The sequence below is a fragment of the Poromitra crassiceps genome (assembly GCF_964638095.1).
Source record: "Poromitra crassiceps genome assembly, chromosome: 2".
In the NCBI taxonomy this organism is placed as follows: Eukaryota; Metazoa; Chordata; class Actinopteri; order Beryciformes; family Melamphaidae; genus Poromitra; species Poromitra crassiceps.
Genome location: NC_139624.1, coordinates 59,580,469 through 59,652,557, shown reverse-complemented (window position 1 = coordinate 59,652,557; position 72,089 = coordinate 59,580,469). Strand labels below are relative to the sequence as shown.

At 43.5% G+C, this 72,089-nt stretch overlaps 1 protein-coding gene across 4 annotated transcripts; it reads left to right on the top strand.

Annotated features, from left to right (window-relative positions):
* Nucleotides 1-49,487: 49,487 nt before the first annotated feature.
* Nucleotides 49,488-63,994, top strand: LOC310792580 (uncharacterized protein). Of its 4 annotated transcripts, XM_083654284.1 has the most exons (9): nt 49,488-49,576; nt 52,924-53,022; nt 57,136-57,338; nt 57,757-57,861; nt 57,988-58,083; nt 58,292-58,402; nt 58,482-58,599; nt 59,047-59,271; nt 63,107-63,994. In XM_083654284.1, exons 3-9 carry the CDS (start codon nt 57,189-57,191, stop codon nt 63,823-63,825), a joined length of 1,524 nt encoding a protein of 507 aa, XP_083510410.1. In that variant the 5' UTR covers nt 49,488-49,576; nt 52,924-53,022; nt 57,136-57,188; the 3' UTR covers nt 63,826-63,994. The 4 variants fall into 4 exon arrangements, with proteins under 4 accessions (XP_083510410.1, XP_083510409.1, XP_083510407.1 ...); XM_083654283.1 differs by lacking the exon at nt 52,924-53,022 and having other exon boundaries at nt 49,528-49,576; nt 58,530-58,599; XM_083654281.1 differs by lacking the exon at nt 52,924-53,022 and having other exon boundaries at nt 49,528-49,576.
* Nucleotides 63,995-72,089: the final 8,095 nt, after the last annotated feature.

The following is a 72,089-nucleotide window of genomic DNA, read 5'->3' as shown; positions in this document are numbered from 1 at the left end:
CTGTCATTCCTTTCCATAAAAGTTCTTTGAGTGGGTGGCGGTAATACACCCGAAATTGTTTGCCAACTGCCATTAAACTCAAAAGAATAAGAAGAATGATCGAGTGACCCGGAAGTGCTTTCGACGGAAGTCTGCCTTGGATAACGTTATTTACTTAGCTATTAGAAGACTGTATATATATACAAACTTAGATATGAGGAAAGGTAACGTTATTGCAACTCATTTGTTAGTGCTTGTCGGAAAAAGGAAATAGCTGAGTGCTGGCTAGGACAGCGAGCTTTCAACCCTGTTACTACTGGCTAAAACAGCTAGCTAAGCTAACTAACTCTAGCTCTTAAAATAGATGTTAACGTGGTCTGACTATCTTTCTGACTGTGCTTGCTATCTGTATTAAATCCTACACGTAGGAAGCGTAGAGACTGATATAGCCGTTAGTTGGGTCGGAGGTTACGATAGCATCTCATCATCATTATTAACTAAATAGCTATAGTTAGCTGTTCCCGAGCAAAACAACGCCCCCTGTTGGCCAGGGGAAGACCCAGAGTAGGAAAACAGTCTGTACAGAATTTCAGGTTTTAGTATCACTATCTCTTGGCTAGTTTAAAATGTATACTTATATCACAGGTCACTGAAATATATATGTTCTTTCAAAGTTCAGAGCAGAGAAACTGGTGGAGATGCAGGATATCAACCCGTTCTCACTCCGACCGCATAGCATATTGACGCTTTGTCCCGTCCCTTGTGCGTCGCTTGTTACTAACATGGTACCCTTGAGCGACACATGAAACGACTTGGGCTTTCCGACTAAACTCAATGCAAACCCATGGAAGTAATCTTTGACGCTTATGGCAACTGCTCCCCCATTAGCCTAACTGCTCCCCCATTAGCCTAACTGCTCCCCCATTAGTCAACTGCTCCCCCATTAGGGTCTGGAGGAGCTAACCTCTCCCAGACCCTAACCCTAAACCTAAGTTTTAAGTGAATGCCTTCACTCATACAGTATGAGCGCACAACAGGCTGTACGTATCCTGTCTGTGACGAACAGGTTAGGCTTGCTCATACATATATATATATTTTTTTATTTTTTATACATGTTCTCATGTCTTTACATATAGAAATATATGTATACTTTTTATTTCTTGTTCATGTTTATATGAGTCTGATCTGTTATCTCTGACATTATTTGTTTGTTTATTTGTTTGTTTATGTCATGTCATGCTCTTACGTTACGTCCTGTCATGTCTGAAGTTTGTAGCTCACTGTGAGCTTTGAAGGTATTGGGTAGGCTGTGAAACTGAATTGCCCTTCTGGGATTAATAAAAGTTGTCTGAAGTCTGAAGTCTGAAGTCTCTAAACCTAACCTCCCCCAGACCCTAACCCTAACCTCTCCCACCCCCATGCCTAAACCTAACCTCCCCCAGACCCTAAACCTAACCTCTCCCACCCCCCACGCCTAAACCTAACCTCCCCCCAGATGCTAATGGGGGAGCAGTTGACTAATGGGGGAGCAGTTAGGCTAATGGGGGAGCAGTTGCCATAAGCGTCAAAGATGACTTCTATGGGTTTTGCATTGAGTTTAGTCGGAAAGCCCAAGTCGTTTCATGGGTCGCTCAAGGGTACCATGTTAGTAACAAGTGGCACATAAGGGACGGGACAAAGCGTCAATATGCTACGTGCTCGGAGTGAGAACGTGTTGAGGATATACACATGGGGTCATCATGAGATATTAAATGTGGGACCTAGTTTTATATGCTTGCTTTTTGTAACCACTCCATGAGATACAGTTGCCCCGTATTTAATAATGTATATAATGTAATTGTTTATTTGAGTGCTTACTTCTACTATTAGATCTTCAGCTCCCACTGTCATCCCTGCGTCTCCTGGTTCCTCCAGTGCGGTTGATGTCCGCATGTATGTGGCAGGTGGCCAAGCAGCGTAACGTGGAGCACTACGGAAAACTGTCTGAGTTCATCACGTTGGTGACAGAGATGGTCCCAGAGCTGATGAGTCCCAAACAGAAGACTCAACTCATCCTGGGACTGAGAGCTCGGGTAGGAGCAGAGAATGTTGATATTTGGTCTCTTCATGTCTGTGTGCGTCTTTTCCACTGCTTTCATCTCCAAATATATTTTTCCAAACTATACAAAGTGGAGCCAAAAAATAAAAACCAGAACAGGCAGTTTTTGGCGCAGGCTGACTGAGTGGTTGGAGAAGCATAAATATTCCAGGTTACGCTAATTGCTGGAAACATCCAAATAAGCAGCTTAATACGACCTGAAATCACGTTTTAAAGTTAAGTGACGCCTAGTAGTCGTGTGAATAACCAACACACACAGCTCAGTCTCAGAAAATTGTGAAATAGTAACATTTGTCCACAGTTTTGAAGTCTACAGTTTGGTGGGTTTTGAAATTAAATAATTAGGTTATAAGGGAGGTCTCAGTGTGCAAAATAGCCTACCCCGTGGCAATTGGGGGTCCCCCTAATATAGTGTTCCAGACAGTGTGCTAAAGTCTTACACAGAGCATACTGTAGCCTTCAAACTTTCATCGATGCAGTAATCAATTATAGGCTATACAGCTTTGCACACACATCACCAAGCCAATATCGTTAATAATAAGGCCACTCAGACAACTAACAAATTATGTTCTGTATAACATCTATCCAACATCTAATTCATACAGCACAAATTGCCTCTCTCTCTAACCCGACACGCACACGTTCTGTCGCCATTAAAATAAATTTGGTTTAATTTGCATTTTATGTTAGGTATTCTGCCCTGCAAAGCTAAAAGGGGGTAACTCGCCAGAGTGTAGAACTGAGAAAAATGACTTTAAAGTTTTGTTGTTGTCCAGCCAAATGTATTGTAGGAAGAAAACTGGAAATGTGTTAATTATTTGTTTATTTAATGTAGTTATTTATCTACATTTTTTTTTTAGCTCAAACTTGACCTTTGACCCTTATTTGGAAGTTACCTTACTCTGGCTTTGCATTGTCTGCAAAATAATAAGGGGTGATGCCAAGCAAAAAGACAGTAACTTCAATTTGATCCTTCACTTGGTTGCTTATCACTATATAAAACCAGTATATATGATAATAATGATAACAGACATGAAGTCTCATGTTCATGGCACAATTACGCTTAATATAATATACGTATAAATATAATATAACTAGATTATCAGGCCGCTACACATCCTTCAAGCCTAGTTTGGTGGGCCTCTTGTTGGCCCGTTGTGTGTCTGTGTGTTGGCGCCTCGGGGGTTAATGTCGTATGAGCTGGCTCCTCGGGGGTTGATGTTGTATGAGCTGGCACATCTGTGGTTAATTTAATATGAGCGGCACCTCGGGGGTTAATGTTGTATGAGCTGGTACCTCAGGGGTTAATGTCATATGAGCTGGCGCCTCTGGGGTTAATGTTGCATGAGCTGGTAGCTCAGTGGTTAATGTCATATGAGCTGGTGCCTCGGGGGTTAATGTCATATGAGCTGGCACCTCTGGGGTTAATTTCATATGCGCGGCACCTCGGGGGTTAATGTTGTATGAGCTGGTACCTGGAAGGTTAATGTTGTATGAGCTGGCACCTCGGGGGTTAATTTTATATGAGTGGCACCTCGGGGGTTAATGTTGTATGAGCTGGCACCTCGGGGGTTAATGTTGTATGAGCTGGTACCTCAGTGGTTAATGTCATATGAGCTGGCACCTCTGGGGTTAATTTCATATGAGCGACGCCTCGGGGTTAATGTGGTATGAGCTGGCATCTCGGGGGTTAATGTCGTATGAGCTGGCGCCTTGGGGGTTAATGTCATATGAGTTGGCGTCTCTGGGGTTAATGTTGTACGAGCTGGAGCCTCGGGGGTAAATGTGGTATGATCTGGTGCCTCTGGGGTTAATGTCATAATGAGGTGCCTCGCGGGTTAATGTATAAGGGTTAGGGGGTTAATGCCGTATGAGGTGGCACCTTGGGAGTTAATGTGGGTGGTGTGGGTGCCTGTGTGGGTGGGGGTGGTATTGGTCCGATGTCACAATCATGACATTAGGCCTGCCCAGTAATGTAACTCATACCTCAACTCAACCTGAGCATTCTGGTGAGTTACCCCCTTTTTGCGTTGCAGGGCAGAGCATTCAGAGTGCAGTAGGGATGTTCATTTTGAAAATTTTCCAAAATCGATAATCGGTGAAAATTAACGATCAATTATCGATTATCGATCATATTAATACTTAGAAAATGTTCAATTTTTTTTTTTTTTTTTTTTTTTTACAAAATGAATGCCTATGGCAGAAAATACGAAAGACAGCGTGTTCTCCTCAATTAACTCTTTATTTCAATGTGTCTCCTCTCCAACACTGCTGTCCCCGACGCATGCCGGTGTGAATTCCCCATGTTTAAAACAGTTTTGTTGGCACAAAGGCCAGTGCCCAGCCAGAAAACTAGAGACTATATGAAGCTCCACCTCACGTTAGTCGGCTGTGCAATGGAGTGGGGCGAGGAGGAACGAATTCCACCCAAACCTAGTCCAATTTTTTTTTTTTTTTTTTTTTTTTTAATAATAACAAAATCGATCCAAATGCCACAGGATCGATTCCAATCCTTAACGATCAATTATCGATTTTCGATAATTGATGAACATCCCTAGAGTGCAGTCAAACCAAATCAAACAACCGTAACTGATGTTACCTCAGTCTTGCTTGGCTTTTCTAGGGCTTTTGGAAGTTACTGTAAATATGACCCCCTATTTTCTCCAAAAAACAACACAATTGACTGAAGATATTTTTCCACATGATAAAGCAGATCTTCAATGTTCCAAAAATGCCAAAAACTCATTTTTGACAAAAATTTAGTTACCCCCTTTTAGCTTTGCAGGGCAGTATAATGGCATGATATTTTGATATTCAAATTAAGTTTAATATGCATTTGTTTATTTTCTTGCCTACACACCACCTTTGATTTGTGGTGGGTATAGCTGTCGGAGTGTCGGTGTATTTCTCATGCTAAAGTCGTGGTTAAATCTTCCGACCAGGCCTATTTGAACATTTTCGTTGCCTATTTGAAGACTTTCGTGGCCTATTTGAAGACTTTCATTGCCAATACCGGTATATAAATTTAAATTTTTATTGTGATGACGATCAAAGAGAGCCACGACTAAAACAGTCACTGTAAATTGTCACCTTATGCGGCAGCAGGTCTATCGCAATCGTCACAGCAAAGATAGATCAAATAGCATATCAAAATATATATAGGTTAAAAATAATGAGTAAAATATTCTTATTCTCGGAGACCCCAGAGGGGGCGAGATTTAATGAGGGGAAAGTTTTTTGGTAACGCTTTAGAATACAGCCCGCAAATAAGCATGTAACTAGAGGGTAACAAGATCTGTACTTATAGGCTAATTACGGGGTACCACACTGTACTTATAGTGTAACTACGGGGTACAAGGAGTGAATTTAGCTTCTAACTAGAGGGTAACAAGATCTGTACTTATAGGCTAATTACGGGGTACCACACTGTACTTAGTGTAACTACAGGGTACAAGGAGTGAATTTAGTCTGTAACTAGAGGGTAACAAGATCTGTACTTATAGGATAATTACGGGGTACCACACTGTACTTATAATGTAACTACGAGGTACAAGAAGTGAATTTAGCCTGTAACTACAGGGTAACAAGATCTGTACTTATAGGCTAATTACGGGGTACCACACTGTACTTATAGTGTAACTACGGGGTACAAGAAGTGAATTTAGCCTGTACACTATAAGTACAGTGTGGTACGCCGTAATTAGCCTATAAGTACAGATCTTGTTACCCTGTAGTTATTCTAAATTCACTTTTTGTACCCCGTAGTTACACTATAAGTACAGTGTGGTACCCCGTAATTAGCCTATAAGTACAGCTCTTATTACCCTCTAGTTACAGGGTAAATTCACTCCTTGTACCCCATAGTTACACTATAACTACAGTGTGGTACCCCGTAATTAGCCTATAAGTACAGATCTTGTTACCCTCTAGTAGGGATGGGCATTGAATTTCGAATTTTCGAATAATCGTTGTTATTATCAAGGTCGACTTTTATTATTGAAAGTCAAAATTCGATTTTTTTTTTTGTGTGTGAGTGAAATGTTGCATTGTCTCCCCTGATTCTAAGTATACCGTAGTCGAATCGCTTAGTTTGAGCAAGTAAAACAATTTTTATAAGCATTTTAAGCAAGGTTTATGGAAAAATGAATGGCGGATTAAATCCCATGAAGAGGGAGAGGGGGTGACTTTGGCACCCCTTTGGCACTCAGACCTGAGCCTACTAAATATTTAATGAACCACTCATGATTGTCAAAACTGTTTTTTATTTTCGAAAATGTCAATGTCATGTAACATGTTCTTTACTTCAGTGGTGCAATGCTTGTTTGAGCTAAAAATCCACAGCAGAAGCTTTTTCTATTAATTAATAAAGCCTTAGACTTAGACTTACATTTTTTTTTTTTACATTTTTTTTTTTTTTTTTCGAATTTCGATTAAAAGTCGACTTTGCCCAGCGAATTATGAATAGTGCTTTTGCTAGAAATGCCCATCCCTACCCTCTAGTTACATGCTTATTTGCGGGCTGTATTCTAAAGCGTTACCGTTTTTTTTTCTCTGTCTTTTTCCCCCCAACTCATAGGTTCAATGCACAGTGCGCATTTAGACACGAGGGTGCAGGCTTACAAGGTTTATGCCACACACATACACAATTGGAATCAGAAAGAAAATGTATGCATTACCGTAAATTTCGGACTATAAGCCGCGGCTTTTTCCCCGTTTTTTGGCCCTGCGGCTTATATAACGGTGCGGCTTATCTATGGATTTTATCAGCTAACGGCCGCTCGGGGACCTCCAAAATCTATGGATGTTGGTATGAGGCAGAACGAGAGCAAGACAGACATTACGAGAGCGAGACCCTGATTGGATGATGTTGCAAAAAATGTGCCTCGCGACCTGATTGGAGCACTGTGCCACTACGCTCTCTCAGCCACTACAGTAAAACACCCTCCCTCCTCCCTCGCTCCGGGGGGAAAATGGCAGCGATTGAGCCTGAAAGACAGTCTGAATGAAATTGAATGTAACATTCCCAATTCTATGTATTACATTCTAAAAAACTAACGGCAACATTTTGGAAGGCTAAGCCACACAACTAGCTCGTTGTAATCTAACATCATGCTTCAAAAGATGGAGAACTGGCTGTGTTACGACGATGGCGGCGAAAAGAAGAAGGAAAGAAGGAAATCGAGCAGCAGCACGTAACCTTGGCATCAGGGTGTTGACACAGAGAGCAGACGGCCGAGGTGTGTCCACCGTTCAGATCCGACTGAAGGCCAAAACAGTCGCCACCGAAATGAAAATTGAACATTTTAGAGGTGGACCATCCTGGTGTTTCAGATTTATGAGACGAAAGGGACTGTCCGTCAGGGCGCGGATGACTGTGTGTCAGCAACTCCCTCCCGACTACCAGGAGAAAATTACAAACTTCGGCGAATTCACACAAAGAAAGATCAAGGAATATTCCATCGGACCGGAGCAGATCATAAATATGGATGAAGTGCCTTTGACGTTCGACCTGCCTCTCACTAGGACTGTTAACAAGAAAGGTGAATCGTCCATCACTTTGATAACCACAGGTCACGAGAGAACGAATTTCACTTGTGTTCTTGGCTGCACAGCATCTGGAGTAAAGCTCCCGCCGATCGTGATTTTTAAGCGTCTCACAATGCCAAAAGAAAAGATCCCCAGCGGGATATGCTTGTTTTGTTGAAATGTTAATAAATGGGAGCTTCCCCAAACAGCCATCTCTTTCCCGACAATCCCCTCTGTGCACGAACCCTTACATATGGTAATTAAACATCAAAACACCCGCGGCTTATAGTCCGGTGCGGCTTATATATGTAACAGGCAATTTTGCTGCTGCGGCTTATACTCAGGTGCGCCTTATAGTGCGGAAATTACGGTATATGGTTAAATGTTCCTACCTTATTCTGATGACTTGCACTGAATGGAGGAAGGGAGCTGCAATCTGGACATATACGCTGCTGATGGCGAGTCTCAAGCAGGCCTAATGTTCATCAGTCATGGTGGAACGGTATTTTGGACTTCACAATCTTCATGTAGGTAAAGACTGACTCATATAAATAAGTTGAGTCAAAAAGTGCAGTCAATGAGGTGGCACACTTTCTCATGTTTGCATAGGCTACTTTTCCTCCCTGAACAGTTCCATCACAGACAAGCTCATGTGAAACAAGTGTTGCGATTTTTGATGCCATGGAATCAACCTCGGTGTCTTCTCCAAATGGAAAGCACATGAATGTAGCATTGGTTGACACTTAAGCACCCGGCATGGTTTTGCGCAGCCATGACTTGGAGCCTTGCCGCTGCCGAGCGGCGACAGCGAGACTGTGCATACTCAAACGTAACTCGTCCAAAACACGTCCAAAACGTTATCGTGTCGTTTACCAAGAACTTGCAATCATGTCGGTTGGGGAACATTTGATTGTCCCTCCATTTCAAAACTCATTCCGGTGAGCCTGCAGAAGGCTTTGCTAGATGAGGGACAAGCACGTTAAATGAGGAAATGGCATTTCCTCATTCCTCATAACAAGGAGTTGACCGCGCTAGACGCTGCAGAGTCACATTTTCGAGGAGCCGCACTCGCCGATAGGACGCCCAGCTGCGGCGACCCCCTCGGCGCAGGCAGCGCCGGTGATTTCGCCGTTGTACGGCGCTATCGTTTGCGCTGCGTTTGCGCACCCCTTATTGCTATCTTCCCAGCGTCTAAGCTATCGTCTGCCTCCACCGTCCAGTTTTGCGCTGTGATGTCACACGTGTAGGCGTGGCCCAGGCGTGTCGGTGGGCCTCTAGCCTATCATGTGTCTCGCGCAAGTGTCATTTAGCGCTGTGGGGAAGATACCGTCGGTATGTGCCGAGTGCAAAGAGAGGTTTGGGAGTTGCCGTTCCAAAATAGGCGTTCCAGCGCAATGTGTCAGAAAAAAGGGCCTTGGGTGCTCTCAATTTTGACGCCAGGAAATAGCTGGTCTTAGCGCAAACGCAGACATACGCCTGAGCGCAGACAGTCTCCACCTCTCCGTGCAGTGCAGGAAATCCTTGCTTGGATCCATTTACGCACGGCATGGATGTCACTCTCTACTCGCGCTTGCACAGACTCTTCTCTCCTCGGAATGCCCAACCCGATCTCCCAAAAAAGTAAAATAGCAACGTTTGTGGAGCAACGTTGCTATTTTACAATTTCGGCTCCGAAATTGTAAAATGGTAACGTACTGCCACGTTGATTTTCAACTATAGCCTACATTGCAGAAAAAACACACCTTGATTTAAAAATGAGAATTCGTTTGTCATGGTTTTATTAGGCTACATAATTCCCGACCATACAGGTTTGTGGTGTGAGGTAACAATAGATCGCTTTTGATTAAGTTGTGACGGTGTTGTGCCAAGCTGCCTCTCCCCACCCTGGCCGGCCCAAAACACCCAGGGCACCGACCCACACCAACCCCACCACCAAGCCTGCATACCTGTCCAGCTCCCACCTTCTCGGGGAAGACCCCCCTCCAGCACCCGACGCACACAGACTCCCGCCCCGCCAGCCCCTCGTTCCCCTAATCCAATTCAAAAAGCATCATTTTTTCGCACAACACCTGTGTCCGGCCAGTACAGTAACTCCACAGCGCGGATGGCAGCTGAAGTCCCTCTCGCCATCAAGCAGACAGTGACGGAAGCATGTGTCTTTATGTGCGCCAAGGGGAAAATGACAGAATAAATTGGTGGGATTCGATGTATATATATTAATAGAAACGAATAGAAAATAGCTGATTAATAAAATGTGTGCTGGTGGAACGACATTCAACTTCTTCAAATAGAGCAGCATCATTGCGACTCTCAGTACGCTGCGTAATTACGCATGCAGTATATTACCCCAGCGGAGATAGAAGAGAGCCCGAAAAGCGATAAGCATACAGACGTTTGGGCAGCAGTCCTTTTTCAGCGTGTGAAATGGCAATAATACACAGGTGATTCACAGGTGGGCATGAGCACGTTGTTATTTGATTTCTATGCATGACAGCCTCACATCTCTCTCTCTCTCCCTCCATCTAGATTATTTTTTCTCTGTCCCTCTTTTTCTCTCTCACTCTAGTCCCTCTGAGTGAGGAGGAAGCTGCTGACGTGACGCTGTGGTTTTATGGGCATGACCACATGTCCACAATGCTTTTGGGCATAAACACGCCTATACGGAGATGACGTGAAGCGCAGCGGGCCGACACACCCACAATTAGGGCTTTGCGCGGCGCTAGTCCAGCGCAAAACGGGCGCTAACGCAAAAATACCGCCGTCGGGATGATAGAGCCCTTGCGCATCTAAGTGCATACACTTAGATGTCTATAAATACATCTAAGTGTATGCAGCAGACAGCTGCCATCATGCCAGCTCATGGTAGCGCACAACCACAATGACTCAGAAGGGGATCACACAATCTCTATGCTGGCCGAAATAGGCTACCAGCCGACAGCGAGATGGGGTGGCAATACAGTAAGCAACAATTAAATCAAAGCAACACAAGAAAAGATAACCAATGCAGTGGCTCACAGCTGTAAACTAAATGAAACAAAACACAATACAGTAGATCCCCACACGTGGGACTCATTCCTTGCAAAAGACATAAACATAATGTATAATAGCCTCGCAATACAATAGTAGCTTCAGTGGATGCTTTGTTTCTCTTTGTCAGCTCGCTTGCTGTGGTACTTTTTCTCTGCCATTGAGGAGCGCTAATCTAGCAAACATATTATATGGTGGTATTGGATGGTCGGACAAAAACGACATCATTGGTCGTATGGGTTGGAGGGCATGTAGGTTGTAAGTAATGCAGAGAATGCATGTTTTGTCTGAATATTAGTAGACATTTTCCTGTTTGTTCCTTAGTTCATCTTAGAGTTGTTAAAGAGGGCCGGCCCATTTGACTGTGAAGCCATCCAGGATCATCTGGACAGTTTCCAACTGTGGACAACAAACCACATGCATGAAGAGGTAAACAAATAATTCGATTCTAGTTAGCCTGTTGTGACTGAGGGCGCATTTGAATAGTGTCTCTTGAAATAAGAAACTTTTCCACAGTTAGTGTGTTTTGGTAAATGGACTGTATTTATAGAGTGCATTTTATATAGTCTATCGACTACCCAAAGCGCTTTTACATGAATACCTCACATTCACCCATTCACACACCGACGGCGTCTACAGCCATGCAAGGCGCTAACTGCTCGTCGGGAGCAGTTAGGGGTTCAGTGTCTTGCTCATGGACACTTCGACACGCTACCGGGAGGAGCCAGCCTTGAACCGGGAACCTTCCGATTCCCAGGCGACAGCTGTACTTCCTGAGCTAATGCTGCCTTAGGGAGCATTTGAATAGTGTCTCTTTTTTTATGTATATAATTTTTATTGTTTCGTTTTCAGACATTAATTCAACAGTATAACTGCAGACGGGACAAAACCCAAAACAAACAATCCTCAAACAAGTTACATACAATGTGACATTGTCCGACTGAGAGTGTTCAATCTGAAAGGAAACATTTTCTCCCACCCCGTAAACTTAGTCCCATATCCAGTTCATGACACATACCTGTTTTAAATCATTAAAAAACAAAACAAAACAAAAACAAAAACAAGAAAGCAAGTTAACAAATTCAAACTGAGACAGAAAAGAGAAAAAAAAGAAAAAAGAACAGACAAAAACAAAACAAAAATATAGCCGCAAGCGGCGATGCGGGGTCCAAGCTTCCGGTGACTTGGGGGGTATATGTCAGATAGTGCACATTTATTCAGACTTGGTATATGCACAAGTAAACAAAGTTTGGTTGAGATCCGGTGACCTGACGGTTTCCAAGCAGTACTAGTAGTAGTAGTAGTAGCAGTAGTAGTAATAGTGTTGGTAGTAGTGGGAGTGGTAGCAGTAGTAGCAGCAGAAGTACTAAGAATAGTAAATGGTAAATGGTAAATGGACTGCATTTATATAGCGCTTTTATCCAAAGCGCTTTACAATGTGCCTACATTCACCCATTCACACACCGAAGGCGGCCAGCTGCCACGCAGGGTGCTGGCACAGCCATCGGGAGCAATTTGGGGTTCAGTGTCTTGCCCAAGGACACTTCGACGTGCGGACTGGAGGAGCCGGGGAACGAACCACCAACCTTCTAATTAGTGGACAACCCATTCTACCTCCTGAGCCACAGCCGCCACTAGTAGCCAATAGTAGTAGTAGTAGTAGTAGCAGCAGCAGCAGTAGTAGTGGTGGTTGGCTGTTATAGCGCCACCATCTGGTAGATTAGTGTAATTTTTTCCTCTGAGTAGTGGGTGATGTCTTGAAACTTGAAGTAATACTTGGATAGAAAGCAGTTTTTGTGTACAATATCCCTTTAAGTATCTGGACAGAAAGTGGTATTTGGGTAGAACATACTGTCAATACGACAAGTACTTCTCTGGCTCTGCAGATACATATAACATGGTCTACAAAGTTAAATACAACAGTCTGGATAGCTCACTTGGTAAAGCACGTGACTTATGCTAACTAAAGACCATTGCCGCTCAAAGTTCAAACCCCACGTGGGATGAAAAACTTTCAACTTCAGACAGGTAAGTCAGTGACAGTAATTAAAACCCCACATGCTGCCTCCTTATTTTGCGGTGTTTCATGAACTTTTTCAATATCTTGGAAATGTTAGCTGGAGATTGCGTGGCTGTGTTCAAGAACGTGTTTTGCAACAGGAGAGGTTAGTTCTTGTCTCATGATGGAGCTTTTGTGTTCTAAAATCAGAATTTTCAGTTGTCATTGTGTCTTTCCCACACACACATCAAACCATAGGGCGTAGTGGCGTCCACTACAGAAGGTTGATGGGGTTTATCCCTGAAATTGCTTTTGATGACTATAGCCAGCACCCTGCATTGCAGCTTGTCATGCAGTCCATTTACCATTAAGGACATGTCTGTATTACACACATAATCCACCACTTTACATTAAAAGTCTGCCCTGAATGGAGGTGTTTGAACTAATTGGTGTGGGTTGTGCTGTTACAATGGAAGTAAAGTAAAGGTAAAGTCCCACTGATTGTCACACAATGTGTGAAATTTGTTCTCCGCATTTGACCCATCCCCTGGGGGAGCGGTAGCGTGCGCCACGCTCGGGAATCATATGGTGATCTAACCCCCCAATTCCAACCCTTTGATGCTGAGTGCTAAGCAGGGAGGCAAATGGGTCTCATTTTTATAGTCTTTGCTATGACTCGGCCGGGGATCGAACTCACAACCTCCCAGTCTCAGGGCGGACATTCAGACCACAAGGCCACTGAGCTGGACACATGAGTGACAAGGATAATTCAGATTTAATTCTCTTTTTGGACCTTTCACATCTGAAGACACAATAATGTATTGGAATGTTTTTCCTTTCATATATCTGAAAGAAGGCTCCCAGCAAACACAATTACATCATGATGATGTTCTGATATCATCTTTCAGTGACGTCCAGGACTAGGCCAAATCACAGCCGATTTGGGGATCATTTAGACATCTACACAGGAATGTCAAGAGGACGTCGAAATATGACGTTACCATAAATAGGCATATTCAGTTATTCTGCTATGTACACAGTGTGTATTCAGCAGCGTTATACATAATTATATCCAGATTAACCTTTATTCTACATTTTCAAAAAATAAAACAGTTACCTGGCCGTGGTTTGAACCCAGGACCTCCAGCTTTGGTGTCTGCTACTTTACCCCTACACCATCCTTCCACAGCAATGACAAGGCACGGATATAACCTTATTATGGCATAAACTTGTTTTTATTCAAACGTGGGTGTCAAGTCTTTGTGGATCGGGCATTACTGTGTGACATCTAAACCAACTATGTATTATGCTACAGCAGATGCAGAACCCCAAAACACATTAACCCCACCCAAAATGCTACATTCCAACTTCCAGTAGTAGTAGTAGTAGTAGTAGTAATAGTAGCAGAAGTAGTAATAGTAGTAGTAGTAGTGTTGGTAGTAGTGGGAGTGGTAGCAGTAGTAGCAGCAGTAGTTGTAATTGACCGGTTAATGAGTTGTGGGCAATTTAGTGTTGGCGTGTGTTTCATTAAAAGTTTCGAGATTTATCATTTCAAAACGGTTTCACGTATCCAAAATCCTTTACTAACCTTAGGTCGGGGTAGTCCATAGATGACCCAGAAAAAGTTTTGTGTGATTTGGCCAAACAGTCTAGGACATATATGGGCAACATACGGCCCGCGGGCCGTATGCGGCCCGCGGGCGCCCCCTGTGTGGCCCGTGATGGAATTGCAAAAAAAAAAATTTTTTTTTTTTTTTTTTTTTTTTTTTTTTTTTTTACAGTGCACCTGAACGCAACATGCAAGATACCTGCTGAATAAGTGTCCAAATGTTCATGTCATTCTGGCCAATACTCTTCTGTTATAGCATTTCAGTCTGGAATATGGAATATCTTTCAATAATATTTATGACTAAAAGGCTAAAAGTAATCTCATGTGTAAGAAATGACTGTTCTACATTGAAGTAGAAATTTAAATAATTAACTTGTTGGTTTTGGATTTATTAAGCTTCAAGAGTGCATTTTTGTTCTTGTGTGACCCTCAACACAGGCTTTGAGAATCCCGGGCCACTAAGTGATACTTGTGCTTAAATTAACCCACTCATATTCTGGTTTATTTCAAGAAAAACATTTCGGCTAGTGGAAATTCTAATTGGCTGGTAACTTTAAAATCTAGCAGCCATATTGGCAGGTGGTGAAAAAAGTTAATTTCAAGCCCTGCAGGGAGAGCAGGTGGTGACATAGGAGTGAGTGAGAAAAGGATCAAATATTGGTGGTTAAGACTGAATAATGACATCACAACTGTTAATTTAAAATGAGTTATTCCTCTAAACCTGGCTTCAAATGCCCAAAATTTTTCGCGCTGGCGCCGTTCAGCCCTCAGCAAAAACTGGTAGCGAGGACATTTTTTTGTGGCCCTCTCTATCATCAAAGTTGCCCATCCATGGGTTATGGCATGACAATATTTGTTCGGCCCCCGGCAACAATCTGGGTTTCTCATGTGGCCCCCCATGAAAAATAGTTGCCCACCCCTGGTCTAGGAGGAGCTCGCAAAAGTAGGTTTTTGATCAAATTCAAAATGGCGGAAAATCTACCACACAGAAATGGGCGTGGCCTAGTGGGTTAGATACATGATGCTCCAGGGAAACCAGTAGATGTGGAATTTTGATTCTACAGCTCGCAGTTCAGAAGTTATGGACCGACAAACGTGAAATTGGCTGTTATAGCGCCACCATCTGGTGGATTGGTGTAATTTTTTTACTCTGAGTAGTGGGTGATGTCGTGAACCTGTGTGGAAAGTTTGGGTGATGGGGGGTGTATGGTTTCTGAGATCCACACACTTTTAGGGCAGGAAAAGAACAAAAGTAAATACACAAAAGTTTAAACATTTATAATTTCAAAACGGTTTCACGTATCCAAAATCCTTTAATAACTTTGGGTCGGGGTAGTCCATAGATGACCCAGAATAATTCCTATGTGATTTGGCCAAACGGTCTAGGAGGAGTTCGCAAAAGTAGGTTTTTGATAAAATTCAAAATGGCGGAAAATCTAGGCACACGCAAATGGGCGTGGCCTATATGGATAGATGCGTATTGATCCAGGGAATACAGCCGAAGTGGAATTTTGATTCTACGCCTCACGGTTCAGAAGATATGGACCATAACGCGAAATGGTCTGTTATAGCGCCACCATCTGGCCGATATGGGTAATTTTTTGTTTCTGAGTAGTGAGGCACATTTACAATCTATGTGCCCAGTCTGGCTATGCTGAGCCTTACAGTTTCTGCTGTACATACAGTTTTACCGGAGAAGAAGAAAAAAAATAATAATCGGAACAGATACAATAGGGATCCACGCACTTCGTGCTTGGACCCCTAATAAACAAAATACATTACAACATAGTGCTTTCAACCTGTGTAAACATGTGTGCAACAATATACAAATTACAAGTTACCCATTTCTGACCTCACCTAAGTAGTCCAGAAACGGATCCCAGATGGTCGAGAACTTTCCAATCGAGTTAGTCCTCAGAGACCTAAGTCTCTCCATGCGCCACAGCTGAAAGGAGGGTGGAGTGGGGGACTTCCAATCTCTCAAAATAAGTCTCTTGGCAACAACCATCCCCTGTGTCAGGGACTGCTGCACAGCCATGGGGAGGAGCAATGAGGAATCCGAACAGCCAAAAATGGCAAGTTCAGCCTCCGGTTTAAGAGTTACTCTGTAGGCTTTAGAATACCAGTCGAAAACTTTGGCCCAGAATCTGGATATTGAAGGGCAAAGCCAAAAAGCATGTGACAATGTACCCTCACACCTGGCACCTATCGCATAGTGGGGAGACAGATGGGTAAATCTTGTGCAATTTCGATTTGGAATAGTGAAGACGGTGAGTAACTTTGAATTGGATCAGCTGGTGTCTGCTGTTAACTGAACAAGACTGGACCGGAGACAAACTCCTGTCCCATATAGTCTGCGATAGATCAACACCAAGTTCGTCCTGCCATGCCCCTCTAATCTTGTCAGTGGAGGCCCTGTTATAGTTATCGAATAAGTATACTAGTCTAGAGATAAGGTGCCTGGAGTGGGGGGGACTCAACAATACCTCAGAGAGAGTGTGTTCGTCTGGGAGAGCTTCAAAGTCTCGAAACTTAGAACGTGCATAATCTCTGACTTGTAGATATCTAAACCAATGCGTGTTGGGCAACTCAAATTTCCTCCTCAGAAGGTCGAAAGAGGCGAAATGGCCATCTATGTATATGTCTGATTGAACACAGCCCTTTCTCACTCCAGGCACGATAGGTTCTGTCTGACCGTGCAGGCAAAAAAGTGTGATTAAAACAAATTGGTATATAAGCGGAGACATCTGGTATACTCAGAACTCTTCTGATCTGGTTAAGGATTTTTTTACCACAAAGGTTAAATTCTTAACACATTCACTGCCAACAGTTTTTTTTTTACTGTAGGTAGCTTCTGCCAAGTTTTTTTTTTTAGGATTCTGGCTCATCTTTCAAGAGCCGAGGATTCTTTTCTGTTAGGATTTTGTGAACACAAAATATCTCAAAAGAACTAATAGAATGTGTGCTTTCTCTGTCTAAAAGAGTTAGTTTGTAGAGTTAGTAGTTATGTAGGCATTAGCAGTTGAATACAGCATGGTTTCAGCGTCTGAAAATGAAAGGTGAGAAAAATGCCTTTTTGTGAAATTCGATAGAACAGTCACTTTAACCATTTATTTTTGGCATCAAAGACATCAGACATCTAAACAATTTGTTCTGAACAGTATTTTCCTCCATAACAGCACCCGCACCCCCCTCTCCTTCAAACTCCTCCCTCCGTGGGCGTTCTCCTCCTCCCTCCTTGGCTCTGCAGCGGGTGTGTCACAAGCGAGTTTCTGCTGCCTGTCTGCTGCCTGGCGGCCCCTCGTCGGGCGAGCCTGGATGGGGCTCGCTCGTTTCTTGGGGTTTCGGTTGAGAGCTTTGATGAAGCTTTTGCGATTCTGGGCTTTATGCTGCGTGTTTCAAAGTGTGTTCCACCCAGTCTATTTTTGGAACCCCCCACCGTTGTGCGCCACCGTTGTGCGCCAGCGCGAAAGCGTTTTCGCCAAACCATTCTACAGTATGAGAATGGTTTCCTCACGCTTTTCCCTGCAGTTTTGGCTCGCTTTCTCTAGTCTGGAGAGCAATGTCGCCACTTAGTGGGTCGGTGGAATGGGTTGTACACGTTCGGTGGCTCCCATATTTTTATAGGAGACGTAAAAGGGTTTGATCCACGTCCCACCGTCAATTTTTTTTTTTTTTTTTTTTTGACGAGTTGACTCGTCATTGGCAGTCAACCATTGGTTTCTGCTTGACGAGTTGACTCGTCAACGGCAGTGAACGTGTTAAGAGCCCCTGGCGTTTCTAACTTAGAGAATAACATTGCTGACAGTGAGGAGTCTGTGATAGAGCTGGCTTCCATTTTTAGCCAAAGGGGGGTCCCAGAGTTCAAGTTGTCAGGGGTCCCCTGTCGCCAAAACATTAAGGCTCTAGCATTGGCAGCCCAGTAGTAATGCCTGAACACTGGTAAGGCCAGTCCGCCTTCAAGCCTGGGTTTTTGCAAATGGGTTTTCGAGATTCTATGATTCTTATCATTCCAGATTTAAGATAGAATTATAGAGTCCAGCTCTTTGAAAAACCCAGAAGTGAGGGAAATGGGATGATTTTGACACAAATAGAGGAACCTGGGAAGTGAAACCATCTTAACGGAGTTTATGCGGCCAATCATAGACAAAGGGAGAATTTTCCAGTTTCCTATACATTGTTTAAGTCTTGAAATGAAGTCTCCAAAGTTCAACTTAAATATTAATTTAGGATCTCTGGGTATGGTGAGGCCAAGATAGGTGAGATGGTCCTTTGCCAATTTAAATGGGACATTTTCCAAGAAACCAGAAGTGAAAACATCGGAGAGAGGCATAAAGTCACTCTTTGTCCAGTTGATTGTATATCCAGACAACTTACCGAAGGAGGTAAATAGTTTTAGGAGAGGGGGAATCGATTTCTCTGAGTCATGTAGATACAGTATTACATCATCAGCGTATAGACTAATACGTGTCTCGATACCTCCGATCTTCAGGCCTTCAATACTTGAATGAGCGCGTATTTTTAAGGCAAGGGGCTCAAGCGCAACGGCGAAGAGTGCCGGTGAGAGAGGGCAACCCTGCTGAACCGAGCGAAGTAGTGGAAACTTAGTCGACTTATCTCCGTTGGTTATAACTGAACATGTTGGACTAGCATATACAGTATAAGCTTTACCCAGGATATAAATTAATCGCCAAATCCAAATTTGTGTAGTGACTCGAACATATAAGGAAAGAATAGTGTCTCTTGAAATAAGAAACTTTTCATTTGCTTCATGACAGCTCCAAGAGGAAGAGGTGGAGGTTTCAAAGTCAAAATTTGTGGAGCTGGTTCAAAAACTGATGAACGACCAAACAGAAAAAGAAGAATTTTTCAAGGTGCCATTTTCAGTTTTTATATTCACTATATAAGGCCATCAGTGTATGAATGTTGGTTTTGTGTCTATATATTTGTCTGTATCTACACCTGTCTATTTACCTATCTTTCTATATACCTGTCTATCTGTCAGTTTATATGTAGACGTGAATATGAAGTATTCATGCTATTTTGCCCTGATAAAGGAGGTGTTCCCTGTTCAGTATGGAGACTGTTTTGATACGATGCTCCAGATCCTGATGTGGGAGTTCTTCTTCCGACTGGAAGAGTTTCTCCCTGTACCAAGTTTTTCTCAGGTAGGCAGCAAGCTGGGAAAGTGCCACATTCCAAAATGTGTAGTAACCCTGTTATTTCACATCAGTCTTCTTTTTCCAGGTAGCTGCCAGTTTTGACCTTGCTCCCCTTGACCCCCTATTTGAGCAGTGTGTCTGTGATCCTGAAGATCTGAGGATGCTTTTGCAGCACCGAGAATGGCGGCAAAAACTTACTAAAAGTAAGAACCTGTTTACAGATCATGTATTTTTAAAGGATTTGGATTGACAACAATTATGCACTGATGCGTTTCACTCATTTGCCATAACCCCCCTGCATAAACAAGATACACACTGCATTTACTGTCACTCTCCGCGCAATATACAGTGAGCTACAGTCGTCAAGTTAGTGAGTATCGCCATAGAATCGAGACTATGGTACAGCCATTCAAAATGACTAAAAACACACACACGGGAGGGAGGACGCTCCACACATGGTGACCGGATCCGAGACAGACTCAGAAACTACCAACGAAAATGAACACTGCAGCAGCAGGAGCTATGAGGTATAGACTGAACTAACTTCATACACTGTTGAAATTGTAGACTAAATCACCCAACGAGAAATGTAACCCCCCCCCCTTCCATTTCCTATCATAACTACAAGCAGCCAGTTATAATACAAATACTTTGCCCCCCCCCCTCCTATTTGCCCCCTCCCCCTTATATCGACAATGTGAATAGTCCAAATTGAATATTCAGGTTGATATAATTTAATTGGCCTATTGATAAGGCGGAGGAAAAAAATCCCCACCTGATACACTACTTCATACATCTTTCTGACCCTCTATTTGCGTGATTGACCATCCGACCGGGAAGAGACTAAATGACTATTTGGCTCAAGAAGAGAGACTTTGCTTACCGCAAAGTGGGAGCCCCTACCGAAGTAGGAATGATTCTCCACCAGCATCTGAACAGCTTTGTGAAGATTGCAGGGCAGTGTAAGACCCTGAGCTTGGAAGCCATGGATTTTTATTTGGTTCCTAATGTTTTTGTTAAGGTTTTTTGTTCTGTCACAGTCCATATGTTTATGTTGCCAGTGCCACCATGCAAAGGTTGAAGAAACGGTATGGGATACAGTAACTTTAGAGTAGCTTCTTGGAATGTGAATGGCTTAAATCATTGGTTCCCAAACGGTGGTGGTCCGCGGGGCTCCGCCTGGTGGTCCGCCAGAGAATTGCATTTTTTTTAATATATATATTTTTTACAAACCATTTTTACATACATTTCGGAATATTTGGGAAATATAAAAAAAAATTACATTTTCTTTCAGAGGCTGCAGCAGGCTCAATTTTAAAGCCAGAGTGAAGTTTCTGGTATCATTATGAAATAGGAAGACCTAAGCAATCGATTTGTACCAACCATGTCATGCTAATTTGTCAGGAAGGTAGCTAAATAACACTCCATAGGCTAAATTTTGGCGAGAAAAAAAAATCATTTTTAAAGGGGTCCTCTTTTTCACAGCCTAATGTTGGCAGGTGCGTGTGTGTGTGTGTGTGTGTGTCCGTTTTGAACCAGCTAGCTGCTGCTATTGCATAAATCAGCAATGTTTATTTTATGGGAGACCGGGGAAGGGGGGGGGGGGGGGGGGGGGGTTGGTATACGCAGTGGAAGTGGTCCCTGGGAAATTTGGTTTGGTACGTAGTGATACTTGGTCGGAAAAGTTTGGGAACCCCTGGTCTAAGAGGTTGGACGCCTTTATTCCTGGATTAATAGATGAAGACCAGACCGGTTTTGTACGGGGACGCCAAAACACAAGATAACATAAGACGCTCTCTTCATATTATACAGGACATCAGGAAAAATAAATCAAGCGCTGTTTTTGCCAGTCTTGATGCTGAAAAAGCTTTTGACTGTTAGCTGGGACTTTTTATTTTTGGTATTAGATCGATTTGGCTTTGATGAAAGATCAATTAATAGTATTAAGTCCTTATACTGTGCCCCTACACCAAGAATCAGGGTAAATGGGCATCTTACTGACCGGATAGAACTGGAAAAGTCTACTCGTCAAAGCTGTCCTCTTTCTCAGACTCTCTTTGGTCTTTATATTGAACCCTTAACACAGAGTATCCACCTTATTTCTAGCTGCCATGATGCCTATGGGTGCTTCTTCCGGTGTAATAGACTGTTTTAACTTGACCAAAAAAAAAACGTCTATGAGGGTTTTACAGCAGAGCCATTCTGCTCTACAGCCGTAAGGGTTAATATGTCACTTTTATAAGTTTAGAAAAAAATGTAGACGGTCAAAGTAACCATTTAGATTACCCTTGTGTGCTCAGTTTATCAAAATAACGGCTATTTAGAAATCTGGTTTTAGTTTTCTGCTTTATTTTATGCATTAAATGTCATTCGGGTGCTGGGATAACATAATGCATTATGGGTAGTGGCTAATGATAGCGTCTAACGTTGGTTACTTTACATGGCAGTAAAATGCCACTGAATGACCAAATTGATTTAACTTTTAACCATTTCGAGTAACACTGTTTCCATACGGACCCCCAGCGTTGGTTAGTAACATTTATAACGTACTCCGGTTTCCGGTTTATAATTCGGATCTGAATGCAGCCGAGTATAACAAAGGAAATGGCAAGCTGCAACAATCAAGTCACGTTAAACCGGACCTTGTACCCATAATTATTTTACAGTGGGGCATTCAAAAATAAGGTGGATAAGGGAAGACTGTAATATACAAGGTGTTACGGTCAATAATAGATAACATAAAATTGCATTATACACTGATGATATATTGCTGTATATGTGACCCTGATGTTTGTCTCTCTGACCTCTTAGATCGCCTTGATATATATGGCACATACTCAGGATATAAACTCAATATACAAAAAACACAATTATTATAATTTAATTATAATCCAACAGCTGAACTCAAATTGAGACTCCCCATAGACTGGTCATGAAAAGCAATTAAATACCTGGGGGTCTGGTTGACACATTGTCCTAGTGAATTGTATAGGAAAAACTATGATATTGTAAGTAAGAAAATTAAAGAAGATCTCAGTAAATGGTCATCCTTACTAAGGGCGTTTTCACACTGGAACGTTTTAGGTCGACTTAACTGAGTTTTGGGGCCGAACACGGCGCGACTGGGTCAGTGTGAACATGCCACTCGAACTCGTAGTCGACGTAACTCACTCGCTCTCGGTCCAGCTGGAGAGGGTGGTTTCGGAGCGGCTTGCGTCGCCCTAACCCAACCCTAAATGCGGCGTGAGTGATGTGTGAACGCGCGCCGACTTCAGCTTGTCCTAATGCTGTATTTCTAATGTTAACATCAATTCGGCGTTCACAAACATTGAATAAACAGTTATTGGACAAATTACCACCAAGGGCATAGCAAGCCTAGCGTTACAAACGTTAATGTTTACAACTTACCTGGCTGTTCGCCGATATAATATCTGCGTATGGTGAGGGCTTCACGGTTCAACAGAATCAATCTGCGCCTTGTCCTGCTTTGTCTGGGGATTCGCATCCGCCGCCTCCAGTACTTTCCCGATATTGAAAGAGACAAACGATGTAAAATGCAAAAAGCAGTACCAAGAGCAAACGGCGTTGCTGTTCATTCTCCATTCTCCATCTAGGGACAAACATTGCAAACTAGCTTAGGCTATAAATGTCAGGCTATATAACAAAAAGACTGTTTCCTGTGAATGCTCTATGTTTATGTATCTGTATCTGTCTGAAATAAACTTTTCAATCAATCGTTCAGTTCTGTTTACATCCGGGCTTCCTTTCCGGGTGGAATTACGCTATACGCGTCTACTTCCGTCTGGTTGGCATGGATACATGACGCTCCACTCTGTAGAATGACGGCCTGGGCGCGGTGATAAAAAGCATATGTGAAACGGAGCCGCTCTAGTTGAAAATTGAAACATTGTATACTTTTCACTGCTGCGGCAGCGCCTAGCTCGACCCAAATATGTGTGAAAACGCCCTAAATTGAAACTATAAACATATCTGTTCTACCTAGACTACTCTATTTGTTCATGTCATTACCTGTTAAAGTCCCAAATACCCAATTTCAGGAATGGGACAAGCAGAATTCACGCTTTGTTTGGAACGGAAATAAACCAAGGGTTAAATAGGACCATTAGGAAAGATTTTTTATTTTTTTTTATTTTTTTTGCCTTTGTTTATACAGGGAAGGCTCTTGAATTCAAGCTCTCATTTTCAAGAGTGCCCTGTTCCAAAAAAAAACATATACAGGGGTTTACAGGTTAAGAGCAATAAGAACAGATAAACAGTTAACTAAAAGAGTGTCCTGGATCTTATTCCATTTGTTAGGGGCGTAAAACGAAAAAGCAGTCTTTCCTTGTTCGGTATTCACACGTTGGATGCACAACCTGATGCGAGACCGTGAGCGGGTACAGTAACTAGTATTGATGTGAGTAAGAAGAGAAGACAGATACAATGGAAGCTGTCCAATCAGTGGCGTGCCTGACCAAGTTGGTGCCCTAGGCAAGATTTGTGCTGGTGCCCCCCCCCCCCCCCCCCAAAGAAAATATAATAAAAATTATATCGCAGCGAATTCCACCACTGCAGTGCAGGCTCAGAATCGCCCTTCCCCAGTGGCGTTGGAAGTACTTTTAGGAAGGGGTGCTGTAAGGAAGGGACTCCCGGTGCTGCCCGCAAGGGCAACGCCGAAGAAAATTTTATGTTTTTTGGACTTTAATCCATATTTAGAAGAATATTTAATTTTAAATTAACATTAGGATTATACTGTTGTGATGTCATTATTCAGTATCTTCTCCTTTTCTCACTCACTTTCATATAAGCACCTGCTCTCCCTTTAATAATAATAATAATAATAATAATGATTGGATTTATATAGCGCCTTTCCAAGGCTCAAAGCGCTGACACAGGATCATTATTCGTTCACACCATTCGTACCGGTGGTTCAGAAGCGTGGCAGCCACACATTGGCGCTCAACGGCCCCTCCGAACCACCGTCATTCATGTCTACATTCATACCAATCATACCAATCATACCATTCATGTCTACATTCATACCAATCATACGAGGCAAGGAGGGTTAAGTGTCTTGCCCAAGGACACAACGACAGCAGCTGGGAGGGAGCGGGGATCGAACCGCCAACCCTTGCGTCATTGGCCGACCCGCTCTACCTCCTGAGCTAAAGCCTTTAGTCGTTTTACACTACAACAGACAGCAACACAGGCATAAACACTGAACTTATTATTATTATTATGGAAAACCAGATTATGATGAAAATCAAACACTTTTGAAGAGAGAGCATATTAAATAAGATCAGAGCTGGGAAGCACAAACTGTTTTTTAATGCATTTTGTTGGTGGTATAAACACAAGACAGCCAAATCCAACAATTTCGAAAATCCCATTTCTTGCCACCAGGGGGTGCTGCAGCACCCTCAGCACCCACCTTCCAGCTCCCTTGCTCCCCCCCCCCACTCTGGGAAAAAGCTCCGAGCAGGTAAAAGGGGGCGCGGCCGCGCAGGGGGTGGGGTGGTATGGATTAGGGACCATGGTGAAAGTGCTGCAGCCCAGGCAGCCAGAAAGCCAGAATTAGAAAAATGATTTCACTAAGACTTAAGATGTTGTTGTGCTTATTTTTTGTCTACTATTGTAAAATAATAGTAGGCCTATTATCATGAAAAAGTATTTATATTTTTTTTTTATTTTTTTTAATAAACCCTCTCTGGCGCCCCTAACAGCTCAAGCGCCCCTAGCATTTGCCTAGTTCGCCTAATGGACGGCACGCCACTGTGTCCAATCAAAGCTTTGTAAATAAATAAGAGGCAATGCTGCTCTCTTCTAGCTGACAGAGAAGGCCAACTCACTTTTTCATACAAAATGCAGTGGTGTGTAAGAAAACTATTACCCGTTATGAAGCGCAAAGCGCTCTGATACACAGCGTCAAGCGTCTTCAGAACAGTGGATGAGGCATACATATATACATATATATTGTATATATATATACATCTCCATAATCCAAGACAGATAATATTAAAGATTGAACAATCGATTTTCTAGAACAGAATGAAAAACAGGATTTGTTTCTATACAAGAAACCGATTTTCCTCAGTTTCTTTACAAGGTGTTCCATATGTACAGTGAATGACAGTTTGGTGTCCAACCATATACCAAGATATTTATATGACGTAACAAGTTCAATTGGCTCGTTTTGTAACGTGACTACATCCAGACTGTCGTTGACAGATGGGGATCTTGAAAATAACATCCATGTATAGGCTAAATTAGACCAAAATAATAAAGCCACTGAGGGCGAATTGGGAAGTAGTTTCAAGTCCAAGAAATCAATGTCCATTCACTGTGTTATAATTGGATGTCTCACCGACCCTCCATTTATTGGCAATGCATGTTTGTCATTGCTCACCATATGTACAGCATAGTCCAGTAGCAACAGTCACGCTATGATGCCCAGTAACCAAACTCATGACTTCACATATACTGATAACACGGAGAAAATAAACAAACACGGTAATAGTGAAAAGCATGGATCAGCACCAAACACTGCAGCACCGTCGAAAACTGTGTGCTTTCCCAATCAGCACCTGATTCCCCTCACCTGGGAGAATACCTATATGCACTTTCCATTCCCACATGAATGCTCCACCCAGTGCCCAATGCCAGAATTGCATGTTCTCACACACACACACACACACACACACACACACACACACACACACAGAGAAGAGGCCTCATAATAAAGAAAATAATAAATGAACAAAAGTACCTTTTGGCTCCAACATACCGGCCCCTAATTGTGAATGGCAGGATGGCATGAACAATGTGTATATGTATATATACACATATATATATATATATATACATACAAATGTATATATATTATGATGGAGCCAAACAAATCATTGAAACAAAACAAACAAAATTCCTCTGTGTCAGAGGTCAACATTAATGGTCTGTCCCATTACAACTCCTGTTGAACAAAGTTGGTCACTGGCCTATCCAGTGTGTTAGTCTTGATTTGCAGTCAGCCGTTGCCAACTCCAGCTGATGTTCCAAGTTCAAGTCACTCTTACACTGAACAAGATCCACTGTGAACACACTCCACTCCAGATCGTGCTTTGTCACCTGGTCTTGCAGCCTGTGTTCGAGTGCCTGCTGAGCTCCACTATTGGCATCTTCAACTGCCGTCAACTTCTCCTCCAGAAGCTGCTTATTCTTCAACGCCTCAGAGAGTTCAGATGAAAGTGGCTTGAGCTCTACACGAACAGTGTTAAGTTGCTGGGTTATGGTGCTCCTGTGGTTTTCCAGTTGTTTTTGGTGACTTTCCTCTAAAGCAGACATTCGCTCTTTGTGTTTAGCCTTCAATTTCTTCAACTGACTGGAGAATTCATGGGTCAGAATTGATCCATCTTGAGAGCCCCTTTCCAGAGAGTTCTGAAGCTTTAGTATTCTGGTGTCTGTAGCTTTCAGCTCTAGTTCCACCCCTTGAAAGTTGTTCTCAGATTCTGCCCTCAGAACAGTCTTCTGCAAGTCTGCATGTTCCAGAGCGAGCGCAGAATGTTGTTCTCGGTCCTTGGCTGTTTGGCCAAACTGATCTTTACATTGTTCCTCAGCTCTGGCACCAAGTTCCTCTTCTTTAGCAGCCGGTACTTCATTGTGGAGTCTTTCCATCTTGACCACCATTTCCTCAGATGTTGCCTTCAGGATGGTCCCATTCTCCTGTTTGTCTTGTGTGAGCACCTGCTGCACACACTTCCTCTCTCCATTAGCCATTTCCAGATCATTCACCTGCTCCTTCAGGTTTTCTATGGAGATTCTGTTAACAGTAACAGTAGCGGGGCAGCCACTCTCACACCACTCGTCACTGCATCCTTGGCCATTAATAACCCACCCCAGTAGGGTCCTAATGGCATAAGGTCCATTTCCATAACTGTTAACTACTTCCCAGGGTTCAAGCAATTTGGAGGCATTGGTGCCTATCAACAACTCCACTTCAGCTTGAATGCGAGGAACACTAACACCATCCAGGTATGGCCACTTTGCAGCTCCTCCTCTTTGATGATGTTATGTGTGCTCACAGGCATCCTCTTCTGGGTATAGACCTTTGGTAGATTGTATGACCGGTTTCCAGTGAGACTTGAAATTTCCAAACCAGTCAGCATGTAGCTGGAAACAGTTGCTTTTGGGCCCATGGTGAGTAGGCTGATTTGGGCTTTCGTTCCATTCATGTCCAGTTTCCTCATCAGGTTTTCTGAGCAAAATGTGTCTGTACTGCCTGGATCTAAAAAGGCGTATGTTTGTATGACCTTGTCTCCCTTACTGGACTTCACCTCTACTGGCAGGATGGATAAAATCCCGTCACTGTTCCCGGCCCCTGTCTGTCCACATGTTTGTAGAGAGACGCATGCGTTACTCACCAACGGGCTCTTTGACTGGCTTGGGTCTGTGTTAACTGCTCTCTCCTTCTGATGGATGTGAAGAACACTGGGATGGTTTTGACTGCACAGCTTGCAAGTCAAGCACTTAACGCAATCCTTGCTCCTATGCCCAATGCAAAGGCAGCCAAAACAGATTATTTTCTCCATCAGAAAGTTAATCTTGTCCCTGTGTGTCTTCTCCTCCAAACGTGGACAATGCTCCAGTGTGTGATCTTGAGAACAACACATACAAAAGCGGGTGTTGGCAGATGAGCCAGTTTGCCATTGAGCTTGGTTAGAGTTTCTGGGTTCTTCCAATGTAGGAGTTTCCATGGTGACAGTAGTGGCAAAACTGCCCCCCTTGAATCTGGGCTTTAAGTCAGATTCCATCCTGTTCATAGCCTTACTTAGTGGTGGTGTATTCTGAATGTTCTGATGGATATGTAAGGGTTAATGTACGACGAGGTGTCCATTATCACTTTTTAAGGGACGACGTGGAGGCGTGAACCGTCCGAGGCGAAGCCGAGGACGGTTGCCTCCGCGAAGTCCCTTAAAAAGTGATAATGGACACCTCGAAGTGCATTAACCCGCTTATACCATGGTCACTTGCCAACAAAACAATAAGACCAGTCATTTATATTTCCATGTGTAATAAATAAAGCAATCTAAATGGCTAAATGTCTGTTATTCATACTGTAAATCAGTCTTCCACGAAATAAAATAGTCCCTCCCACCTCCACCACCCGCTCCGTTTTAAAGCCGACTCAAACGTTAACTTTATTACAGGAATGCAGGTTTAACGATGTTTTGCGTTCTACATTAAATGAAGACATTACCGTTTGGCAGCTTGCTTTATTTTGTATGATAGATACGTATTGGCCAAGTATATTAACATTTAAGAGCGAAGACTTTCAGGAAGTGAGAGTGAGAGAGCAGCGCCCTGCGTGTGCTGCTGATGTGGTGAAATGCAGAGAGAGTTTTTTTTCTCTCTCTCTCTCTCTCTCTCTCTCTCTCTCTCTCTCTCTCTCTCTCTCTCTCTCTCTCTCTCTCTCTCTCTCTCTCTCTCTCTCTCTCTCTCTCTCTCTCTCTCTCTCTCTCTCTCTCTCTCTCTCTCTCTCTCTCTCTCTCTCTCTCTCTCTCTCTCTCTCGAGGGAAATCTTCTCTTTCTCGCCGAGAAGAGCCTGGTGACGCGAGGTTAAAAATCTCCGAAACGAAAATCTAAATTGTAAATAAGAGTTATTTTTGATAAACTGAGCACACAGGGGTGATTTAAATACTTACTTTGACCGAGTCAATTTTTTTCTCAACATCCAAAATTGTCATATTAACCCTTAACGGGGGTATAGAGCTCAGACTGCTCTCCTGATAACACTGATGAAACTATGGCGCATTGATATGAACGGTGAACAGACCATTTAGCTAGGTGTCCATTATCACTGTACAATATCACTTTTTAATGGACACCTTGCAGCCAATCAGAATCGAGTATTCACTCAGACCATGGTATAAATATATATATTATGGATATAATGTGAGTATGTACACATCTGCTATATATTAATACAGTAGTATAACATGTTATTACAGTATAATACTGTCATATAAAGCCTATAGATATAAAACGGGGGGCAGGACTTGATAAGTATTAACTTCTTCTTACTCCTTTTCGGGCATGATAAACAAATGTAAATTGATTGTGAATTTGCTGTCTATTGTATGCTGTGAATTCCAATTGACTATGATTGTTTGGCACTTCTTGCCTATATTTCTTTTATTTTTATTTTGTCTTTGTTTTCACCATGTTCGAAATAAATCTAATCTAATGTTGCCAAAGATTGGGTCAGACACTATTTTGACTTGACGTTCGATGAATGTGACGATGTCAACAAACCGTGCCCTGCGATTGCATCATTCCAATATGTCACATGCACAGATCCTCCAGTTTTCTCTTAGCTTATATGGAAGCTTCAAAATCACTGCCTTCATATTTGCTGGCATATCAAGTTCTGTCAGATAATGCACAGCCTCCATTGCATTGCCACACTCTCGCAGAAAGAGCGCATAGGCTTGAAGAGATTTGACATCTTCAGGCTTCACCATAGGCCAGCCCAGAACCTTTTCCATATAGGCAGCAGTGACCCTGTGTTCGTTGCCGAAATGCTCCTGAAGCAAATCCTTAGCCATAGCATAGCCTCTTTCTGGATCCATGTGATGACAGCTACGCACTAGCTCTCTTGGCTGCCCGCTTGTGTATTTGTCCAAAAAATACAAACAATCCCCTCTGTTGCTGGTGTTCAACTCCACACAGTGTTCAAAGGCTCGGATGAACGCTCTGAACTGCAAAGGGTCTCCATCAAAATATGGAATTTCTCTTGGTGGTAACAAGTGAGAAGTTTGCTGTTGTATTAGCAGTGATGAAATCTCATTTTGCTTTTGCATGAGGTTGTAGAAAGCAGATGTTTCATCATTTCCTTGCTGGAATTGAGTTTGGATGACGTTAGGGGATGTAAGCTGCACATGAGGGTTCAAGAGAGGCGTGCCTGTCGGTTTTCCATCCTGTACTGTGTTTACTGCAATTCCCATATGCATGTGGTTGTAGCTGCAAAGATGGTGGTAATGGTTGTTGCTGCCATTGTTGTGAGTTCACAGGTTGTTGCGAATGCAACGGTGGTGGGTTGAAAGTTGCATTCCTATATGCATGTTGTTGTCGTTGTTGTTGTTGTATAGGTGGTGGGTTAAGAGTTGGAGGCATATGCTGTTGCATAGGCGGTGGTTGTGGTGGGTTTGGCTTTGGCCTGCGGATTGAGAGTTGTATGCTGTTGTATAGGTGGTTGTTGTATAGGTGGTTGTTGTTGTTGTTGTTGTAGGTGTGAGTCCATTGGTGGTGGGTTGAGAATAGTATTGATTTCATTTGACCTTGTTCCTCTTCTCATGTACGACTCCATTCCATTTGACCATGTACTTGAGAAAGCTTGTTGACTAGATAATACTGCTAGTTTAGCAGCAGAAGCGGCCATTTCTGTATCCAGCTCCAGCCTTTCCTGCCTCCTTTTCAGCAGCTGTGCTTCCTCCTCCAGATCATGTTTCTCTTCTAAACCTGCAGCATGAGCCAGGAGTGCTGCCCTCTCAGCCTCTGCCTGAATGCATGCTGAAGAAGTGGAGCTTCCACTGGATTTGCTGGTTCTTGAACTGACGTGACTTTTCCGGCTTGATTTTTTACCATGAACATTTACTTCCACATTGGAGATGCTGTCACTGGGTTTTATTTCATTCTCCTCCTCAACATTACCATACTCATTTTCAACAATTTCAGCTGGTTTCAAAATGTCTGTATTTGACAACCATTTGTTCACACCATCATTAAATTCATTGACACTCAACATTTTTGCTTTGAACCATATTTCATGTTTCTCCTTTTCTTCAGGAGGTAGAAGTTGCAACAGAGAAATGTGTGCTTCCTCTGCTTCATCACACATACCATTGTATTTTTCCAGTGTAGAAAGCACCTCAGCTTCATTTTCTCTGTCCTGCATTATGTCCTGTATTGTGCTCTTTAACTTTGATGCTTTATTCAACGTGGATTTCCTATTTGCTTGCAGCCTTTCCACTTTAGCCAACAATGCCTTTTTTGTTAGTTTGACAAAACGTTTTTCACTTTCACCAGATTCCACCTTGTCACTGGTCACACCAGCAGCTGAATTAATTTCAACAGGTTTTTCCATTGTAATGGGAGTTTCAACAGGTGCAGGCTCAACAGGAGAAATTGTATTTTCTTGCCCAGACATCATTCAAAAACAATCAATTTGCAAATAGCCTACCACACCCAAGTCAAACAGATCATAAACCAAGAAAATGATCAGAACCAGGTAGGAATTCATAGACCACGCAGCATATATTCACAGAAGAAACCACAAGCAATAATCATCTATGGGCATTATGTTCGCACAGCCCACCCCACCATTCAAAACCCAAATGGAACCAATGCATTGGATGTATAGGATAATGTGTGCACACCATCTAATGGCCATGTAATGTTGGTAGCGCGCTACACATACCTCTTCATTGCGTTGGCAGAGCAGATTGTGTCCCATCCCAGTGGAAAGAGCGGCTGTGACGTCAGCGCTGGTGAGTTGCCGTTCCTGATCGGCAATGAGCATGTGAGTGAACTGTGATCACGTGATGTTTTTCCGCACCGGCAAGAGCCGGCGAGGAATAGGCTGGGATCCCTCTGAACCCGTGGCCCTCTGCGATGAGCTGCCTGTGGTCTCGCACAGATCGGTACCACTTAGCTGGCTGTGATGAGATGTGGTTCCCTCTTCGTGCACGACACGCTGAGTAGATTGTCCTGGGCCGATGGCTGTAGTCTCCCGTCACGTCACCTGGTCTCCACAGCTTATGACAGCCACTATGCACCTGCAGCTCCAGCCAAACACACTCCAGTGCTGTATATGGCTGGTTGATCCCAAACAACGGTCCAATACGAGTCAAAAATAAGTTTTTCGACTAATGTATAGGCTAAATTAGACCAAAATAATAAAGCCAATGAGGGCGAATTGGGAAGTAGTTTCAGATGCGTGTTCAAGTCCAAGAAGTCAATGTCCATTCACGGTTATAATTGGATGTCTCACCGACCCTCCATTTATTGGCAATGCATGTTTGTCATTGCTCACCATACTGTATGTACAGCATAGTCCAATAGCAACAGTCACGCTATGATGCCCAGTAACCAAACTCATGACTTCACATATACTGATAACACGGAGAAAATAAACAAACACAAACACGGTAATAGTGAAAAGCATGGATCAGCACCAAACACTGCAGCACGGTCGAAAACTGTGTGCTTTCCCAATCAGCACCTGATTCCCCTCACCTGGGAGCATACCTATATGCACTTTCCATTCCCACATGAATGCTCCACCCAGTGCCCAACAGTGTTGGGGGTAACTCATTACAAAAGTAACATATTACATGTAATATATTACTTTTAGCAGTAACTCAGTAATATAACTTATTACTTATAGGATTTCAGTAATATTATACCAGTTACTTTGTCAAGTAACTCAAGTTACAAATTGAGTTACATTTTCTTAAATCAAAGCACATATTTAAAAAAGATACAATAATTTCCTAATCAAACTGTGTGTTTTACTTGGTTTCGAACTCAAGCTCTCACTCTAGTGCCTTGTACGCTGCGCACGCAGCCCTATGGAAGACTGTAATTTTGCTCCGAAAAATTACTTTTCATTAAAACCGACCACCCACCCGTAGGTGGCGTGGTGCCCCCCTGGGGCTGATGTGGCCACCCACCTCACCCACGTGACTACGTCACGTCCAGTCAGCCCCGGGTACGCCACTCATCGCTCTTTCCAGCCAGCAAGAGGACGTGTTGTTTAATAGCTCCGTTGTTAGCTCAAAGTTAGCGCTCTCAGTAGCTGTAGAAATAAGGCTCGTTCCGTCTAAACTTGCCCACCTTGAGAGGTTTGCATGGACGAGGTAAAGCAGGCTTCGGGGACCCGTACTTGTTCTCTTCACCAGAGGGCGTCGGATCAAGTCATCTAAAGCTAAGAGTGTCTTTCTTACAGTTGACACTTGTATAATAGCTACCGCCGTGTAGCGTGTTAAACGTTTCCCCGGCTGGGGTAGCGTGTATCGGCTTGAGAGCTGACTGAGGTCCGTGCTCAAAACTGTAAAGCTAAAGTTGCATACGTGCGATTAAGCATTGGTACTGTGTAGCACAGAACAATAGGCTAAGACCTGTATTGTGGCGGATAGCTAGCTTGCACCTGTGCGGTAGCGTCTGTGTGCTAGGTAGCGTTGTAGCACTCCAGCTATCTTCACCGTTGCAGGCTACTGCTAGTTAGCTTACACGGTATAACTCCCGCTAATTCCTGTACAGTCGGCGGGGCTTTAGCTTCGCTGAACTTGCGCAATGAACCGGGCGGCGGCCAAGAGAAAGGGGGAGACAGCCAGGAGCTGTGTTAGCTGTGAGGCTACGTTGGCGAGTTATGACCACCACAGGGAGTGTGTGTTCTGCCTCGGGCATAACCATGCTACGGATGCGTTGCTGAAGTCTGGCTTCTGCCAGACCTGCAACGGCTTCACCCTGGGCGAGCTGCAGGAAAGAGCGTTGCTCTTCGTCCAGGTGGGCCCGCCGCTCGGCGGTGCACCTCCCGAGGGAGGCGCGTCCGCTGGGTCCGACCACTCGGTCGGGGAGGAGATACCCGCTGAACAGGGCTCCCCGGGCCAGCCTGAGCAGCAGAATTTAAATTGGGGAGAGGAGCCCATCGATCCTATGATGGAACAGGGTGGGCTCTTCACCTATGACCCCATAGTCGATCCCCCCCAGGACACCCCCCAGGGGGAGATGTCAGGCGGAGAGGAATGGGACGGTGCAACCACCGTCACCTCTGCGTTAGAGGCCCGCTCGGATGTGAGCATCAACGAGCCCTACCAGAAACAGTTTCAGGGGGTGATGTCAAGGGCCGCAGCGAAGCTCGGCATCGCTCGGGCCGAACCACCCCCGCCCCCCGAATCAGTACTGTAGGGGTGCTACTTTCAGCCATGCCAGGCGCCACAGGCGCCCCGCCTGAAGCCCGTCTGTATAGACGTGATTCGCGCGGTGCAGGCGGGATGGGAGAAGCCTCAGGAAGCTAAGCCGCTCTGCGCGGGCATGGCTCCGTGGTCGGCCTTAGAAGGGGGGGATAAGCTCACATTAGCCGCGATGCCTCCCCTCGAGGAGATTGTGGCCAGACACCTGGCCTCCAACCTCGCCAGGCCCACGTTGCCCTCAAAGGCGTGCCAGTTGACGGCCAAGCTGGCCGAGAAGGCGTACTGTCCCGCCGCCATGACCAACAACCTGGCGATCCTGCAGGGTTACCAGGCAGTGCTCCTGCGGGAGATGCAGGGTGACCCCGCCCCCGAGCTGTTTACAGAGCTCAGGATGGCCACGGATTACGCCTTGCGTATGATTGACTGGCTGGCGCAGAACAGTGGGAAGGTCATGGCCTTCTCCGTTCTGACTCACCGTCACCTGTGGCTGAACCTCACCCAGCTCCCGGAGCAGGAGCAGAGGAGGCTACTGGGGGTCCAGATCTCTCCGGAGGGCCTGTTCGGTCCTTCCGTGGAGGATTTGGCCCAGCGGTTGGAGAAGCGGCAGCGGGACTCTGTAGCGGTCAGTACCCTCATGCCTAGGCGGAGAGGGGAGGACCGCCGGTTTCAGGTCGCCCTCCGGGGCCTCAAGCGTTGCGAGCCGCCCCACGCCCGCGGATACGAGTCCCACAACCTAGGGCGCCCACGGGGTGGTGCATGGGGGAATGGGCACTGCACTAGTTGTAATATAATGGATGGAGATAAACTACAGAGCTTTCAAACACTAAGAAAAAAGTATGGGTTGGAAAAGGATGACTTCTTTAGATATGTACAGGCACACCATTATTTCTTGAAGGAAATTAAGAAAGATGAGAAGTAGAACACAGTACAATTAATGATAGGGGCATACAAAGGCAGTTCTAAATCAATTGTTTCAAGATTGTACCAAGGAATTTTAATGAGGAGGGGAAATACTACAAATTACATTAAAGATAGATGGGAGAAAGAACTAAATGATACAATAACTGAACAACAATGGGAGAATATGAAATGTGTCTTATCTACTTCCTGCTCTTTGTATTGGCATGAATTCTGTTGGAAGAATCTTGGCCGTTTTTTTATCACTCCTAAAATGAAGCTATTATGTCATCAGTAAACCATACATGCTGGAGAGATTGTGGGTCTGACGAGGCAAACCATTTTCAAATCTTTTGGAGTTGCCCGAAGTTACAGTCACATTGGGAGTGTCTAGGAGGTCATTAATCAAATTCTTGGCTGGCAGACCCCACTAACATGCAAGTCATTGCATTTGGGTGACATGCCAGAAGAAATAACAGGAAATGACAAATACCTTCTCAAAATCCTAACTGTGGCTGCAAACTAAGAAAGCAATTTCTCGTAAATGGTTACAGAATGACTCACCCACAGTGGACGACACGGTGGCTCAGTGGTTAGTACTGTTGCCTCACAGCAAGAAGGTCCCGGGTTCGAACCCCGGTCCGTCCCAGGTCCTTTTTGTGTGGAGTTTGCATGTTCTCTCCGTGTTTGTGTGGGTTTTCTCCGGGTGCTCCGGTTTCCTCCCACCACCAAAAGACATGTATGTTAGGGTTAATACTCATGTCAGTGCCCCTGACCAAGGCACTGGCAAAAGAACTGGAGTTGGTCCCCGGGCACTGCACTGCGGCTGCCCACTGCTCCTAGTTCTAGGAAGGTTCCTAGTAGAGGATGGGTCAAATGCAGATGATGATTTTCCCCATGGGGATAAATAAAGGATAACTTAACTTAACTTATAATTGGTTTGAAATCACTAAAGAAATTCACGAAATGGAGAGACTGACTTTCCTTCTGAGACTGAAAAATGGATGGATGGATGGTTTGTCTCACCCTTTGTCACTGTAAAGCATCCTTAACTCATTCAGGGCCAGTTTAGGACTGCCAATATTTAGCACAGGCCAAAGATTTTCATAATTGTTGGTCATCTTTCAAGACCCACAGTAAATTATCTATTAGGACCAGAGTGATTTGCAATACCTCAAAATGAAGATGTACGTCTCTGGGTTCACCAGGGAAAAAAAAGTGAGCTTTTAGCATGTTCTGTACTCTACTTATAGCCATTTATATACACCCTGTTTTCACCCAAAAAGTCTCTGTGATAAAAGAAATTGCAGAAAATGGCATTTATGTACACAGCACACAATATCAGGCAGAACTAGCTCTCAATTCTTTTATTTTGAACTGTATTGACATCAGACATGTAAATATTATTCATTATGACACAAATGACAAAAAAAAAAAAAAAATATATATATATATATATATATATATATATATATATATGAAGTGCTTTTTTTACATTCAACAATACAGTTTGCTCAGTGTGAGTGAGTGTACAGACAGACACACAGACAGACAGACAGACAGACAGACAGACACACCGACAGACAGACAGACAGACAGACAGACACACACACACACACACACACACACACACACACACACACACACACACACGATCCCCCTTTTAGATTTCTAACCCCACTTAGGATAAGCAATAACCACGCCCTGTGGCGCTGGGATTGGCCAGGAGCAACACTGGAGGGCACGCAGCCCTCTGTGTGAAAGCCATTTATGTGGCGAGGCTGTGTGGAGGAGGAGAACAGCTTCTCCTCCTCGAACAGCTTCTCCTCCTCCACACAGTTGTGACTCCGTCTCGTCTCTTTCGGGCTGGCACATAGGAACGGGGTCCAGGGACCAGGATCGATCATGTTGGTCACGGGTTTGACTACTGCGGTTTCGATGTCCGCTGCTCTGAAGCAAGTCGATCAGCTCTGCAGCGCGGCGAGGGGGCATTTCAATGGCGTTTCTCCTCTGCAACAAGGAAGCGCGTTTCCTTTCCACCTTCTTCCTAATTTCAAACAACAGCTGCGGTATGTGTTTGATCGCGTGTTGTCGGTTGTCTTTGAGGTTTTAGGGACCTGATACCATGTGACAGGCTGGGGAAGTGTTTTAACTATGCGCTGCACGAATAAAAACAAAAACACGTCAAACACGTCATTGGCCCTCTGGGCTATTCCTGATAACACGTCAAAGACGTCATTGGCCCTGAATGAGTTAATGACCTTTACTTCTCCTCTTCTGGCTACTTAAAAACTTCACATGCAACCAAGATGAAGACCTCTATTTATTCAGACTGTGTCTTTTTAATTTGAATGAGTTTTATACAGTTTCTACTGGCAACGTTTTCTTTTTCTTTTTATGTACTGTGACTGTTTTACTGTTCTGTTCTCTATATGTTTTGTTATGCCTCCGCCGGCGATAGCCAGGCCTCACGAACTCCATTTTCAAGCTTGTTAACGCGATATCTCAGGAACACCTTGATGGTATTTCTTAGAATTTGCCTCAAACGTCCACTTGGACTCAAGGATGAAGTGGTTAGATTTTGGTGGTCAAAGTTCAAGGTCACTGTGACCTCACGACCGCTCGTTTCATGCTCGTTAACGTGATATCTCAGGAACGCCTTGACAGAATTTCATCAAATCTGACTCAAACATCCAGTTCGACTCAAGGATGAGCTGATTAGATTTTGGTGGTTGAAGGTCAAAGTTCAAGGTCACTTGTGACCTCACAAACCCCATTTCCAAGATTTTTAACGCGATATCTCAGGAACGCCTTGACAGAATTTCTTCCAATTTGCCTCAAACATCGACTTGGATTCAAGGATGAACTGATTAGATTTTGGTGGTCAAAGTTCAAGGTCACTGACATCACAACCACTCGTTTCATGCTCGTTAACATGATATCTCAGGAACGCCTTGACGGAATTTCATCTAATTTGCCTCAAACATCCACTTGGACTCAATAATGAACTGATTATATTTTGGTGGTCAAAGGACAAGGCTACTGTCACCCCACGAATGCAATTTTCACGCTCGATAATGCCATATCTCCGTAACACCTTGACGGAATTTCTTCACATTTGGCTCAAACGTCAAAGTCATATTAAAAAAAACTTACGGTATGCCTCCGCCCGGCGATAGCCGTGGCTGGATGCATTATGGTTTCGGGTTGTCCGTCTGTACGTCCGGCCATCCGATTTCTTAAAATTTGGCTCAAACATCTACTTGGACTCAATGATGAACTGATTCGATTTTGGTGGTCAAAGTTCAAGATCACTGTGACCACACCATCGCCCATTTCATGCTTGTTAATGTGATCTCTGAGGGAATTTCTCCAAATTTGGCTCTAACATCCACTTGGACTCAATGATGAACTGGTTAGATTTTGGTGGAAAAAGGCCAAAGTTCAATGGCACTATGGCCGCATGTCCATCTGTTCCATCAAGGAAGGGTAGCTAGTGATAAAAATGTCATAGAGTCGGGATTCGTGGGGTGGGTTGGGCGAATGTCTTGGGGGATGTGGGTGGTGAGATGGGGTGTGATCAGTAAGGGTGCAGAGCTAGGGAAAATGGGCCGTAGCTAGGGATAGGAAGGTTGTAGAGAGTCAGGGTTCGAGGGGTGGGTAGAGGGAGTGGATAGGGGGCTCTGGGTGGTGGGAAGGGACCGTGGTGAGGGGTGGGGCTCGGGGAAAGGGGCCGTAGCTAGGGATAGGAAGGGCATAGAGAGTCAGGGTTTGAGGGGTGGCTAGGGGGTGTGGGTGGTTTTGAGGTAGGGGTAGGACCATTTTCCATGTTGAAAATGATTGTGTTTTTGAGGTATTCCCAAACATTGCCTAAAGTGCCATGAGGCTGAATGGCCACACCACTGTGCTGTGGGCTTCAAGGTATTTCTGCTTGTATGAATCTGGACAGACATGGATGTAGAATGGTCACTTGTTTGGCGGAGGCATACATCCACGATGCGGTATTTCTAATTTAACTTATGGCTCTGGATAATACCCTGTACTTATCTATTATGAACAATATTGATTGAAAGCTCTCTGTTCATCAGGTGAATTCTCCTTCATGTCAGACACTATCTTATCCACACTTGCATCTAAACAAGCCTCAGTGGCATGTGAAGATCAGATCGATCATCAGTCACTGGGAAGAAATGAAGAAGATCCCTGTGAGGATGATGAGGTCACTGACGACAGTTCCAATGAGATGGTGCCATCAAACTCCCAGCTGCAGCAGGACAGGCCGTCACCTCTCACTTCTGCATGTTGCGAAGAAGCTGGCAGGCCAGGTGACAGTGGCGAGCATACATTTAAAGGGATATCCCATTAATTTTACATTAATGTAAATGCGGTCCTTTTGTGGTCCTGTATAGGTCAATGGGTCATGGTGCTAACTGCTAATGTAACCGAAGTGAATCGGTGTCGATTCCTCGTGAGTCCAGTGTGGTAGCGAGTGGATTGGTTAAGCTCACTCCCCCAGTATAAAGGCACGTTAATCATGTCCGCCAAGGGAGCTAGCTCTCTTGGTGCAGTGGTTAGCATGTTTGACTCCCAAGCCAAAGGTCGGGGGTTCGTATCCACCCCTGGGCAAGCCCTTAACATGGGTTGCTGCAAGTTACCACCAACACAATGCAGTTACACTAACACTATCAGGGTGCTTCCATTCACACTTGCTAAGTAAAAACATTATGCACTCAAGGTGCTTTGGATAAAAGTTACGCTTTTACCAGGTCAGCTATCCCATAGTCTCTCCCCAGACTCAAATATTACGTTGAATCGCTGCGCTCCGCATACTGCATAAATGAGTATGTACCACTTCACAGCCACTGCTGGGGTTTGAGGGCGCGTAGGGGGGTGAAATTGAATGAGAGACAGGTCGTAGCACCAATGAGAGAGTAGTCGAAAAATGGGCCGTGTTGTCTGATCGCAAAGTCGTTACTGATTGGGCAGAACTGTATCCATCACTGACATATGACTGGCCAAGTGAGCGGTTCCCTCCCATTACCAGCCGGCTGGGGGGAAGCGTCCCAGACCCAGAGAGAGATCTGCAGCATGCAGTAATGTAGTGTATCAGCGTAAGAACTCTCATGGGTCTGGCTTTCAGACTAGCTTTCCTACAACTCTGATACCAGCTTGAGAATACTTGCATCTTTACGACCCAATCGTGATTCAACAAAATGTTTGACCATCAAGATATTCTTGTCCCTCCCTTTAAGCAACCGAAAGCACACAGTGGGGACAGAATCTTCATCTGCAATAGAGGTGATTTTGTCTAGAGAGATTGGAGTCATCACTAATTCTCTATCCTAATTTTGTTCCTTGTCAACAGAAGCGTATGAGGATGGAGTCTTCCAGAAACACAGCTGGTCAGGAAGCCCAGCGACCGGACTGAAGAAACCTCTGGATCTCAGTAGAGGAGAGGAACCATCAGAACAACACATGATGCAGTGTTCTGCGGGAGACAGAGATGCCACCTCCCTCACATTCAGTAGGAAAGAAAAGCGCTGCTATGCCAAGAGAGCCAAGGAACATGAATGCCTGGACTGTGGCAAGAGTTTCAAATTGCTGTCCAGGTTGAAAATACACCGCAGCACTGTGCACTCTCTGGTGCGCCCGTTTCAGTGCAGTCAGTGTGACAAGACGTTTAAAACAAAGGGGTGCCTGAAGCTGCATGGCAGTGTTCACTCTGCAGAGCAAAACTTCCAGTGTGAGCAATGTGAAAAGAGATTCAAGACGCGGGTGGGGCTAAAGCAGCACTTGAAAGTTCATACCGGTGAAAGTAAATCAATAAATTTTTTAGATATTTTATTGCGACCAGAATTTATTTGGTAATAATTGTCAAATGATGAATGATGAATTGCATTATTCCAAAAATAATTACATGTATACACTATCAGTCACAAGTTTGGACATACAGTACCTGTTTGAATGTACTGTGTTTTTCATGGTCTTAAAACCATTTTGATCTAAACCTGCTTTTTAGACAAATGGTAATCTCTCGAGACAGCCTTTCCACCTGCATCGAAAATCTGTCAGCAAGCTCTGTGAAAAGCCAATAATAGAGCTCGTATGGGGCAGGCTGCACTTTACCCAATCAAAATGGAGTGGATGTGGCCAAGATTCAACCGGTGTGTACATGGAGTAAAACGTATCATTTTCAGCAGCAGCCAGTAGCAACGAGCTAGCTTTGTTGTTGTTTCATAGTGACGGAAGCATTTGAGAGTGACACGCAGGGAGTGGAAAGGAAATCCATAAATGTCAGAGCCGGTGGGTTGGAGCCAATGGCAAAGCTTGGAGGGAGTGGAAAAGGATTATCTTCTGTTGCCAACAGAGCCCCTTGAGTTCCGGTTATTCAGACGAGCCTGAGAGGTTAGAGAGAGAGAAACAAAAAGCATACAGTATGTGTGTGCGTGCGTGCGTATGTCTGTGTGTGTATATATATATATATATATATATTTTTTGTTTTACCGTTGGCTTCCCAGATTGGACAAATGGTAATTGTGGAAGTTGATGCCTGTATGAATTTCTTTTCAAGCCCTTTGATTTTCCATCAAGGGAAAGAGTGGCTACTTTAAAGAATCCAAAACATATTGGATACTTTTTTGCTCATGCAGAATTCCACTATGTTACGTCATAGTTATGGTTAGGAGATATCTATATATATATATATATATATATATGACTGGAGCTTTTACTTTTTGAAACCTAGCTCAAGAAAATCCTGAGCAGTCAAGTGATAAACTCGGCCGATCTGACCTGAGGACCAGTTGTGTGGTGTCAGTCTCTGACATTAATGCCAGCTGTAGTTTTGGTATTGTTGTTCAGTGTCTGCCTCCAGGAAAACTTGGTGACTCAGCTAAACATCACAAGAAGCACACCTGCCTCCAGTGTGGCAAGGCATACACCTCAACTGTCAAACCTCAGGCAACATGGCAGCGTTCACTCTGAAATTGAAAATAAAGTAAAGGAAATGCATCCAAACTTTTGACTGGTAGTGTAGGACCCTGAAGCTTTTATTTTTTAAACCTAGCCCAAGAAAATCCTGAGCAGTTAAGTGAGAAACTCAGCCTAATCTGACCTGAGGACCAGTTGTGTGTTGTCAGTCTGTGACATTAATGCCAGCTCTAATTTTGATATTGCTGTTCATTGTCTGCCTCCAGGAAAGCACACCTGCCTCCAGTGTGGGAAGACATTCCCACACTTGTCAGACCTCAAACGACATGGCAGCGTTCACTCTGAAGCCCAACCCTTCACCTGCAGCCTGTGCCAGAAGAGATTTAAGGCCAAGGGGGGCCTTAGAGTTCACCTGTCAAGTCACACGGGAGAGAGGCCGTTTGTCTGCACGTACTGTGGCAGGAGGTTCAGGACATCGAACATCTTGAAAGCCCATTTGTACACTCACACTGGTGAGCGCCCATATGCCTGTACTCTGTGTGATAAGAAATTCACTCAGTCCCATTTGCTCACGGTGCACCTCAGGATGCACAAGAAGGAGAAACCGTACCTGTGCAGCGTATGCGGCATGTCTTTCTATTGCTCTGGTGCCTTACTAGTGCACTCACGCAAACACACAGGGGAACGGCCTCATCACTGTGACTACTGCGGCAAGGATTACTCCACATCTTCGAGGCTGGCATTACATCTGAGATACCACACAGGAGAGAGACCATACTCCTGCTCCCAGTGTGACAAATCCTTTCACAACAAGCAAACACTGAAGAGACACGTAAGAACACACACAGGGGAGAAACCCTTCCAGTGTCTTAAGTGTCATAAGAGGTTTGCCGATAGATCCAATATGAGAGTGCATATGAAAAGTCATAACACCAAGCGGCAACCTTCGGTGATGAAAATTTAAGTCAGCGCGGAAGTGCCAAAATCTGCAGTTCCTCAAATGACCACTTGAGGTTGCCTCAAAGAACGAGGAAATTCCTATAGATCCCCATGTTAAAATACCCAACTTTACAACAGAAATAAACATGTTTATAGCCCTGAACAAAAAAGGTTTTGGTCTCTATAGCTAATTTCCCTGTTCATGACAACTGTACCTCATATACCTCACCGTTTATCCAGTCTATGGCTGCAAAGAGAAGTCTGATTGTATGGAAGTCAATGGGAAAATCACCCTACTTCTCACTTGATTCATTATCTCAGTAAACACTTTCCTAATGACTTTATGGTCTCAATCACCATGTCTTCTTCATTATAGCATGATGTTCATTTTGTAAATTATGGTCTAATTTAGAGTGAAATAGATGATAAAGCAGACTATGATTTGGGGCATGATTGAAAGGTCGCCTGTCCAATTATCATACAGCTCGCAAAAATGTGCGCAAAATCCACTGGAGTCACACAGGAGTCGCTCTTTCTATCAACCCTACTTTTCCATGTAGCAATCACAAAATAGAGTACTTTTCTTAAATCCACTCTTGTTGTCTGTCACGACAGGCTGTTTGTGTTCTTGAATATTGTGTAGTTTTCAATACAGAGGATTCTGGATTTTCACTAATGGCCACAGCAGAGAGGACGCCGTTTCCCTGCTGGGAAGCCAAGGAACAGCGACAGCTCAGACAGGACAACATCCCCCTGTATTGATAACTACACATTATTTCTGAATACAAACAGCCTATCGTGATGGACAACAACCATGGTTTTAAGGCAAGTACTGTTTTTTGTGATTGCTACTGCTACATGTATGGAAAACTAGGGTCGATATAAAGGGAATCTGAGACTGCATTGAGAATCAAGCTTAGTCTCTGTTGAGGCTACACTTTTGACTTCTTAACTCATTGAGTGCCAAGGACGTCGATCGACGTCAAAGTAAAAAGTGACGTAGAGTGCCAAGGACGTTGATCGACGTCAAATACGTTTTTTGACGGTGGGACGTGGATCAAAGCCTCCTTTATCTCCTGTACAAATATTGTAGCTATTGGATGTGTATAACCTATTTTACAGACATTAGGTGGCGACAGTGCTCTCCAGATTAGAGAAAGTTGAGGCAAAAACAGAGAAGAAGTCGTTGGGGAAACGGAAATCGCATCGCATCCGTATGCATCGATATGCATGAAGCATAACGTTAGCTGTGCCTGCAGCAGCCAATCTGCTCCCACAATTGAGCTCCTCCGTGTCCGCTGCGACAGCCCATCCGCATGATCAGCCATGGAGTTGTTATAATTCTCAACTGGAAGCATGGGAGCCCGTGACAAACACACGCGGAACGCTGTAAAAAAGCTGGATGTAGCGCACCCTTCACTGTGCACAGCAAACGCAGCAGAAAGCCACCAGAGACACTCCTACGGAGGAGGGGTTTGCAGTTGAGGGGGGGGGGGGGGGGGGGGGGGGCACGCAGAGCAGCACACAACACTGACCCAGACAGACCCAGACAGTAGGACAGGATTGGCAAACGCAAGCCAGAATATCCCACCAGCAGCAAATCAAGACCAGCAAGAAGCTGCAACCAGCAGCGCACGCAGGGGCCAGCGCTGCTGGTTGCAGCTAAAAAATATTATTCTGCCAAACAAAATTCCCTGGCCTTCACTGTTTTATTGAAGGAAATTATTTTTGAGGTGTGACTACATCAGAAAATTAGCTTCAGAGTCAGTGATGTGCTTGAAATGTTTAATTTCACAAAAGGCTCATTATCTCAGCTTCTAGAAAAAAACGGCTGTTTTTGGTTAAATCAAGCTATCTTCTCCGGCTGATAACTAAAGAACGGAAAATTATATCAATAAACCTGTTTTTGCTGATGATAGAAGAGAGTCTCATCGTTCTTTTTGCGTGTTCGGTGTTTACATAGTAATATCACACAATATTCTGTGGGCCTCGAGAAATCACTGAAAAAAGCTCTGAAACTCTGGCACTGGGAGCGTCCGTTCTCCAAAAGTGGCTGGCACTCAATGAGTTAAAGCTCGTCTTTTCTGTCTGGCAGCTTATAGAAGCTGAGTTCAGGGTTCTTTGCCTCCTGCACATGGGAGAGGGCAGCCTTGAAGGCTTTCTGTCAGAAAGGCTTGACACGGAACAGAGGAATCGCCATACAACTCTTCAAACATGTTTCATTGCATGATTATTTTTGGAGGATTTTGGTTATGGTTAGGGTTAGGCAAGTATTTTTTGGGGTTAAAGTTTTCTTATTTAACCACGACCAAACCCTAACCAAATTGTTATACTTGCCTAACCCTAATAACCAATCTTTGGAATGGTAGGGCATCCCACCAGACAGCAGCTTTTAGGCATTTTTATTTAGTATGCTAGCAGATGGACATGACACAGAGGCACCTACATGCAATACTAGTAAATGAAGAGCAATCATCAATTAATTGTTTTCCTCTCCAGGGTGGGCGGGACTTAATTGCGCTACGCCCATATTTTTATGTTCTATGGATAACACCTAGCACACTGCTGTCTCTGTGGTTGGAAACGGTGAGTGTGTTACGATGCACAGGGTGTTCTCAAAAATAAACAATATCCTGGTTCAGCATAAGCTGTGTACTTGCATCTTCATATCCTGATCACTAATACCATTATACAATATGCTAATAACATCACAAAAACATCTAATCTAGTACAAATGCCATCCAGCATTTACTGCATACTAATGCATTCATATTAGGCTACATGGATAGCAGTAAAGAATTCTACATAATACAATACAAATTGGTGCTTTGTCACACAAAACAATACCGTGGTGTAGGCCCATGTGTGTCAAACTAGTGAGACACTATTTGCCCATTTGATCATTCTTTGCTCCTGAAACTGAAAGCACTGCAAAGTAAGATGTTACTGTATCTTGAGGGTGGGGATTGGAGAAACAGTGTGGCAGACAATCACACATTAAACACCAATTGAAGTATGAAGTATAAGTAATTAGTACTGTAGTAGAAGTAGTAGTAGTAGTTTTTAAATTTACATCAATGACCTTGCATCTTCTAATGCACTCACTGCCTTTACTTTTTGCTGATGATACCAATTTATTCTATCACACACTAAGTTTAATTCTCTTAGATCAGATGCAAACAAGGGTATGGAAATAATTTGCTAAATGGTTTCAGCTTAATAAAATGTCCTTAAATATAAAAACTAATCAAATTTCATGACATTCACTAGAAATAAATATTGTATCCACGGGGTCTTGAAAAGTATTAAAAGTTGATAATCAATTTAGGGAAAATTAAGGCCCTTACAAATTCTTAAGTTTTGTGAACTTTTTAATGAGGTCACAAAACTGCCCTCGGAACGATGCTATAGAGTTCCTGCAGCAAGCAAGAACATCTACAAAAAATATTTTATACCAAACGCAATAAATCTGCTAAATTCATAAATGTCAGACTCATCCACATCAGAACCATGTCCGTTATCGCTGTCTGTAATGTGCTGTTGTCCTGTTGTCTTGTTGTATTATGTACCCTATAATTTCCTGTGCTGTGTACTGTCTGTGTACTGTACTTTTCATGTGTGCAAGCAAACCTGTGAAGCCAAAGACAAATTTCCACAAATCGTGGGCAACAATAAATTGAATTGAATTGTGTTAATGACCCCCCCCCCCCCCCCCCCCCCCCCCGTTTTGGAAATACATTTGAATTCCCAATCTTTCCAAGTACCCCCTGCAAGCTGCTCAAGTATCCCTGGTACTTTTCTATTTAATTCAACTGTGCAATTCAGTCTATGGGTGTAGCCCAGGTGTTTTCAAAGGCTGAGACTGTGGGCCTACCCCCAGACAGCTTTGAAAAAAGCATGCAGCTCGCCGAGCTGACCCTGCTGCTCACATACGCAGCTCGGCCACTGCACGGCCTCGCCCTGGCTGCTCCTTGATGGCATACCTCAGGGATGCTGGTTCACTGTCCTGGAGCTGGCAACATACAGCTGTCCATGGCCTGTCTGTCTCTTGTGTGTGTGTGTGTGTGTGTGTTTGCGTGTGTGCACGACTGCACGCACACGTGTGTGCATGTGTGCATCACTGACGATGTCACTATGCCTCTGACATCACTGATGATGTCACAATTTATGACATCACCGATGACATCATCACTGGGACTTTGTTTGTGTGTGTGAATTTATGACATCACTGATGATGTCATCAGTGGGACAGACAGAGCCCTAGCTCCCTTTTATGAGTTTGAGTTGAATCATGACTTGCAATACATGATTGAATTATGCAGAATGTACACTTGAAAAAAAACAATAAAAAATACACATACATTATGCATTATTAAAACAAACCCCAACATCAAAAATACAATCAACGCTTAACTACAGCCCATTAAAAAGCCTGACACCACAAGAGATGGTGGAGTTTCTCTGTCTACTTGTTCTGGTTTTTGGCAAAGACAACTGATTGCCTCTGCGCAGAACACGGCCAGTCCTTTCTTTCTTACTAGGAGGGAGGATGTGGTGGAGTGGGTGGTTAGGCTGGGGCATGTCCTGAATCAGCTTCACAGTGACCTGTTCTCTTCGTGTCTGCAGATCAGGTAGATGCAAAGAGATGTCCTTGAACCTCATCATTATTTTGACAGCCCTTTTCTGGACCCTGTCCATGGTGGCTCGTTGTTTAGCCATACAGCCCACAAGCAGTACACTCCCATATTCTAGACATGGTGTGATCAGTGTGTTATATAGATATCGACCAGGTCTTCTACAGGGAGCCCATTTCTTGCCATCACAGTGAGAAAATGCAGACGCTTAGAGGCTTTTTTCACAGCCTCCTCAACATGAACATCTCCACTGAGCTGATTGTCCAGGTGGAAACCCAGGTATTTTGTGCTTGTGACAACAGGGACAACCTGGCCATTGAGGATTAGAGGGGCTGGCTGGGGAGGGTCCTGAGCGAAGCATACTCTCAGCTCCATTAACTTCTTGCCATTGAGAAGCATGTTATTTGCTGCATATATAATAATAATATTTATATAATAATAACTCAGCCGTCCTGCAGCTCGCCAAGCTGCCCCTGCAGCTCGCCAAGCTGGCCCTGCAACTCGCATTCACAGCTCGGCCGCTGCGTGGCCTTGCCCGCAACTCGGCTGCTGTGTGGCCAATGAGACCAGCATCACTGATGATGTCAGATTTATGACATCACTGAAGATGTCATCAGTGGGATTTATGACATCACTGATGATGTCACAGTGGGATCAGGGATTTATGACATCACTGATGAATGTCACAGTGGGATTTATGACATCACGGATGATGTCACAGTAGGATGTATGACATCACTGATGATGTCACAGTGGGATTTATGATTTCACTTGATGTCACAGTGGGATTTATGACATCACGGATGATGTCACAGTGGGATTTATGACATCACTGATGATATCACGGATGTCACAGTGGGACAGACACACAGAGCTCGAGATTTATGACATCAGTAAGATTTATGACATCACAGATGATAATAATATATAATAATATGAATAATGTATATGTAAATGTAGCCATATTATCACAGCTCATTCCATCCTTGTATTTTGTGAGTGCAGGGGCTTCTTGCTGTATCTACTTGTCTTGTAGCAATAGTAGTAGAAGAAGAACTCTTATTTTGAAACTGTGATATACAAAATAGTGTAAGAAAAGAGCATTGTTATTTAGGGAGTGAGAGAAGACACACAGTTGTGATGACTAGATTGAGACTGGGGCACTGTGGACTGGCATGGGACTTGGCAAAGATGGGAAAACATGAAGATGGATTGTGTGCGACATGCAAAAAACAACAAACTGTGAAACATGTACTCATGGAATGTAACTGTTACACACAAGAAAGAGAAAGGCTGTATGGTGCTGTATTAAGCCTGGGCACAAAGACTGTATCAATGAAGAGCCTGCTGAATCCCACTGAGAATCAGGCAAGGACTGTGAAAGCAGTCCTTGAATTCATCGCCGCCACAGGAGTACTCCTGTGGAATTAGAAACACCATAAACAGTAATATTTCCGACCAGTGAGAGGCAGCAATGTGCCGTAAGGCATCTAGTCTGCCGGAAAGCTATCAGAAGAAGAAGAACTGTGATCCGGAAGTGCTTTCCTGGGCTCATAACGACCTAAATTGCGTTCACTACAAACACACACAAACTATCGCTATATGAGATATGGGGAAGCGTATTGTAAACTGATTTATTAGTGGTTGTCTGAAAAAAATACCTGGCTAGGACAGCGACATTTTAACTCTGCTGCTACTTATGGGATTATCCCATACTACTACTGGCGAAATATCTATCAGCCAGCTAGCTAACAGCTAGTTTAGCTAAGCTAACGTGGTCTTAAAATGGATGCTAACGTTAATCCAGGTCTGTATCCTTCTGTGCATGTTATCAAATCATATGCTTAGGAAGCGGAGAGACTGACACATATAGTTAGCAGTCAGGGTTGGGTCGGAGGTTACCATAGCTTAGCTGTGTTATCGCAGGTTATGGGATAGCCCCATAACGTGACGCCCTGTACTCCGAGATAATTCTCGTACAGCAGTCGGCGCCACACAGCTTTAGAATCCTCAATAGGTGGGCAAGGCTGTTAAAAAAAGCTCTCCTACACGTATCCGATCTCCGTTTGCAGATCCGAAGATATGATCATCTGCCTAGTGAAGCCAGTAAGTTCGCCGGGGCGGTTAAATGATACTGCTGCGTGAAACAACCGTTTAGAAGCAGTCTTTGCACAGCCTGTGCCTATTGAGGACAGGAGAAGCTTCCTAGTGCCGACAGGAACCTTGGGAGTTTGAGTATTTCATGACATGTTTTGCTTCCCAGGTGTGCTGGATTTGCGTTGATCACTGACAGCCGCATGTGTTGTTTGCTCGCCGCGTGCAAGCGGTGCACCATGATAATGAGATCAAACACACCCTGCTGTAAATTCAGTGCAGGCTGTGCAAAGACTGCTTCTAAATGGTTGTTTCACGCAGCAGTATCATGCTGCCCCGGCGAACCTACTGGCTTCACTAGGCGGATAGTCTGGGCACCTTCCACCCCGCTTTTTGTCATGGGGCGTAAACCACGGAACCAGAATGAACACCGGAAGGCAGTGCGCCAAAAAACGTCTTTGTTGCCGTTAGCTTGACGTCTCTTGCCTCGATTAATTGTCTGATGCAAAGCTTCTGTATTGGCTTAAAAGATGTGAGATTGTGAATCCGCAATGTTTCTAAAAGAACTTCTTCAAAAACTTCGTTCGGTACGTCCATCTTTTGTTTTGTTGTTTGCCGTTCTGATACTTGTCAAATTGTCAAGTTAACGTAAAAGTTGACGAGCTAGAAACGCTGCCCATCCGGTCTAGGGCTAGTCTCTTAAAACAGACTGTATCATCTACATCCGGCGAATGCAGCTATATACAGTCTGTACGTTACACCCCCAGAACATGCACAAGGAAGTTGGGAAAAAAAACCTTCAGACTGGAAGGAAGTTCTACGGAATCCGACCAATCACGACACGCGAATGCGGCATATTGGATTCTGATTGGACTAATGAGCGGAAGACCCGCCTTTCTGCCGGCATATTGGATTCTGATTGGACTAATGAGCGGAAGACCCGCCTTTCTGCTTCCCATTCCGGTTGGTGCATGATTCTCCCCCACGAAGTACAGACGGTATGGCGGAAGCATTTGAAAATTGCGGAAGCCAACTCGTCTGTTCTAAGAGACTAGTCTAGGGCGGGCTCTAGGCCGGAACCAGGTAGGGTGACAAAATCAATTGTGAGCGGAAGCCAGGCTCTTTCTCGCCGAGAAGAGCCTGGTGACGCGAGGTTACTAGGCGGACGATCATATCTTCGGATCTACAAAAGGATGATCGGATACGGGTAGGAGAGCTTTTTTAACAGCCTTGCCCTATCCCAGCGAGCACAAAACGTTTTTTCAACGTTGATTTTTAGTTTAAATCTGGGTGATATTGGGTTTGAACGTAAGACCTAGACGTCTGGGAATTTCACTGTCAGAAACTGTGTCTCCGAGCCCGGCAAGAACCGCCGGCAGCAGACACGCCTACATTTATTATTAGAATTTTATTTGGTAGCGGCAATGCCATTTATCATAGTCCTAACACAGAGCATGAAGCTGATATGCTCCAAACAAAATTGATAGCTGTGGTTTATTTTACAATAATTTTTCCTACCCGGAAGTGGTCCGCTTGCTACTGTGAAGTCATCAGCAGGCTCTGTAACGTTAGCCTCGGGAGTCGGGTTTATCGCTGGAGGAAAGACCTCTAGCGGCCGGGGCCAGATGAAACACGTCCTATTAACAGGTTATGTTTGTTTCTAAGTGATTAATATGTTTCTCCGCAAATGCGACAATGTTTTGCGAGACACCGGTTCTGCATGAGAACTGCCCCCAGAAAGCAGGCCTGCCCACAACACTCATGATTGGTTCTCCGATGCAAGGCTTCCAACAGCGCCACCTAACGTTATGCAAAGATTTAAATAGTAATATTCTCAGTCTTACAGGAGTGAAACGGATTAAGACTGAGGGCTGAGTCTATCTAAGACCTAATTTCACCCTCTTTTCAACCGGCTAAAATGCGGTTACAACGTCAACGTGTAAAAAAACACAATTTGGTTCATCATATTGTTAAAACATTTGTTGTAGTTTGGAATAGAGACAATATTGATAGTGTGTGAATTGGCATTTGTCCATTTTATTGTGTAACTGAGAGTTGAAATCTGGTCTACACGAAAACTACATTTCAACGCATTTTATGTCACATGAAATATCATAAATATGGGACTATATAGGCTATGTGGTGCCAGCAAAAAGCTTCCAGGACACAACTATGGTTAATAGTTTAGCGCAATACTATAAAATAATGAATTCAGTTCCTGCAGCAACGCGCATGCGCAAGTACTTAGTCGCTAGCTATATTAGCTGTGACTGACTAGACCAAAGCAAGTCTGCACCGGTCTGCACCAAATGCGGAACGAGGTGCTCTGGGCACGCTATGTTATTGTAACATACTGTATACGAGGCTCTGTGTACCTCCTCAGTCTCTGGTGTTAAATGAAGTTAATCTCTGAAGCCGTACAGACTATAGATGCACACACACACAACATAATTTTAGTCTGTTACATAATATGATAGTCTCGTACACATCACATAAAATAACTTGTCCTCCCGACATCACATAAAATAACTTGTCCTCCCGATCGTTGACAATTGTGTAGTCTACAAGTTGTGTGCGAGATAGAGTATATATGTGCCCGGCTCTCTGTATAGTATAAGAAAATGTATAGCTCAGGGCGTGAACGTGGGAGAACGTGGTTCGAATCCCGTGTGCGCTGCTGAATTTTTAATTTAAGATCCTGGTGAAATATGGTCTAAATCTGAACGTTCAATAAACGTCTGCAAATAGTGGGTGAAAAAACTTTCACTTTCAAACCTTCCTTGCACGTTTTTTCAACGTTGACCCTAAACGTTTTTTAAACGTCTTTTCACCCGAAAAATGCTCGCTGGGATTGAGGATTCTAACGCTGTGTGGCGCCGACTGCTGTATGAGAATGATCTCGGAGTACAGTAGGGCGTCACGTTATGGGATAGATGTTCATTCAAAAAGAAAACTACTATTGAGTGTATATAACTTAACCTATGTGACTTAAAGTGTAATTGTTTTTTGTGATGCTCTATTGATCTTTGAGTAGGACATTTCCCCATCTTCCCTCCACAGTTATCCTCAGGCTCTTCTAAATTCTGTGTCAACACTGCCAGTTGGAAGAGCCTGTGTTGGGCATTAAACTCACCTTATTTCTGCACTTTGAAGTCACAGGTAGGGTCGGGTGGGGCAAACTAATTATATCGGAAGCCTAGTTGCCGAAAAAAAGTGAGCGGTGGTGGTCTGTCTAAATGCATTGTAGAATGTATGTACAAGACAAAATGATGCCAGTGCGCAAGCGTCTGGACTCCGTTTCCAGGCAACTCTGTGATTCTCGTCAAACTTTGTCTTAAAAAAAAGAACAGCTCACTTTTTTCCGCAACTAGGCTTCCGATATAATTAGTTTGCCCCACCCGACCCTACCTGTGACTTCAAAGTGCAGAAATAAGGTGAGTTTAATGCCCAACACAGAATGTCTAACGAAAATGCTATGCTCGATGGGAGGGCTCTTCCAACTGGCAGTGTTGACACGGAATTTAGAAGAGCCTGAGGGTAACCTCCACAGTGATTTCAAAGTGCAGAGCAGAGAAACTGGTGGAGATGTAGCTCCAGTTGTTCCCTCGCCCATCACCAATGCAATGGCTCTGACTTGGTCACATAAAGTTACCATCCTTGGTGTGAGGTACCCAGTTGATAAAACTATTACCTACCCGTTCCCGAAGTCATATCGCAGATTCGAAGATATAAATGGACTGCGTTTATATAGCGCTTTTATCCAAAGCGCTTTACAATGTGCCTACATTCACCCATTTGCACACCGAAGGTGGCAAGCTGTCACGCAGGGTGCTGGCACAGTCATTGGGAGCAATTTGGGGTTCAGTGTATTGCCCAAGGACACCTCGACATGCGGCCTGGTGGAGCCGGGGATCGAACCACCAACTTTGTAATTAGTGGATGACCTGCGCTACCTCCTGAGCCACAGCAGCCGCCCCGATATAATGTTGCAGTGTTCGAGCGGGATTCGATCCGGTGATCTCTCGCACTCCAGGCATCCGCCATATCCAGTCGGCTAAAAGGTTCCCAAACTTTTCAGGCCCCGACCCCCAAAATAACGGTGCCAGAGGCTCGCGACCCCCACTATTCCCGAAGCATACCTTGGTGCGCATTTTGTAAACAAAACAAACAATTATGGTTAAAATGTATGGGCTGATTTATGTGCCACCTCAAATTGAATTCGAATTGCTCAACTTGAATTCGAAATTTTGAATTTGAATAGCTCTTTTTGAATTCTAATTTTTTCATTTTGAAATTGAATTGCTCTATTTGAATTTGAATTGCTCTATTTGAATTCGAATTTTTTCATTTTGAAATTGAATTGCTGTTTTTTATTTTGAAATTTTTATTTTTTAATGTGAGTTGAAAAACTGAATCTGAGTAGCATAATTTTAAACTGAATTTATTTGCTTTGAAATTATTCAGTTTCCACAATCCTATTTCAAAATTCAATTCAAATTTTTCAGAATCGTGTGTTCAAAAATTTCAACATGTGTGTGCGCCATCCGGGTCCTCAAGGAGGAAGAGGAGGAAGGAGGAAGAGCAATCGAGCGCTGATTGACCTAACTCCTTTTTGGCCGAGGCAGTCACCACACACCCACTCCCGCTAGAACTATTTGGTCTTGTTGTATTCAGGTTCGCTACAATCTAGCGATGGGCATTTCTAGCAAAAACACTATTCGAAATTCGCTGGCCAAAGTCGACTTTTAATCGAAATTCGAAAATAAAAATAAAATGTAATTTTTTTTTTTTGTGAGTGTGTTTTTTTTGTGTGAGTGAAATGTTGCATTGTCTCCCTTGATTCTAAGTATAGTCGAATCGCTTGGTTTGAGCAAGTAAAACAATTTTTATAAGCATTTTAAGCAAGGTTTATGGAAAAATGAATGGCGGATGAAATCCCATGAAGAGGGAGAGGTTGCTTATGAAAATTGTTTTACTTGCTCAAACCAAGCGATTCGACTATTAGAATCAGGGGAGACAATGCAACATTTCACTCACACAATTTTTTTTTTTTTTTTTTTTTTTTTTTCAAAAAACGAATTTCGAATTTCAATAATAAAAGTCGACCTTGATAATAACAACGATTATTCGAAAATTCGAAATTCGATGCCCATCCCTACTACAATCATAGAAGACCACTTTGAGTTGAACAAGGATGTTTATACAGTATATATCATTGAACAGTGTGAAAGGGCATAACTCATTCATTCAGTCAGTAGTCTGAGTTAACGTTGTCTCTTCTTCATGGGAAAAGCACTCTTCTTCTATGAATTTGTAGCCCTCTTAACATTAACCCCAGTCATACTGCCGCCCTGGTGGCAGGTTATGGATAATGCTTCTATTCCAAATATAAATCAATACAAATCGCTAATAAATGCTAGATAAAAGTCAAATGTATCTGAAACCACTATAAACAAACATGCACAGTGTCAAACTCAATCAATCACGGATAAACAAATACAACAAGCACGAGCCTGCTAACTAGGCTGGCTCAATAGGGTCCCATTATAAGTTCGCCCCAGCTTCGTTTACAACACTGATCCCTCGTATACACATGAGTTGGCTACTTTGTCAGCGTGGACTTACTCATCTTGGCACTGAACCATCTAGTCGTGAGCACGGTGTCCGGTGACAATTTGCACACAAGATGAGTGTGCAAATCGTTCACCTGAAGGTCATTATTTCCCAGTAATCACCGCCTCAATATACATTATCCCGCTTAGAACACGGCCTACAACTAAATCATTCAATAATCTGACAAAAATAATTATTCAAATATATTTTTTAATAGCGTTTTCAATGACAAAGCGGTTTCATTCGTAATTGGCACACAAGACACCACAGCTGCAACTGGTTGGCCTAATTAGTAGTGGCTTGCTGACAAAAGGCTCTTATCAACTGATTAATCCAGGTGTGGCAGAGCAGCGGTCGGTTGTCGAGAAATAATGACCGGTGAATATTGTTGATTGACCAATCAGAATCGAGTATTCAAGAGAGCCGTGTTCTAAATGATATTAAACAACTGTTTAAAAGCAGTATTTTGACAGCCTGTGCTGAATTTACAGCAGAGTGTGTTTGATATTACTATCATGGTGCACTGCTTGCACGCGGCAAGCAAACAACATTGCAATCACACAGATACGGCGGCGCACTGAACAATTCCAGCGCACCTGGGAAGCAAAACATATGGAATACGCATCTCCTAAAATCGGCACAGGCTGTCGAAAGACTGCTTTTAAACGGTTGTTTTATGCAGGTATATCATTTTGACACCTCTGGACATACTACTGGGTTCTTTAAGAGGAATATAACATCTTCAGATCTGCGATACGACGTAGGAAACGGGTAAGGAGCCGTTTTCTCCACGTGGTATCTCACACCAAGGATGGTAACCTTATGTGACCAAGTCCCAGAGCCATTGCATTGGCGATGGGTGAAGGAACAAATGGGGCTAGTGGAGATACAGGATAGATGCTTAGGGTTATGATGACATATTGAATATGGAAACTTTAAGGATAGTTTTATATGCTTGCTTTTGTCACCACTTCATCTCATGCACTGTATTTATTAGGGATGGGCATTTCTAGCAAAAACACTATTCGAAATTCGCTGGCCAAATTCGAATTTAATTCGAAATTCGAAAATAAATAAAAAAATGTAAAAAAAAAATATATATATATATATATTTTTTTTTTTTTTTTTTGTGAGTGAAATGTTGCATTGTCTCCCCTGATTCTAAGTCTACGGCTTTATTAATTAATATAAAAAGCTTCTGCTGTGGATTTTTAGCTCAAACAAGCATTGCACCACTGAAGTAAAGAACATGTTACATGACATTGACATTTTCGAAAATAAAAAACAGTTTTGACAATCATGAGTGGTTCATTAAATATTTAGTAGGCTCAGGTCTGAGTGCCAAAGGGGTGCCAAAGTCACCCCCTCTCCCTCTTCATGGGATTTCATCCGCCATTCATTTTTCCATAAACCTTGCTTAAAATGCTTATAAAAATTGTTTTACTTGCTCAAACCAAGCGATTTGACTATACTTAGAAACAGGGGAGACAATGCAACATTTCACTCAAAAATTTTTTTTTTGAATTTCGAATTTCAATAATAAAAGTCGACCTTGATAATAACAACGATTATTCGAAAATTCGAAATTCGATGCCCATCCCTAGTATTTATATGTATTAATTATAATGTAATTATTTGACTGCTTACATCTACTATTAGATCTTCAGCTCCCACTGTCATCCCTGCGTCTCCTGGTTCCTCCAGTGCGGTTGATGTCCGCATGTATGTGGCAGGTGGCCAAGCAGCGTAACGTGGAGCACTACGGAAAACTGTCTGAGTTCATCACGTTGGTGACAGAGATGGTCCCAGAGCTGATGAGTCCCAAGCAGAAGACTCAACTCATCCTAGGACTGAGAGCTCGGGTAGGAGGACGGGGATATTTAGTCTGTTCGTGTCTGTTTGTGTCTTTTCCTGTGCTTTCATCTACAAAGAAAATAAACAACAACATACAAAGTGGAGCCAAAACAAAATAAAAACCAGAACATTTTTGGTACAGGTTGAGTGGTTGGAACATAAATATTCCAGGTTAGGGTAATTGCATATGTTGTAAGCTGCTGCATTTGGATAACTCCCACCACTGAAGCTAATGTAATTCATTATTATTATTATTATTATTATTATTATTATTATTATTATTAATAATAATAATAATATATTATTATTATATATATATATATATATTATTATTATTATTATTATTATTATTATTATTATTATTATTATTTCTCATGAAGAATGCATGTTTGACTATTAGTAGACATTTTTCTGTATGTTCCTTAGTTCATCTTAGAGTTGTTACAGACGGCCGGCCCATTTGACTGTGAAGCCATCCAGGATCATCTGAACAGTTTTCAACTGTGGACAACAAACCACATGCATGAAGAGGTAAACAATGTTCCTGCAACATAGTCACACAAAGAAGAAAAATAAATAATTACATTAGCCTGTTTTGACTTAGGGAGCATTTGAATAGTGTTTTTTCAAATAAGAAATTCCTGTACTTCATGACAGGTCCAAGATGTTGAGGTGGAGGTTTCAAAGTCAAAATTTGTGGAGCTGGTTCGAAAACTGATGAATGACCAAACTGAAAAAGAATTATTTTTGAAGGTGACATTTTCCGTTTTTATTCATTATATGTAAGGCTGTCAATGTATGGATGTGGGTTATCTGTCTTTATCTTTGTCTGTATATCTATGCCTGTCTACCTATCTTTCTAAATTTATATACCTGTCTATCTGTCAGTTTATATATGTTGTCTACCTTATCTAATGTAGAGGTGAATATGAAGTATTCATGCTATTTTGCCCTGATAAAGGAGGTGTTCCCTGTTCAGTATGGAGACTGTTTTGATACGATGCTCCAGATCCTGATGTGGGAGTTCTTCTTCCGACTGGAAGAGTTTCTCCCTGTACCAAGTTTTTCTCAGGTAGGCAGCAAGCTGGGAAAGTGCCACATTCCAAAATGTGTAGTAACCCTGTTATTTCACATCAGTCTTCTTTTTCCAGGTAGCTGCCAGTTTTGACCTTGCTCCCCTTGACCCCCTATTTGAGCAGTGTGTCTGTGATCCTGAAGATCTGAGGATGCTTTTGCAGCATCAAAAATGGCGGCAAAAGCTTACTAAAAGTAAGAACCTGTTCACAGATCATACTGTATATTTTAAAGGTCTTGGATTGACAACAATTATACACTGGTTCCCCCATTTTCACTGCTGATATTGTTAAGCCTAGTTTCAGTTTAGGGAAAGGGGCTGTAGCTAGGGATAGGAAGGGCATAGAGAGGGGAGGGGTAGGACCATTTTCCATGTTGAAAACGATTAGCTGTGTTTTTGAGGTATTCCCAAACATTGCCTAAAGTGCTATAAGGCTGAATGGCCACACCACTGTGCTGTGGGCTTCAAGGTATTTGTGCTTGTATGAATCTGGACAGACATGGATGTAGACTGGTCACTTTTTGGTGGAGGCATACATCCGCGATGCGGTATTTCTACTTTAACTCATGGCTTTGGATAATACCCCGTACTGATCTATTAATAATATGAACAATATTGATTGAAAGCTTTCTGTTCATCAGGTGAATTCTCCTTCATGTCAGACACTATCTTATCCACACTTGCATCTAAACAAACTTCAGTCGCATGTGAAGATCAGATCGATCATCAGTCAATGGGAAGAAATGAAGAAGATGCCTGTGAGGATGATGAGGTCACTGATGACAGTTCCAATGAGATGGTGCCATCAAACTCCCAGCTGCAGCAGGACAGGCCGTCACCTCTGACTTCCTCTGCAATCAGGCGAGGTGACAGTGGCGAGCATACATTTAAAGGGATATCCCATCCATTTTACATGGCGGTCCTTTTGTGGTCATATATATATATATACCAGTATACCATGTGTGTCTAGATATATATATATATATATGTATGTGTATATATTTATGTCTATATATATATATGTGTGTGTATATATCATATATATATACACACATATATATGTGTATATATTTATGTCTATATGTGTGTGTATACAGTATGTGTATATATATATATATATATATACATACACACACACACACACACACACACACACACATATATATATATATATATATATATATATATATATATTTTTTTTTATAATGTTTTTATTAGAGTATAGTCAGACAATATACAGGTAACAACATAACATTTTGTCTCATTTTCTCCCTCCCTTGACCCCCCACCCCCTCCCACCCATCAGGTTTGATATCTTCACAAGCTTTGGGTTTCCAAAAATAAACAAACAAAACCACCACGACAAAAACAAACTAATACTGAGGTGTATTTAGCAGGCTCTCTCAGTTACACATGAAATAGTAGAGGTAGGTATTAGGGGTGCTCCAAAAAATCGATTCTGAAAGGATCGCGATTCTTAATGCCACGATTCCTGGATCGATTCCAAACTCCCAAGAATCGATTCTTAAAATCGTAAAAAAAAAAAAAAAAATACCGGCTGAATAAGTGTCCAAATGTTCATGTTTTTGTGTACTGTACTGCCACGGTGCCACCACCTCTTGCACTTAAGAACTCTGGTTAATGTATTCCCCCCAAAATCTATAAATCCTTCTCAAAGTCTACAGATCCCCCCAGCCTATAAATCCATCTTATCTGAAGAACATAAGGGGGGAATTACCCCCTAGTTTGCAAAATGAATTTAGGCCCTGACTGTCAAGTCAAGTCAAATTTTATTTATATAGCACCTTTCATACACAAGGCAATTCAAGGTGCTTTACAAAAAAAAGAATCGAAAAAACAAGCAGCAAAGCAATGCACATATAAAAAAACACACATAAAAAACACAGCCGACAGTTTTAGTTAAAATATATACTCAAATTAACAAACATGAAACATTATTTCTGTTTTAAATAAGTTACAAGGCACTCTTCAGTATTATTATTACATGTACAGTCCATTTGTTGGAAATGTACAGGAATCTTTTTTTTTAAATTACAGGCCGAGAGAGGCAGTAGTTTAGTAGCAGTTAAAAGCAAGAGTAAACATAAAGGTCTTTAGCTTGGATTTAAAAATAGGCAGAGTAGGGGCAGATTTAATGTGTTCAGGGAGTTTGTTCCAGTTATGAGAGGCATAGTGGGAGAACGCGGCTTCACCATGTTTTGATTTGGTCCTCGGGACAATTAGTAGACCAGTGCCTGAAGATCTCAGGGATCTGGATGGTTCATAGTGTAGAAGCATTTCAGAGATGTAGTGTGGGCCTGACCCGTTGAGAGATTTGTAAACTATTAGCAGAATTTTAAAGTCTATTCTAAGATTTACTGGCAGCCAATGCTGTAATACAGAAGTTGAATTTGAAGTTCAGCATTAATACATTTGTCATTTTCTGTCTTATATTTACCTTTGTGTGTTATTGCAATATAAAACTACATAATTGATAATCGATTCTGGATTCTGGAATCGAGAATCGTTGGAATCGAGAATCGTTGGAATCGAGAATCGATTCTGGAATCGGATCGTGACACCAGGAATCGGATTCGGGTCGGGTCGTGGCTTAGCCGGATCGGAGCACCCCTAGTAGGTATACTAGAGAGAGAGGAAGATAGAGAACCAACAACAGCAACAAAAACAACAAACAAACAAAAAACAACAAAAATTACAGGGTTGCAAAGAACATCAAGGTTCTGATTCTCCGCTTACATCATGAGACCAAGCCCTAGCCACCGGATGGACCATATGGTTGAGATCTATGTTGCTATATTTATAGAGATCCGGGATACATGCTGTCTACATACCAACATTATTGGCTGACAGAGGCATCAGTATGGATGTTCGTCTATATAGCCGCAATCTGTCAAAGTATTTAGACAGCCTCAGATCATCATGACACCCATTCAACAAGAGATGGATAAAACAAACAAAAAAGAAGAAAAAAGCAACAACTGTAGTGTTCAATTTCAGGGAAGAGTTTTTAATCTTTTGAAGTGAGATATAAGATGATCCCAGGTTAAGTGGAATCTTTTGGTTGATCCCTTATTGGAATACTTTATCTTTTCCAGCCTCAGGAAAAGCATCAAGTCACAAAGCCAGACAGATACTTTGGGTGGTTCAGCAGATTTCCACTCTAATAAAATCCTTCTCCTAGGTGTTAGGGAGGCAAAAGCAAGAGATGTGTCATCATTCGATACCCCGAAAATGGCCAATTCAGCTTGAGGTTGAAGATCGATATGAAACGCGTCAGACAGGGTCCCAAATACTGCAACCCAAAATCTTGCTAGTTTAGGGCAGTGCCAGAACATGTGTGCTAGATCTGCCTTTGCAATATGACAACGGTCACATTTGTCATTAATATTAGCATACATTTTAGAGTTTGGCCTTACACAGATGAATACGGTGTAAGACTTTGAACTGTATCAAGCTCAGGCAAGCACATGTAGTTGTGTTGTTCACTCTATGTAAAGGCCTATCCCAAGTCTCTTCAGATATCTCAAAACCCAGCTCTTCTGCCCAGCCTGTCTGAATTTTCTCCATTGTGGACCCTGAAGCTTGTGTTTTTGAAACTTAGCCCAAGAAAATCCTGAGCACTTAACACATTCACTGCCAGCCGTTTTTTCAATACTGTAGGTAGGTTCTGCCAAGGTTTTTTTTTGAGGATTCTGGCTCATCTTTCAAGAGCCGAGGATTCTTTTCTGCGAAGATTTTGTGAACACAAATTATCTCAAAAGAACTAATAGAATGTGTGCTTTCTCTGTCTAAAAGAGTTAGTTTGTAGAGTTAGTAGTTATGTAGGCATTAGCAGTAGAATACAGCATGGTTTCAGCATCTGAAAATTTATTCTGAGATAAATGGCTTTTTGTGAAATTCGATAGAACAGTCACTTTAACCATTTATTTTTGGCGTAAGACGTCAGACATCTAAACAATAGTTTTGAACAGTAATTTCCTCCATAGCAGCAGGAAACCCCCCTCTCCTTCAAACTCCTCCCTCCATGGGTGTGTCTCTGGTGGCTTTGCAGCGTTTGTCACAAGCGAGGCTCTGGCTGTCTGTGCTGCCTGGCTGCTGGCGGCTGCTCTTTGGGCGAGTCTGCATGAGTCGTTTCGGTTGTGAGCTCAGCTGCAATGAAGCTGCGTGCGATTGTGGGCTTTCTGCGGGTGTTTCAAAGTGTGTTGCACGCATAATCTATTATGCAAATTTGCAATCCCCCACCGCCAGCTCCCAGCGCGATAATGCGCGAAAGCGAAAGCGTTTTCGCCAATCCATTTTACAGTATGAGAATGGTTTCCTCGCGCGTTCCCCTGCAGTTTTGGCTCGGCTTTTTCTAGTCTGGAGAGCACTGTCGCCACTTAGTGGGTCGGTGGAATGGGTTGTACACGTTCGGTGGCTCCAATATTTTTATAGGAGACGTGGGGGGGCGTTGATCCACGTCCCACCGTCAATTTTTTTTTTTTTTTTTTTTCCGACGAGTCAACTCGTCATTGGCAGTCAACCGTTGGATTTTTTTTGACGAGTCAACTCGTCATTGGCAGTGAACGTGTTAAGTGAGAAACTCAGCCTAATCTGACCTGAGGACCAGTTGTGTTTTGTCAGTCTGTGACATTAATGCCAGCTCTAGTTTTGATATTGTTGTTAATTTTCTGCCTCCAGGAAAACTTCATGACTCAGCTAAACGCCATAAGAAGTACAGCTGTGGGAAGGCATTCCCTCAGTTGTCAGACCTCAAGCGACACGGCAGCGTTCACTCTGAAGCCCACCTCTTCACCTGCAGCCTGTGCGAGAAGAGATTTAAGAACAAGGCGAACCTTAGAATTCACCTGCAAAGTCACACTGGAGAGAGGCCGTTTGTCTGCACATACTGTGGCAGGAGGTTCCTGACATCTGCCACCTTGAAATCCCATTTGTACACTCACACTGGTGAGCGCCCATTTGCCTGTACTCTGTGTGATAAGAAATTCACTCAGGGTAATATGCTCACGGTGCACCTCAGGATGCACAAGAAGGAGAAACCGTACCTGTGCAGCGTATGCGGCATGTCTTTCTATTGCTCTGGTAACTTAGGAAGACACTTGCGCAAGCACACAGGGGAACGGCCTTATCAATGTGACTACTGTGGCAAGGATTTCGCCACATCTGGGCAGCTGACATTACATGTGAGATCCCACACAGGAGAGAGGCCGTTCTCCTGCTCCCAGTGTGACAAATCCTTCCCCGGCCATTCAGCGCTGAAGAGACACATAAGAACACACACAGGGGAGAAACCCTTCCAGTGTCTTATGTGTCACAAGAGGTTTTCCGATGGATCCAATATGAGAGTACATCTGAAAAGTCATAACACCAAGCGGCAACCTTCGATGTTGAAAAATTAAGCCAAAAACTACAATTTCTCAAATGACCACTTGAGGCTGCCTCAAAGAGCGAGGAAATTCCCATAGATCCCCATGTTAAAATACCCAACTTTACAACATAAATAAACATGTTTATAGCCCTGAACAAAAAAGGTTTTGGTATCTATAGTTAATTTCCCTGTTCATGACAACTGTACCTCATATACCTCACCGTTTATCCAGTCTATGGCTGCAAAGAGAAGTCTGATTGTATGGAAGTCAATGGGAAAATGACCCTACTTCTCACTTGATTCATTATCTCAGTAAACACTTTCCTAATGACTTTATGGTCTCAATCACCATGTCTTCTTCATTATAGCATGATGTTCATTTTGTAAATTATGGTCTAATTTAGAGTGAAATAGATGATAAAGCAGACTATGATTTGGGGCATGATTGAAAGGTCGCCTGTCCAATTATCATACAGCTCGCAAAAATGTGCGCAAAATCCACTGGAGTCACACAGGAGTCGCTCTTTCTATCAACCCTACTTTTCCATACATGCAGCAATCACAAAATAGAGTACTTTTCTTAAAGCCACTCTTGTTGTCCGTCACGACAGGCTGTTTGTGTTCTTGAATATTGTGTAATTTTCAATACAGAGGATTCTGGATTTTCACTAATAGCCGCAGCAGAGAGGACGCCGTTTCCCTGCTGGGAAGCCAAGGAACAGTGACAGCTCAGACAGGACAACATCCCCCTGTATTGATAACTACACATTATTTCTGAATACAAACAGCCTATCGTGATGGACAACAACCATGGTTTTAAGGCAAGTACTGTATTTTGTGATTGCTACTGCTACATTTATGGAAAACTAGGGTCGATATAAAGGGAATATAAAGGGAATCTGAGACTGCATTGAGAATCAAGCTTAGTCTCTGTTGAGGCTACACTTTTAACTTATTAAAGCTCGTCTTTTCTGTCTGGCAGCTTATAGAAGTTGAGTTCAGGGTTCTTTGCCTCCTGCACATGGGAGAGGGCAGCCTTGAAGGCTTTCTATCAGAAAGGCTTGACACGGAACAGAGGAATCGCCATACAACTCTTCAAACATGTTTCATTGCATGTTTATTTTTGGAGGATTTTGGTTATGGTTAGGCAAGTATTTTTTGGGGGTTAAAGTTTTCTTATTTAACCACGACCAAACCCTAACCAAATTGTTATACTTGCCTAACCCTAATAACCAATCTTTGGAATGGTAGGGTGTCCCACCAGACAGCAGCTTTTAGGCATTTTTATTTAGTATGCTAGCAGACGGAAATGACACAGAGGCACCTACATGTCTACTAGTCAATGAAGAACAATCATCCATTAATTGTTTTCCTCTCCAGGGTGGGCGGGACTTAATTGCGCTACGCCCATATTTTTATATTCTATGGATAACACCTAGCACACTGCTGTCCAGGGCCGCGGGAAGTAGGGGTGCTGCAGCACCCCCTAGATTTTTTTTTTTTTTTTTAATACAAATGTATCATTGAGTGCCAGCCACTTTTGGAGAACGGACGCTCCCAGTGCCAGAGTTTCAGAGCGTTTTCAGTGATTTCTCGAGGCCCACAGAATATTGTGTGATATTACTATGTAAACACTGAACACGCACAAAGAACGAGCTGACTCTATTGTATCATCAGCAAAAAAAAGTTTATTGATACCATTTTCCGTTCTTTAGTTATGAGCCAGAGAAGATAGGTTGTTTTGAGCAAATACAGGCATTTCAAATTAGAAGCTGAGTTATTCCGCCTTTTGTGAAATGAAGCATTTCAAGCATATTCACTGACTGAAGATAATATTTTCTGATGTAGTGACGTGGTGTAGTTGTGTGGTGCCCTGCGTGCCCCACCCCCCTCTCCCCCCCTCCCCCCCTCAGCTGCAAACTCCTCCCCACACTAACACACAGCCTAACACGCACCCAGTCTATCTTCGGAGTGCTCCGTTTTTGTGCGCCGGCTCCCAGCGCGACACGGAAAAGCCAAACCGGACTGCTGAGAATGGTTTGGCCCTTCGGCGTCGGGTGCTGCTTTTCTGGCGGCTAATCGTGTGGTGAAACTATGCAGACAGACAGACAGAGGCAGAGCGGGCTATCTCAAGCCAGCAGTATCAGTATAAACTTAGACTTGACCTAATTTAATAATATGGCATCAGCCGATCCAGTAGCTCAGATAGATTTTAGCTGGTGAATAAACCTAGTCCTGAACTGCTGAGCGGGCTATCACAAGCCAGCAGTATCAGTCTAAACTTAGACCTAGACTACCTAGACCTGAATTAGCAGTATAATATTAGTCATCCTAAATAATCCTAATAAATTTTGATTTGACCTAATTTTATTGTTGTCTATAGAGTTAGTTCCACCTCTGCGCAGATTCCCCCGCTCTCTTCTCTCTCTCCCCCTCAGGTGTCCTTCATTGGCCTGACGTACACCCCACCGCTGCAGCCCTAGGTCCGGCCGTCATCGCCCTAGCCACCTGTCGTCACTCTAGGCCATCTACCCACTACTCCTTCTACTGTCTGACACCCCGGGCTCATCACCATCACCAACCCCTATCCTCATCATCCTGGTCACCTGCTTGCCTAAGGGAAGGGGGGGGCGCCCCCCCAGCCCCCCCCCCCCCCTCGCCTCATCATCACCTCCAACTCCTATCCTCCCCTCCTCTTAATCATCACCTCCGACTCCTATCCTCCCCTCCCCTCCTCTTAATCCATGTCACCAACGCGGACTCATGGATTCCTCAGATCATCCTCATGGAACTCCCAATCTTGTTACCCCTTTTTTCACCTAGCTAATTAACTAGTATTCTCTAAACCTACGAACACTTAAAGACTACATTTTCTATTTCTTTTTGGACTCTACTTTTTAGATTTTCAACTCCCTTCCCTGATCTTAGGATAATTTAAAAATTACATTTTTATATCCCTTCTGTTGGACTCTTTTTTACATTTTCAATTTTCTGTTCTCTTGTAAATTTTATTTCCATAATAAACCATTCACAGAGTTTCATTATCGGAAACTCTGTGCATGGTTTAGCCCGGCATCTCTCGGCCTGTCTCGGAGGGGAGTCCCCGGATGGGGGTCCGCTGCTGTGGCCTGGGTGGGCCCGTCCCCCGCGTGGCCTGCTCTCACGCTCTCAGTCACTATGCTGGTGGCTGGGGGCTGGGGGGGCGGGTCGCGTGGGGGCTGGGTCCGCCCGGGCCGCAGCAATGGGCCCCTAGCACAACGACCTCACAAGGTTCCTCCTCAGCCAAGTCACTGGGGCAATCCATGTGGCGATCCATGTGTGGATTGCCACCATATGGTGGAAAGGTTTTCTTGCGTTCACTGGGGGTGAGGGGGTGCCGCTGTGTCCCGGCCTGGCCTTCCCTCCCACGCCTTATGTGGGCGGGGGCCGGGTCGGGGGGCATCGGTGCTCTTCATCACTGGTCGAGGGCTGCCGGTTGGTTTAGAACAGCTTAGGTAGGCGATAGATTAGCTACAGCCTAAGGCTGACCTGTTATAGTGTTCAGGCTAAAATCAGACTAGAGCAGGGTAGGATAGGCCAGATTAGGCTGTAGATTAGCTAGATACTATGTCCCAGTTAGCTCTGGTTAATGCTTAGAGTAGTCAGTTGTCTGATCTTCTCCCCCCCCCCCCTCTCTCTTTCCCCCTTCCCCCGCTTCTTCCCTTCTTCCCCCTTCCTGTTCTCCTCTCTTTCCATGCTCTTTCCTCCCCCACATCCCACCGCCCCCCCCTCCCTTCTCCTGCTCTCTCCTCCTTCTCCCCCCCTCTGCTCCTTCTCCTCTTCTCCCCTATTTTCCTGAATCCCTGCCACTTCCTGCTCTCCCTTCTCTCACATTCCCCCTGCTCTCCTTCCCCTGCACCCTCCCACCTCTCCTTCTCTGCCTCTCTCCTCCTCTCTGTCCTCCCCCCTCTCTCACATTCCCCCTGCTCTCCTTCCCCTGCACCCTCCCACCTCTCCTTCTCTGTTCTCTCCTCCTCCACATTTCCCATTTTCTCCCCACCCTCGCCCTAATCCGGGCCCGTATCCTACTCCCTCCCTCCACCCTAGACCCTACCTCTACTCTACCTCCCCTGTACCCTTCCACCTCTCCTTCTCTGTTCTCTCCTCCTCTCTGTCCTCTCCCCTCTCTCACATTCCCGCTGCTCTCCTTCCCCTGCGCCCTCCCACCTCTCCTTCTCTGTTCTCTCCTCCTCTCTGCCCTCTCCTCCCTCTCACATTCCCCCTGCTCTCCCTCCCCTGCACCCTCCCACCTCTCCTTCTCTGTTCTCTCCTCCTCCACATTTCCCATTTCTCCCCACCCTCGCCCTAATCCGGGCCCGTATCCTACTCCCTCCCCTCCCCCAACCCTATACCCTACCCCTACCCTGGCTCTCCCTCCCCTGCACCCTCATCTCTCCTCCTCTGTTCTCTCCTCCTCCACATTTCCTATTTTCTCCCCACCTCCCCCCTCTCCTCCCTCCTCCCTCCCTCCTCCACTCTCCTGCTTTCTTCAAATGTTCAAATGTTATCTTTATTCTGTATATTCTTGTTACTGTGTGTTAGCTAGAATCAGCTAGACATACTTTCTGTGAAGCCCTCTGAGACATGCTTGTGAATTAGGGCTATATAAATAAACTTGACTTGACTTGACAGAGGGGCTCAGTTGTGGGCGCGGATTGACTGCTGTTCGCAGCCAACGTCAGCTCCAGACAGAGCAATCTATATGGCTCTGGCTGCAGCATGAGTGGTTTCTCTTTCATCACGGGGCTTTTTCCTGCTGTTTTCCGGACCTTTCTCTAATCTGGAGAGCACTGTCGCCACCTAATGAGTCCGTAAAATAGGTTATACACCTTCAATAGCTACAATATTTGTACAGGAGATGCCTGAGGCTTTGATCCACGTCCCACCGTCAAAAAACGCAATTGACGAACATACTCGTCCTTGGCACTCTACGTTAGTATCTGAATTGACGAACATACTCGTCCTTGGCACTCAATGAGTTAAAAATATTTTGCAGTGCACTATGTTCCTTTCTTGTTTAAGAATGTTTCGGGAAATGAAAATGTAGCCTATTTAAATAGAATTATCAACATTAACAATCAAGGAAGTTACATGCTTGTAGGCTAGAGAAGAAGAAGAAGCGCGCATGCACGCACATGTGTTGAACCAACCAACAACCAATACAAATTGTTTAATCTGGCAATAAAGAAATGTGAACTTGACATGCTATTTTAATAGCCTACTCAAAAATGCACCTCCCACTATACAGCAAAGAGAGGAGTCAATGTTTCTTGATATATGCCATTCAGATCAGAATAATTAGTCTAGTCATTAAGTTTGCTGATAATATTTCTATCATGTTAAGTCTGTGTCATGTTAACTGGTGTATTCAGAGCAAATAGGGAGATATAGAGCATTATCATCATGCTATATATCTCCCTCTTTGCTCTGAATGAGTGAGAAAAGGAGAAAATACTGAATAATTACATCACAACAGTATCCTAATGTTAATTTAAAATGAGATATTCCTCTAAATATGGCAAAAAAATGTTTAAAAAAAACGTCCAAATTCGGGCCCCACCGGGCCCCACCGAGAGTCCCTTCCTCCCAGCACCCCCTGCTTAAAATGACTTCCAGCGGCCCTGCTGCTGTCTCTGTGGTTGGAAACGGTGAGTGTGTTACGATGCACAGGATGTTCTCAAAAATAAACTATCCTGGTTCAGCATAAGCTGTGTACTTGCATCTTCATATCCTGATCACTAATACCATTATACAATATGCTAATAACATCACAAAAACATCTAATCTAGTACAAATGCCATCCAGCATTTACTGCATACTAATGCATTCATATTACATGGATAGCAGTAAAGAATTCTACATAATACAATACAAATTGGTGCTTTGTCACACAAAACAATACCGTGGTGTAGGCCCATGTGTGTCAAACTACTGAGCCACTATTTGCCCATTTGATCATTCTTTGCTCCTGAAACTGAAAGCACTGCAAAGTAAGATGTTACTGTATCTTGAGGGTGGGGATTGGAGAAACAGTGTGGCAGACAATCACACATTAAACACCAATTGAAGTATGAAGTATAAGTAATTAGTATTGTAGAAGTAGTAGTAGTAGTTTTTAAATTTACATCAATGACCTTGCATCTTCTAATGCACTCACTGCCTTTACTTTTTGCTGATGATACCAATTTATTCTATCGCACACTAAGTTTAATTCTCTTAGATCAGATGCAAACAAGGGTATGGAAATAATTTGCTAAATGGTTTCAGCTTAATAACATGTCCTTAAATATAAAAACTAATCAAATTTCATGACATTCACTAGAAATAAATATTGTATCCACGGGGTCTTGAAAAGTATTAAAAGTTGATAATCAATTTAGGGAAAATTAAGGCCATTACATATTCTTAAGTTTTGTGAACTTTTTAATGAGGTCACAAAACTGCCCTCGGGATGATGCTATAGAGTTCCTGCAGCAAGCAAGAACATCTACAAAAAATATTTTATAAATCTGCTAAATTTATAAACGTCAGACTCATCCACATCAGAACCATGTCCGTTATCGCTGTCTGTAATGTGCTGTTGTCCTGTTGTCTTGTTGTATTATGTACCCTATCATTTCCTGTGCTGTGTACTGTCTGTGTACTGTACTTTTCATGTGTGCAAGCAAACCTGTGAAGCCAAAGACAAATTTCCACATAGTGGACAACAATAAATTGAATTGAATTGAATTGAATTAATGATCCCCCCCCCCCCCCCTTTTGGAAATACATTTGAATTCCCAATCTTTCCAAGTACCCCCATGCAAGCTGCTCAAGTACGCCTGGTTGGGAATCACTTCTAGATCATACTTGTACTTTTCTATTTAATTCAACTGTGCAATTCAGTGGTGTAGCCCAGGTGTTTTCAAAGTCTGAGACTGGGCCTACCCCCAGACAGCTTTGAAAAAAGCATGCAGCTCGCCGAGCTGACCCTGCTGCTCACATACGCAGCTCGGCCACTGCACGGCCTCGCTCTGGCTGCTCCTTGATGGCATACTTCAGGGATGCTGGTTCACCGTCCTGGAGCTGGCAACATACAGCTGTCCATGGCCTGTCTGTCTCTTGTGTGTGTGTGTGTTTGCATGTGTGCACGACTGCACGCACACGTGTGTGCATGTGTGCATCACTGACGATGTCACTATGCCTCTGACATCACTGATGATGTCACAATTTATGACATCACCGATGACATCATCACTGGGACTTTGTGTGTGTGTGTGTGTGTGTGTGTGAGTGAGTGAATTTATGACATCACTGATGATGTCATCAGTGGGACAGACAGAGCCTTTAATCATTATGACTTGCAATACATGATTGAATTATGCAGAATGTAAACAAAAAATACACATACATTATGCATTATTAAAACAAACCCCAACATCAAAAATACAATCAACGCTTAACTACAGCCCATTAAAAAGCCTGACACCACAAGAGATGGTGAAGTTTCTCAGTCTATTCCCACCTCTCCTTCTCTGTTCTCTCCTCCTCCACATTTCCCATTTCTCCCCACCCTCGCCCTAATCCGGGCCCGTATCCTACTCCCTCCCCTCCCCCAACCCTAGACCCTACCCCTACCCTGGCTCTCCCTCCCCTGCACCCTCATCTCTCCTCCTCTGTTCTCTCCTCCTCCACATTTCCTATTTTCTCCCCACCTCCCCCCTCTCCTCCCTCCTCCCTCTCCCTCCCTCCTCCACTCTCCTGCTTTCTTCAAATGTTCAAATGTTATCTTTATTCTGTATATTCTTGTTACTGTGTGTTAGCTAGAATCAGCTAGACATACTTTCTGTGAAGCCCTCTGAGACATGCTTGTGAATTAGGGCTATATAAATAAACTTGACTTGACTTGACTTGACAGAGGGGCTCAGTTGTGGGCGCGGATTGACTGCTGTTCGCAGCCAACGTCAGCTCCAGACAGAGCAATCTATATGGCTCTGGCTGCAGCATGAGTGGTTTCTCTTTCATCACGGGGCTTTTTCCTGCTGTTTTCCGGACCTTTCTCTAATCTGGAGAGCACTGTCGCCACCTAATGAGTCCGTAAAATAGGTTATACACCTTCAATAGCTACAATATTTGTACAGGAGATGCCTGAGGCTTTGATCCACGTCCCACCGTCAAAAAACGCAATTGACGAACATACTCGTCCTTGGCACTCTACGTTAGTATCTGAATTGACGAACATACTCGTCCTTGGCACTCAATGAGTTAAAAATATTT

Bases quoted from the DNA above. Each gene is read 5' to 3' on its own strand.
- LOC310792580 (XM_083654281.1), top strand. From the start codon at position 49,555: ATGGATGCTAACGTTAATCCAG. The intron at 49,577-57,135 runs GTCTGTATCCTT...ATCTACTATTAG, and splicing joins GGATGCTAACGTTAATCCAG to ATCTTCAGCTCCCACTGTCA. The intron at 58,600-59,046 runs GTAAGAACCTGT...TCTGTTCATCAG, and splicing joins GCGGCAAAAGCTTACTAAAA to GTGAATTCTCCTTCATGTCA.